Raw genomic sequence first — 72089 nt, 5'->3', positions numbered from 1 at the left:
CTACCTGACGGTTTGTGTACTCTAAGAATAAAACAATAGTCATAGAGTCATTGTAACACTCATCTAACAATCACAGCTTCTTACCCAGACACATCCAGAGTAGAACACTCTGTATTCATTGTGAAGAAGGAAAACTAACTAGTGTAGAATTAATTAAAAATACCCCTGAGAGCTTAGTACCTATTTATTCATTTATGGGCTGACTGAAATATAATAAATTGAAATATAACATTTTTCTAAGGAAATGACAGGAATTGTTGGCAGTTAATATAATTAAATAAGTCTCATGCAATATTTGATATTTAATGTTAGCTAAATAAAAAGTAAATCTCAGAGACATTATACCCTATTATATTAAGAAAATGGTGGAAAAGTAGCAACTTACCTTGGTGTTATTTTTTCTGCCTCTTGGGAATACCTGTAAACAATGATGAGTTGTACCTTTATTCCTTTAAGAACATTTGTAAATCATTATCCATAATATGTTATGATGCTTTTTAAGAAAGGGTCCAAATAAACAAAAACATGAAAATTTTAAAGGAAAATTTTAAATAATAAGGTTCAACATTATATGCTTTTGGGATTCTGCACAGATATGGCACAATAATTCACTTGCAAATTGTAGGGTGTACATGTACATTTTGCTACATACAGCTGCAAAATGAAATTCCTCTGTATTTCTCATTTCCAATTTTTTCCAAATAGTCTTTCTTCTTTAACATGAAAAACCTAATATAAATTCCTCTAACTGATGAAATATTAATTTTATTGTTATATTCAGAGACAAGATCTTCCATTGTTGGTAATTTAAGAAATGCCCACACATAAACTCAAAAGATCTATTGAATAACAGCATTGGCTTTCAGCTTTTTGTTAATTCTAAACACAACCTCCTTTTCCTTCCTTTTCCTTTTTTCATCACCTTAAACCAGGCAATCCTCTGACTCATTTGGGGAAATGTCTTACACTGATGTTCAATGTCTTCTTATGTCTAGAATCAGGCACACCACAAAGTAATTCTAATATATTCAAGCTTACCTCTGGCTAAAATTAGCGCTAAAACCACAGATTCACATTAATCGCATCTTTATATCATTCCTTGTCTAACTTCTTTTCCTCCTAAGAACTGAGAAAAACTCAAAGCATTTCCAATAAAATCCAGAACAAGACAAGGTTGTCCAGTCTGTCACTTCTTGTTTAATATAGTAATTAAAGTATTAGCGACAGCTATAATACACATGAAAGATATTAAACGACTACAAATAGGAGAGGAAGAAGTCAAAGTATCCTTATTTGCAGATGCTATGATTTTGTACATAAAATACCCTAAAGAGTCCACTGGAAATATCTTACAGCTAATAGAACATAAAGCAATAAATGAGGATACATTAGTAATATGAAACATGGGCTTTAGGTTTGAAAAATATTAAATTATGTATTAAAGAACTGACAATTGTTATACTTAGTATTTGAAGGGAATCACTTGTACATGATTTAAATGGAAAGGCTTCAAAATTAGCTTCTTTTTCTTGTTTTTCTTTTACTTTTTCTATCTTCCTTTTGTGTGTGTGTGTGTGTGTGTGTGTGTGTGTGTGTGCGTGCGTGCGTGCGTGCGCTGATGTTGTTGTTGTTGCTGTTGCTGCTGGGTTTATTTGCTTGCTTGTTACCAGAGTTTTGCTATAGGTTGACCTCAGATTCATGATCATCTTGCCTTCAGCTTCCCAACTGCTTCACTGACTCCTATGCCCCTGTATAGATGACCTTTTCAACATTTTCACTCAATCTTTCAACCTTTGTTTTTCTAGAATACTTCGCACATACTATGTAACTTTTCAGTGACACTTTTTTAAGGTATAAAGTATTCATATCCCAGTATTGGAAAATCTGGTGTTTCTTATTTGATTTAATATATCTATCCCCAGCAGCAGCCCTGTATAATATCCTACAGATTAGCAATAAAGACAGAAGTCATTTTATCATCTGAGTCCCACCTAACCCCTCTGTTTATTGATAGCTTCTACATTCTCTGGTTGGAACAGAGAGAATAAACCAAGTAAAGGGGAAACTTTACTCACAGTTATTCCTGTACCTTGCTGAGTACTACAGTAGCTTGTTACCTGAACAAGGAGAAGCGCTTGGTAAAACTTTGCTCAAGAACAGCACTCTATTTCTAGTTGATGCCTGTGGGATTCAGAAGACCCCATAAAAAGCCTTTGTTCCTGCCAAGGCTGAACCCTCAGTGAATGTGATTGTTGGGGGGAGGGCAGTAATGGGGGGAGGATGGCGAAGGGAACACCCATAGAGAAGGGGAAATGGAGGGGTTAGGGGGATGTTGGCCCAGAAACTGGGAAAGGGAATAACAATTGAAATGTAAATAAGAAATACCCAAGTTAATAAAGACAAGGGAAAAAGAAGACCCATTAATTCCCCAAGACTTAGTCGTCCGTCAAGATGCAGAAGAAATTGGTGGAGATGTATTGCAAAATGATCTAACTTTCCTTTATAGAAAAAAGAAAACAAAAAGAAACAAAGAAACCAAAGAACAAACAAACGAACAAAAATGGGAGCCCAAGAAATATAGCAGAGCAGAAAACAGACCCATGTGGAGACGTTGCTTTTTATCTTTCCCCTTATCTCTGTCTTAATTTTTATATATGTTTCAAAAATCACAATTGATATGAATAAAGAAATAATTCATGTTTCTAATTGTTATATAGACATTGTATTGAGTTTGAACATATAATTGGTTCTTGGGTTAGAAAACAAAACATCTAAGCACTGGAAAAAACTCATACCGTGAGTGTGCTGCCTCTCCTTATGAGCTATACACCTTAGGGAAAGTCATTGCAGAAATTTTGAAGAAATACCTTCAGGTAACAACAGAGTAAAACATTCCGAGTGGCTTTAGAATTCTCAGCATCCTCTAATTTCTGAGTCAGTCACATTCCAGTCAAGGTTCAACTTTCATAATAAAATTCTTAGTCTTCTCCTGGAGACTCCGTGACATTCCAAATCAATCATAGCAAAGCAAAAGACCAGACTTTTATTATAGACTTGTCTCTTAGCCAAATTACTGTTACAATTGCAATGTGTAATGATGTTATTGGAAGAATGTCTGACCATTTTGAAATCAAAAGTTAAAAATGCAGGATGTTATTATTATTATTATTATTATTATTATTATTATTATTATTTATTAACACTATTGTAAAATCTATTCAATCCAGTGTCCACATATTATTTTCTGCACATATGGATAGTGACTGGTTAGCAGGTTTTCTGTTAGAAAAACCTTGTTTTGTAGAAACAATGTAACCGTTTTCTGATTTTCTATAATAGGGGAAGAATGCAGGGTTATAATATAATATAATCTATATTCTTTCTTGCTGTAATCATAAAGTCCTCAGGGTTCTAGCATCCCATCTTATGGACATTTCTCATATTTGAGAATTCTGAGGAATGAGCCATAGTACTCTGGTCATTTTAAATTAAAAACAATGTATTAAATAATGAGTAATTTTTACAACTATATCATCTATCATCTATCATCTATCTATCTATCTATGTATCTATCTATCTATGTATCTATCTATCTATCTATCTTTCTATCTCTGTAGATGATGTCATCAAGCAGGTGAAGACAGGTACAGGATAGAACAAGGCCTGTCATTGGAGGAGAAGAAAGGATGAGTGGGAGAAAAATTTTAGAGGATGAGGAGACTCGAGGAAGGAGTAGCCGAGAGAACATGGCGGTGAAAGTTAAGATTTCTCTCTGCACATACACAAGTTGTTATGAATGTTCCTAAAGGATGGATGTGTACAGGGCTTTGTATGTCTAAATGAGCAAATTATATACTATCAATTGGATCAGAGGTTATTGCGTTGTATGTTCTTTCATGTGGTGATTTAATTGAGTTAAAGAGAGTTTGCAGTGATAGGCCATACTGGGCTGCCACAGAATTGGGATGTGTATGTCTGGCATGGTGGCAACCTGCCTTGGAATGAGTAGAGAGATTGTTGCTGGACTGAGAGAGCAGTTATCAGCAGTGTGATATGTGATGGAGCCTAGTGGGTGAGACGCTTTGTTGACTGAGATAAAAATATTCCACAGATGACCCTACAGTGCTGCTGCTAGTGCGGGTTAAAAGAAACAACTTTTAAATATAACGCAACATATCTATCTTCTCTCTCTCTCTCTCTCTCTCTCTCTCTCTCTCTCTCTCTCTCTCGGTGTGTGTGTGTGTGTGTGTGTGTGTGTGTGTGTGTGTGTGTGTATGCTTTTCTCACTAGCCAAAGACTGCCATGTACAGGAAGTTGAACTCATGGAGGTGATTCTTAGCATCTGAAATGGTTGGTTTTGACCTTCATCTTTGTTTGTCTACTTGAACATGTGTGCCACCAGAAAACAAGCCAACTTTTAGAAAAGCATCATAGTGATTTGACTAGTGTCAATCTGAATATACTCTTAACATTTGAGTAAGGATTTATGTTAGATAAAATAACAAATATCCCAATGTGCTTTACAGTTTAGAGTTCTATCAGTTATGTGAAGGTTCAATGTTTATCTCCTAATAAATCACCTACATACATCATGAGCTAAATATGGTAATAACTATGGATAAGTTTACATAAAATATTAATATTAAGACGGTGGAACTGACAATAGTGAAAAACAGGCTATCAATTCAGTGTCCTGAAAGAAAAAAACAGTCTGAATGTATATAAAAATTTTAGAAAGGACATGTTAGCTGAGCTAGTCTGATATGGATATATGGATATGGGACTCTTTTTAAGAGCTAGAATATTAATTAGATGACAAGTATTTCTATGCCAGAATTGCTTATGTTACTATCATTAAATAAGAATTACTATTTCTAAATCAGATATTTTATAAAGGAAATTAGTTCTCAATGATTTGATAATAGCATTAATATGAGCATTAGCTGAACTAATAGATGAAGGGATAAATTTGTTGGCAGTTGTGAGCATTCAAGTGTTGGTGGGAAAAAAGACAAATTCTCTTACATAATACATTGAAAAGTCATTATCTGTCCATTGTAATACCAAAAGTTAAGGGACTAAAATATGATTTCATTTATAGAAGACTATCAACATGAACATGTTACTATCAACTATCAACATGTTACATTGTGACTAACAATAAATTTCTTCTCTGGTCCCTGAATCTCTTGGGTGATAAGACCCATCTCTTGCCTGGTTTCACTGAAGATTGACACCCATCCACCTCCCATTTTACAAATATGTTCATAATGAATGTCAGGAAAGAACATATCTTAAAACTCAAAAGCATTGGGAGAAAGGATGTTTGAACAGTTTCCTCTTACTTTTGGGCTGATACATCAAATGGCAAAGAGGGTATTTGACAAACTAAAATCACTAAGCATCCTTGTGGTTCTGTGGAGAGAACCACAGCAGTTATGTTATTTCAAGTAAAATCATCAAAGCTAAATCTCTTGCTGCTTGGAGGAGGCTGAAACTTTGAATGAAGTTAAGGATACATTAAATATTTTTGTGATAGTTGACATATGTAATATCCTCTGAGTTAATTATAACCTTTAAGTTTATCATTTATCCAACCACTTGGGCAAGTTTTACTCACATGGGGCAACTGTGAAATGTATATGAAAATCTTATGTATTATTTATACAACGTTTGAAGCTTGAGGAATTCCTTCCGCTCCAGTTTCTTAGACCCAAGTAAGTCTGAAACCCTGCTATCAACTCTAACCTTTGCTAACACCCTGAAGTAATCCAGTCTTTTCAGAAACTCCCTTGTCATTTAGTCTATACCTTGCTGGAAAAAAATAGAAGGGATAGTGATCATAGTAACATGGCAGTGTTAGTGAGTGGCAAAGGCCAGTTTAAAATATCGGTACCTCTCCAAATGATGCATAAATTAGAATAGGCAGAAATAATGAATCATTTAAAAGCAGAGTGATATAGAAATACAGATATTGAAATGAGTTAGACCCACCTGAGGGACCTACCTGAGAATAAAATCACTAAAATAACTATCTTCAAAATGTATATCACTTATACTAGTTTTTTTTTCTCCCCTGCAGTGAAGAGTCTATACTTTCAATATGAAGGACAAATTAGAAAACATGTTATATAACCTCTTCCCTAGGAAAGAAGCATGAGACTTACTGACATTTTAAATATGGCCTCTATTAGTAAAAAATGAAAAAATATATAAAAATGTTTATAAGGATATATTCCTGTTAGAAACACAAAAATTGAATTATGACTGATTTCTGAAATCTTACAGGTACTGTGACAATGGAAAGCACGCACTCCCCAATGGCTTTGCTCATTTTTATGCAGTGCTAGAGAATATTGGGATACATTTCTTAAATATTTATTACCTAGAATGTTTGAGTAAATGAATGAAGCATAGTATTAACTAGTTGAAGCTTCTTTATTTCATTAATAAAGAAATATTTCTTTAATTTTTTAAGTATAAAGGGAATTAGGGAAAGATAGCTCTTACTACTAAATATAGATAACAAAATCTTAAAACAAAAGCCTCTCCATTATTTCAGTATATATAATGTCAACAAATATCTGCAGTTCAGGTGAGACTGTTTTGGGAGAGCATATGCTTTGGGGTGGACCCTGCTATCAAGGGTAATGGCTCCTTATTATTGTTCTTTGTTCCAGCTTTGCTTTTTCACTTCTAACTTGTAGGACAGCTTAAATGGTTGACTTGTTTAAAGTGCTTAATTACTCATGTGGTGGCTATTACCAATACAAACTGTCGACAGGATACACAGGCAACCATTGTGTCCCAGCTGATGTTACAATACTAAATGGGACCTGATTACTGAACATTGCTTTCTCAAGGCTGTTAATTTGCATGTTTGAATAAGTCTGTTGGGACACCATTTTACAGCTATTGCTCCATGCACACTGTTTGGGATCGCTTTGGGAAACAGTATGGAACCAGCCTTTTCTATTCATCAGAATGGAGGCTTGGGAGCTGCTGACACCATGGCCATTACGCATTGTACCTATGGGCTTTGTAGCCCATTAGATATTACATTGCCGCACTTTCTTTTCCTTTCTGTATTTTTTTCTTCTTCTTTTACTGACCAGATTCTGTTTATTATTAATTATTAGTGTAGAATGTAGAAGTGTTTGCCTATAATTGTCCCTAAATAAAGTAGAAGTGATTTAAGACATTAAAAAAAAACCAAACTCATCTCAAGAGTGTATTCATTAAGGGGTATGTTACAAACACACACGAGTACGCGTGCATACACATATGCATATGTGCATATATATGTATACCAATAACAGCAAAGAAAAAGAGGCTATAAACATGAGAACGGGGGAAGACATGAGAGCGTTTGGAGGGAGGGTACTGGGGACAGACTAAAGGGACTAAAAAGAAGAGCAAGTGTGATACAATTCTATTTAATTAAAAATATATTTTAAAATAATCTGTACATGTTACGGCCAAAAAAAATATCACTCATCACTTTAACACTATGTGGGCAAACAATTTTTTATTGTTTCAAAACCCAATGGTTATTCAGTCCACTTAGATTATATTAAAAGTTGGCAGTTTGTTCTATTTCTGCATTAAATATTTTAAACTGTGTTTCACCATTGCATTGTCAATCAAAGAGAAAATAAATGAGTTGCCTTGACAGCATGCAAACTTTTTTAAAGATAAAAAAGTCAATGAATTTAATGTAGCTTGAAGCACATTAAAAATATCGAATGGCAGTATATTTAATTCTAGAAAACTTGCCTGGCACTTGAATGTATGTGAGTGATTTAGTAATACTTGTGGGCAAATTAGCGTTATGCTTTGTACTTGTTAAACTTTCAATCATTAATTTAAGAAAAGATTTTTTGAAGCAGTTCTTCTGACTTCTTTTTCTCAATTGGATTTTCCTTGGTTTCTGTCATTAACGGTAATGGCAAGATGATTTTAATCTTTGGGGTAATCTTTGTGGGATGCTTACTATAGATTTCAAGGTTTAATCTAGACTCCGTGGCAAAGAATAAACTGGCTCCATGTACCCATAGACAATTCTCAATATTTAGAACTCGCTCTCATTTTATGTCTATTTTTTCAACTTACAAAGAGATGATTGTCTTCTTTTAAAATTTCATGATGGTCATTAATTAATTAAGATAGAAATGATTGGCTCTGCACCCAAATCCCGTGGGAGGGAGAGCTAAACCTTCAGAGAGGCAGACAAGCCTGGGAAACCAGAAGTGACTGCTCCCTGTACACACATCTCGGACGCCAGAGGAAAAAGCCAAAGACCATCTGGAACCCTGGTGCACTGAAGCTCCCGGAAGGGGCGGCACAGGTCTTCCTGGTTGCTGCCGCTGCAGAGAGCCCGTGGGGAGCACCCCACGAGCGAACCTGAGCCTCGGGACCACAGGTAAGACCAAATTTTCTGCTGCAAGAAAGCTGCCTGGTGAGCTTGGGACACAGGAAAGCAGAATTTCTCTAGGACCGGGCACGTTCTGTGTTTACCGGAAGTCCCACACCCGCGGATCCCGGCCCGCAGCAGCTCTCTGCTCCCAGACCCCGTGAGAGAGAGACCCAACCGCCTGCTCAGGTGGGCACTCCTGAGGCTGCAGAGCGGAAGAGACCACCAACTCTGCTCACCCCTGCCCACATCCCTGGCCCAAGAGGAAACTGTATAAGGCCTCTGGGCTCCCGTGGGGAAGGGCCCAGGAGCAGCAGGACCCCTGTGCCTGAGACACCGCCGGAACCTGAAAGAAACAGACCGGATAAACAGTTCTCTGCACCCAAATCCCGTGGGCGGGAGAGCTAAACCTTCAGAGAGGCAGACAAGCCTGGGAAACCAGAAGTGACTGCTCCCTGCACACACATCTCGGACACCAGAGGAAAAAGCCAAAGACCATCTGGAACCCTGGTGCACTGAAGTTCCCGGAAGGGGCGGCACAGGTCTTCCTGGTTGCTGCCGCTGCAGAGAGCCCGTGGGCAGCACCCCACGAGCGAACCTGAGTTTCGGGACCACAGGTAAGACCAAATTTTCTGCTGCAAGAAAGCTGCCTGGTGAACTCAAGACACAGGCCCACAGGAACAGCTGAAGACCTGTAGAGAGGAAAAACTACACGCCAGAAAGCAGAACACTCTGTCCCCATAACTGACTGAAAGAGAGGAAAACAGGTCTACAGCACTCCTGTCACACAGGCTTATAGGACAGTCTAGCCACTGTCAGAAATAGCAGAACAAAGTAACACTAGAGATAATCTGATGGCGAGAGGCAAGCGCAGGAACCCAAGCAACAGAAACCAAGACTACATGCCATCATCGGAGCCCAATTCTCCCACCAAAACAAACATGGAATATCCAAACACACCAGAAAAGCAAGATCTAGTTACAAATTCATATTTGATCATGATGCTGGAGGACTTCAAGAAAGACATGAACACACTTAGGGAAGCACAGGAAAACATTAATAAACAAGTAAAAGCCTACAGAGAGGAATCGCAAAAATCCCTGAAAGAATTCCAGGAAAACACAATCAAACAGTTGAAGGAATTAAAAATGGAAATAGAAGCAATCAAGAAAGAACACATGGAAACAACCCTGGATATAGAAAACCAAAAGAAGAGACAAGGAGCTGTAGATACAAGCCTCACCAACAGAATTCAAGAGATGGAAGAGAGAATCTCAGGAGCAGAAGATTCCATAGAAATCATTGACTCAACTGTCAAAGATAATGTAAAGCAGAAAAAGCTACTGGTCCAAAACATACAGGAAATCCAGGACTCAATGAGAAGATCAAACCTAAGGATAATAGGTATAGAAGAGAGTGAAGACTCCCAGCTCAAAGGACCAGTAAATATCTTCAACAAAATCATAGAAGAAAACTTCCCTAACCTAAAAAAAGAGAAACCCATAGACATACAAGAAGCCTACAGAACTCCAAATAGATTGGACCAGAAAAGAAACACCTCCCGTCACATAATTGTCAAAACACCAAACGCACAAAATAAAGAAAGAATATTAAAAGCAGTAAGGGAAAAAGGTCAAGTAACATATAAAGGGAGACCTATCAGAATCACACCAGACTTCTCGCCAGAAACTATGAAGGCCAGAAGATCCTGGACTGATGTCATACAGACCCTAAGAGAACACAAATGCCAGCCCAGGTTACTGTATCCAGCAAAACTCTCAATTAACATTGATGGAGAAACCAAGATATTCCATGACAAAACCAAATTTACACAATATCTTTCTACAAATCCAGCACTACAAAGGATAATAAATGGTAAAGCCCAACATAAGGAGGCAAGCTATACCCTAGAAGAAGCAAGAAACTAATCGTCTTGGCAACAAAACAAAGAGAATGAAAGCACACAAACATAACCTCACATCCAAATATGAATATAACAGGAAGCAATAATCACTATTCCTTAATATCTCTCAATATCAATGGCCTCAACTCCCCAATAAAAAGACATAGATTAACAAACTGGATATGCAATGAGGACCCTGCATTCTGCTGCCTACAGGAAACACACCTCAGAGACAAAGACAGACACTACCTCAGAGTGAAAGGCTGGAAAACAACTTTCCAAGCAAATGGTCAGAAGAAGCAAGCTGGAGTAGCCATTCTAATATCAAATAAAATCAATTTCCAACTAAAAGTCATCAAAAAAGATAAGGAAGGACACTTCATATTCATCAAAGGAAAAATCCACCAAGATGAACTCTCAATCCTGATTATCTATGCCCCAAATACAAGGGCACCTACATACGTAAAAGAAACCTTACTAAAGCTCAAAACACACATTGCACCTCACACAATAATAGTGGGGACTTCAACACCCCACTCTCATCAATGGACAGATCATGGAAACAGAAAATAAACAGTGATGTCGACAGACTAAGAGAAGTCATGAGCCAAATGGACTTAACAGATATTTATAGAACATTCTATCCTAAAGCAAAAGGATATACCTTCTTCTCAGCTCCTCATGGTACTTTCTCCAAAATTGACCATATAATTGGTCAAAAAACGGGCCTCAAAAGGTACAGAAAGATAGAGATAATCCCATGCATGCTATCGGACCACAACGGCCTAAAACTGGTCTTCAATAACAATAAGGGAAGAATGCCCACATATATGTGGAAATTGAACAATGCTCTACTCAATGATAACCTGGTCAAGGAAGAAATAAAGAAAGAAATTAAAAACTTTTTAGAATTTAATGAAAATGAAGGTACAACATACCCAAACTTATGGGACACAATGAAAGCTGTGCTAAGAGGAAAACTCATAGCGCTGAGTGCCTGCAGAAAGAAACAGGAAAGAGCATATGTCAGCAGCTTGACAGCACACCTAAAAGCTCTAGAACAAAAAGAAGCAAATACACCCAGGAGGAGTAGAAGGCAGGAAATAATCAAACTCAGAGCTGAAATCAACCAAGTAGAAACAAAAAGGACCATAGAAAGAATCAACAGAACCAAAAGTTGGTTCTTTGAGAAAATCAACAAGATAGATAAACCCTTAGCCAGACTAACGAGAGGACACAGAGAGTGCGTCCAAATTAACAAAATTAGAAATGAAAAGGGAGACATAACTACAGATTCAGAGGAAATTCAAAAAATCATCAGATCTTACTATAAAAACCTATATTCAACAAAATTTGAAAATCTTCAGGAAATGGACAATTTCATAGACAGATACCAGGTATCGAAGTTAAATCAGGAACAGATAAACCAGTTAAACAACCCCATAACTCCTAAGGAAATAGAAGCAGTCATTAAAGGTCTTCCAACCAAAAAGAGCCCAGGTCCAGACAGGTTTAGTGCAGAATTCTATCAAACCTTCATAGAAGACCTCATACCAATATTATCCAAACTATTCCACAAAATTGAAACAGATGGAGCACTACCGAATTCCTTCTACGAAGCCACAATTACTCTTATACCTAAACCACACAAAGACACAACAAAGAAAGAGAACTTCAGACCAATTTCCCTTATGAATATCGACGCAAAAATACTCAATAAAATTCTGGCAAACCGAATTCAAGAGCACATCAAAACAATCATCCACCATGATCAAGTAGGCTTCATCCCAGGCATGCAGGGATGGTTTAATATACGGAAAACCATCAACGTGATCCATCATATAAACAAACTGAAAGAACAAAACCACATGATCATTTCATTAGATGCTGAGAAAGCATTTGACAAAATTCAACACCCCTTCATGATAAAAGTCCTGGAAAGAATAGGAATTCAAGGCCCATACCTAAACATAGTAAAAGCCATATACAGCAAACCAGTTGCTAACATTAAACTAAATGGAGAGAAACTCGAAGCAATCCCACTAAAATCAGGGACTAGACAAGGCTGCCCACTCTCTCCCTACTTATTCAATATAGTTCTTGAAGTTCTAGCCAGAGCAATCAGACAACAAAAGGAGATCAAGGGGATACAGATCGGAAAAGAAGAAGTCAAAATATCACTATTTGCAGAGGACATGATAGTATATTTAAGTGATCCCAAAAGTTCCACCAGAGAACTACTAAAGCTGATAAACAACTTCAGCAAAGTGGCTGGGTATAAAATTAACTCAAATAAATCAGTTGCCTTCCTCTATACAAAAGAGAAACAAGCCGAGAAAGAAATTAGGGAAACGACACCCTTCATAATAGACCCAAATAATATAAAGTACCTCGGTGTGACTTTAACCAAGCAAGTAAAAGATCTGTACAATAAGAACTTCAAGACACTGAGGAAAGAAATTGAAGAAGACCTCAGAAGATGGAAAGATCTCCCATGCTCATGGATTGGCAGGATTAATATAGTAAAAATGGCCATTTTACCAAAAGCAATCTACAGATTCAATGCAATCCCCATCAAAATACCAATCCAATTCTTCAAAGAGTTAGACAGAACAATTTGCAAATTCATCTGGAATAACAAAAAACCCAGGATAGCTAAAGCTATCCTCAACAATAAAAGGACTTCAGGGGGAATCACTATCCCTGAACTCAAGCAGTATTACAGAGCAATAGTGATAAAAACTGCATGGTATTGGTACAGAGACAGACAGATAGACCAATGGAATAGAATTGAAGACCCAGAAATGAACCCACACACCTATGGTCACTTGATTTTTGACAAAGGAGCCAAAACCATCCAATGGAAAAAAGATAGCATTTTCAGCAAATGGTGCTGGTTCAACTGGAGGGCAACATGTAGAAGAATGCAGATCGATCCATGCTTATCACCCTGTACAAAGCTTAAGTCCAAGTGGATCAAGGACCTCCACATCAAACCAGACACACTCAAACTAATAGAAGAAAAACTAGGGAAGCATCTGGAACACATGGGCACTGGAAAAAATTTCCTGAACAAAACACCAATGGCTTATGCTCTAAGATCAAGAATCGACAAATGGGATCTCATAAAACTACAAAGCTTCTGTAAGGCAAAGGACACGGTGGTTAGGACAAAACGGCAACCAACAGATTGGGAAAAGATCTTTACCAATCCTACAACAGATAGAGGTCTTATATCCAAAATATACAAAGAACTCAAGAAGTTAGACCGCAGGGAAACAAATAACCCTATTAAAAAATGGGGTTCAGAGCTAAACAAAGAATTCACAGCTGAGGAATGCCGAATGGCTGAGAAACACCTAAAGAAATGTTCAACATCTTTAGTCATAAGGGAAATGCAAATCAAAACAACCCTGAGATTTCACCTCACACCAGTGCGATTGGCTAAGATCACAAACTCAGGTGACAGCAGATGCTGGCGAGGATGTGGAGAAAGAGGAACACTCCTCCATTGTTGGTGGGATTGCAGACTGGTAAAACCATTCTGGAAATCAGTCTGGAGGTTCCTCAGAAAATTGGACATTGAACTGCCTGAGGATCCAGCTATACCTCTCTTGGGCATATACCCAAAAGATGCCTCAACATATAAAAGAGACACGTGCTCCACTATGTTCATCGCAGCCTTATTTATAATAGCCAGAAAATGGAAAGAACCCAGATGCCCTTCAACAGAGGAATGGATACAGAAAATGTGGTACATCTACACAATGGAATATTACTCAGCTATCAAAAACAACGAGTCTATGAAATTCGTAGGCAAATGGTTGGAACTGGAAAATATCATCCTGAGTGAGCTAACCCAATCACAGAAAGACATACATGGTATGCACTCATTGATAAGTGGCTATTAGCCCAAATGCTTGAATTACCCTAGATCCCTAGAACAAACGAAACTCAAGACGGATGATCAAAATGTGAATGCTTCACTCCTTCTTTAAATGAGGAAAAAGAATACCCTTGGCTGGGAAGGGAGAGGCAAAGATTAAAACAGAGACTGAAGGAACACCCATTCAGAGCCTGCCCCACAGGTGGCCCATACATATACAGCCACCCAATTGGACAAGATGGATGAAGCAAAGAAGTGCAGACCGACAGGAGCCGGATGTAGATCGCTCCTGAGAGACACAGCCAGAATACAGCAAATACAGAGGCGAATGCCAGCAGCAAACCACTGAGCTGAGCATAGGTCCCCCGTTGAAGGAATCAGAGAAAGAACTGGAAGAGCTTGAAGGGGCTCGAGACCCCAAAAGTACAACAATGTCAAGCAACCAGAGCTTCCAGGGACTAAGCCACTACCTAAAGACTATACATGGACTGACCCTGGACTCTGACCTCATAGGTAGCAATGAATATCCTAGTAAGAGCACCAGTGGAAGGGGAAGCCCTGGGTCCTGCTAAGACTGAACCCCCAGTGAACTAGACTATGGGGGGAGGGCGGCAATGGGGGGAGGGTTGGGAGGGGAACACCCATAAGGAAGGGGAGGGGGGAGGGGGATGTTTGCCCGGAAACCGGGAAAGGGAATAACACTTGAAATGTATATAAGAAATACTCAAGTTAATAAAAAAAATAAAAATAAAAAGAAAGCATGTTATAAAGATAGAAATGATTGCTCTTGGTCTTCTTTTGCTTCCCTATTGTCTGTTCCCAGTACCCTCTGATGAATTTGCTTAAAAACATAAGTTACCAAGAAACTGTCAGTGTAAATGTTGCTATTATTTCCTCAGAGGAAAGGGTGGCTTGAGAGCCTTACACAAGCTGTTCCAACACTCGGCTTAAACAGCGTACAGAACATTTCATTTCTTGCTCTGTTCTATCTCTAGGTCTAGAGCCGGAAGCTCCTAGCTTCCATACTATGTAATCTTCTGCAAGGCTGAATATTGAAGACTTCAACACCCAGCCTCAGTCTGCTACCCGAGGCCTAGAGTGTTTCAGTCTCTGAGACTTACTGCGAGTAAACCCACCCTTTCTAACTCTTTCTGAACTCCGATTGGCTGGTTCAACTAAGCTACTCTGGCCCAAACTCCTCTCCAAGATGACAGATGCAAATAGGCTTCTCAGCGTTTCTGACTGAATGCTCTGTTCAGAAAGATTGCCTCCGAAGTCCATAAATTGAACTGCTCCGATCTGCTCTAAACTGAATCAAGTACAACTGCACACACAGAACTGACCTGCTCTTAACGGAACTCTTCAAACTGATCTGAAATTGAGTTTAGTTGCATTTTCTCTTCCCCACTGCTCTTTAAGTAGCTTCTCTTTCCAGTCTCTTCTCCTGAGCGTTGGGCTTGTCCTATTTCTTAGTCATTCTGTCAAAACTTCCCGATTCATCACTTCATCTGCCCTTTAATTATTTTGAAATTAAAGGTGCATACTAAAGTTGTGTGTGTTTTCCAGCAAGAGGGATTAAAGATATGTGCCACGTCTGCCTTCCAGCTGGACGTATCTTTGGATAGGATCCCTTGCCAGAGCAGCCATGTTGCAATCTAAAAATCCTTCTACATCTTTTTCCCTTTTCTGTTTAAGCAAAAGAATGTTTACCTCTTACCGTAGAAGCAATTATCAATCTCACAATTTTAACAGTCTGAATGTCATTATGAAGATCTATTAACCCAACGTTCCTGGATAACCGCAGTCCTTATCACCTGTCCTTCAGTAAATGTCCATTTCAGTATCAAGGTTTTTTCCAGTCTGCCAGCCTGATAAATGATCTGTCCTTTCTTGGCCAGTTTTCTGAGTTGTCCTCACGCAGGGGCGTCAGCTTTCTGGGTAGTCTCTGTTGCTATCTTTCTGTATCTCTTCCTTCCTTGATTAGTGCCTTTCATGGGGATACTTCTCTTATTCAGTTCAGCTCTTTATCAACGTTGATGGAACCCACAGTCTTTCATCACCTGTTTAAATATAGGCAAAAGCTTTTCCCCAGTGTAACACATTCCCTGACTTCCATTCTGATGTTAACATATCTTTAAAGTAGCAGGTTTTTTTTCCTGCAATCCAGTGTCTTTCTGATAATCTTATTCCCCCTTTCTGTTTATCAAGATAAAATTATGTCTTTATTAATCCACGCACATCAAGAACTAGCAGTTTTACCTTTTAAACTAGATAGGCACTCACATTACCTGTTTAAATAGAAAAACAATCCAGTCATATTCCTCGAGATATCAACACACAGAATCAATTAAAATATGTGTTTTCTGAGCTTGAAGGAATTTTAATATGATCTCTTCAGTGTTGTAGTAGATCACTTCCCTGTAGGTTTGTGACTGTAGATGAATGACACATGTGGCTTTAATTGTCCTATTTTACACTGTAGTCCTACACATTTAATTTGTCTTATGGTTTGTTTTACTTATGGTAATGTCCCAATGCCCCCCAACCCCCCAATGTGTAGATCCTTTCTGAAAGGGCCAATGTGGACTGCAAAATTCTAGTGAAATAGTTGTTCTGTTTATCTTATTTTCCCAAATTATCCAGTTGGGTGATGTCATCTTGCATACTCTTTGCATGTAAGTTTCTATGATGATCCCGAGGCTGGTAAAGATGTCTCCACAGTCTCTTACACCTCGACAAGTAAGTCGTGGGCCTGAACTGTAAAAAGTAGTTTGTTTGACAAAGTGTGATAGATACGATAGTACACAGGTTTAAAGATAAATATTTACAAGGGAATTTAGTACTATTTCCATACAGCCAAATAATATTATGTTTTCCCATCAAGCCTGTTGTCTAGTCAGCAATGGGTTTTGACAGAGATAATGGTAATCATCATTAGTTCTGGATTGTGAAGTAGAATTTAAATCTAATGAGAAAGTGGCTTGTTATTTCTGTAGTCTTCATACCAGGTTTGCACAGGTGGACATAACTTTTCACACAGTTTGATTTTGAATTGGCAGTAACTACAACTATGTAATACTGCTGTTTACTTCTTACCCCACCGCCCTAGTCATAAGCCTTAAAGCACCATGAAAGCTTACAAAAAAGATATAACTTTCAAGTTGTCACCAACTTGACTTTTCCATTTCCAATGATTCAAGTATGTGGTGTTCTCAAATATAGGTTTTTACTCTCAATTTATGAAGGCTAACTAAGATTAGAGATACCACCTTGTCAAATATGGGCCTTATAAGGGACATTAGTGTCAAAAACATCAAACACACATACACACACACACACACACACACACATTTCTGACACTGAGTTACTTGCTTGAGAGCCTATCTTACATAAGAGGCAGTGCTGCTCTTACTGGTTAGCTCAGTGTAAACTGTATCTGTTTCTGTCTCTCTGTCTCCCACTGTGTGTGTGTGTGTGGGGGAAGAGTGTGGGTGAGTGTGTGTCTGTCTGTGTGTGTGTGTGTGTGTGTGTGCATCTGTGTGTCTGTATGTCTGTGTTTGATTTCTTTTTTGTCAGTGATGTCCCATAGAATGCCCACATATTTTACAAAGCATCTACAATAGTAGGTTTGCATAAGACCCTTTCAAATATCTTTACTATTAGATATACTTTGCCTATTTCTTTCTCTACCCTGCACTCTCATCCTCCATTGCAGTTAATATTTTATAACTAAAACATACTTTCTTTTAAAAATAAGGCAGTATCAGGGAAGAATAATTTCTGAATAAATAAGAAAGCATTGTTCACTTTAACCTTATGTATTTCTAGATATTTAAAAATTATGCATATATTTTTTCTCTAAGACTTACCCTGATTGTACACTTCAGTATAATATCTAATTCCATGTCCTTAGAGAACAAATCTCTGAACAGAAGTGAACATTATATTTTTAAAACTTGTATCTAAAAAGAGTACATTTCATTGATTGCTACTTTATTTGTCTTATTTTCTACATTATCTGCTTTGGTTGGGTCATCATGGGAATTCTCAAGTTAGACATATAATATGTATTTGGTTGCCTTACATTATATAGTATACCTTATAAGGAGTTGTTTTCCTCTTTTTATCTCTCTTTGAAAATTAAAAACAGTATTTTGTAGTTATCTCAGACTAACTTGAAATTCATAATTCAAGTATCTCCTGCTCTCTAGAATGTCTTTTTAAGGGTATCATAGTATCATTTATTATCACTGTAAAAATTATTGGTTTTTAATATAGCATTCTGTTGAGGCATGCTGAACAAACCCATTACTTCAGAATCTTAACAGCAAAGTAACAGTTTTTCAAAAATGATCCTTAGAATCCCTACAGCATTTGTTTTATAATTTGTTTCTCAAGTTTGTCATATACTAGAGTACCATGCTCCTATTTCAATGAGTTAGAGGAAACTATGAACCAATTAAAGATGTAAAGTGATGCATGGTTTTTGCAAGTAAGACATAAGCTACATGGGAACATAGATATGCTTGGGTGGTTGAGATTTTTGAATTTTATAATGAACATTCTAATCTTGCATGTCATAATAGAAAGAAAAAATTACCTAGTGCAGGGTAGTGAAGCAATGCAGCTTTTGGTTTAGAATCATGCTATACTTTGTCAATCAAATTTGTTAAACAGGACACTACAAGCAAGTATCTCATTCACAGTATGGTTCTAACATGCTATACAATATTATGCGAATTTTGTTGCTTATATTTTGCTTTGGCAAGTGCTGCTTCTTTCTCTATGATCTTCCATAGGCCACCTGCTCAGTAATTCTATGGGCCAGGCTCTCCCAGAGTCTTCAACTATTCTAGTTCCTAAAATTCTCCTTACTCTCTCCTGAAGGTCTCCCTGAGCTCCAAGAAGAGAAACTCAATGGAGACCTCCAACCTATTCTTTCTTTCCTCTGCCTAATGTTTGACTGTGGGTCCTTCCAACTCTTTAATCAGCTGCCTGAGGTAGTCTCTCTGAGGATGATTGGACTAGGTCCCTTTCTATGAGTATAGCAGAACGTCAGGAATCATTTCATTGCCTTCTTTTTTAGACAGTCACATTTGTTCTACTCTAAGACTTTAGTATCTAGCTTCTGGTTCCTGGTCATCCAGGCAATCTGGGTGGGCACTCTTTTGAGTCTTCAGTCTCAAGTTAGACCAATCATTGGTTGGCCACTTCCACAAGTTTATTTATCATCTGCAAATAATGATACTTAGAATTCTTCCTTTCCAATTTGTACCATTTAGATATCTTTCAATTGTTTCAGTGCTCTAGCTAGAATAAAAGTACTATATTGAATAGACATGGAGAGTCTTGTCTTATTCCTGATTTTAGTAGTAATTGGTTTTAGTTTCTCTATATATAATTTAATGTTGACTGTTGGCTTGTTGTAAATTGGCTTTACTAAGATTAGGTATGTCCCTTGTATATCCATATTCTCTCAAGAATTTTGTTATGAAGGGGTGTTGAACTTTGTCAAAGAATTTTATATATCTCTGTTGTCTTAGAGTTGGCAGGACATCTGTCCAGGTCCTTCTGACATTTAGAGTCTCCATTGAGAAGTTATGTGTAGTTTTTTTTTTTTTTTTGGTTCTTTTTTTCGGAGCTGGGGACCGAACCCAGGGCCTTGCGCTTCCTAAGCAAGCACTCTACCACTGAGCTAAATCCCCAACCCCAGTTATGTGTAGTTTTAATAGGCCTGCCTTCACGTATTACTTGGCCTTTTTCCCTTAAAGCTTTTAATATTCTTTCTTTAGTTTTTAAATTAGCATGTGGCAAAGCCAAACTGTTTTCCAGTCCAATGTACTTATCTATAATATGATCATATTTGTTTTTCTTTAGGTGTTGATAGAGTAGATTATTACATTATTGGTTTTCATGTATTAAACCATCCCTACATTTCTGAGATCAAGCCTACTTGATGTTTTGATGTGTTCCCATAATAAATATGGGAGTACCTTGAGAATTTTTTCATTTATCTCCATAAGGAAAATTGGTATGGAATTGTCTATCTTTGTTGAATCTGTTGTTTGGTTGGGATAGCATGGTGATTATGACCTCATCAAACAAATTTTGACAATATTCCTCCTGTTTCTATTTAGTTGTATGATTTGTGGTATATTAACTATAGTTCTTTGAGAGTCTAGTAGGATTTTGCACTACAAAGATCTGGTCCAGTATGTTGTTATTGTTGCTGCTGTTGTTGGGGTTTGTGTGTGTGCCTTATTTTTGTTTGTTTCAATTGTTGTGTAGTTTTGGTTGGGAGACATTTAATGACTACTTCTACTTAAGTGTTAAAGGTCTATTTAAATTTTTAATCTGACCTTTAGATTTTTTTATTTTGCACAGTACATGTTATTAAAATATGAACCAAGTATTCTTTGAATTTCCTTGGTGGCTGATGATCCTTTTTGATTCTGATGTTGTTAATGTGGATAATATCTCTCTGTCTTGTAGGTAGTTTTGATAAGGGTTTTCAATCCTGTTGGTTTTTCCCAAAGAACCAATTTTTCATTTGATTGATTCTTTCTATTCTTTGGTTTCCATTTTATTGAATTCAGACCTCAGTTTAATTATTTCCTGCCATAACCTCTATTTGTGTGTGTTTATTTCTTTTTGTTCTAGAACTTTCAGTTGGGCTGTTAAGTTACTAGAATGAGATCTCCCTCTCTTAAATTTAGGCACTTAGTGCTATTAACTTTGCTCTTAATAGTGTTTTCATTGTGTTACATATATTAGGGTTTATTGTATAATCATGTTTATTGAATTCAAGAATGTCTTTAATTTCTTTATTTCTTTCCTGACTTAGAGTCATTCAGTTGGGAGTTCTGTTTTCATTAGTTTGTAAATTCTCTATTGTTTTGTTGTTGATGATATCTAGCTTTAATAATGTCTGATAAGACACAAAGAGTGACTCCAATTCTTTTGTAGCTGTTAGGACTTGCTTTGTGACTGAGTGTATGGTACATTAGGTGTATGGTACTATGAGGTGCTGAACATTAGGTATATTCTTTCATGTTGGGGTGAAATGTTCTATAGATATCTTTTGAGTCTATTTGGTTTATAACATTTGTTATCGCTAATATTTTTCTGTCTTGTTTTCTGTCAGAATTTCCTGTCTCTGGGTAAGAGTGAGACATTGGTGTCTCCCACTATCAATGTGTGAGGGCTAATGTGTTATATAAATGTTAGTAATATTCCTTTTATAAATATTGGTAGCTTTACATTCAGCACATCAATGTTAAGAAATGTGAAGTGTGGAATTCTCCCTTGATGAATATGAAGCAACCTTAATCACCTTTTCTGATTAGTTACGGTTTAAGCCTACTTTTTTAGATATTTGAATGTCTATACCAGTTTGCTTTCATAGTTCCATTTGCTTGGAAAATTTTTTCGTAACATTTTACTCTGAGGTAATAACTACTTTTGATGTTGAGGTATGTTTCTTTTATGAAGAAAAAAATGAACCCTAATTTCTCATCAGCTCTGTTAGTTTGTGTCCTTTTAATAGGGAAATTGAGTCCATTTGTATTGAAATGATTAATTGATGATTGTGATTATTAATGATCAATGATTTTTATTTTCTGCATTTTGTTGGTGGTGGGGTTGTTGTTTGTGGTGCTGGTGGTGGTGGTGTTTGTGTGTATGTGTGAATGTGTGTGTATATATTTCACTTCTTTTGGTTTTGATGATGTTTAGCTATTTATTAGCTGTGTTTTTACAGTTGTAGTTAATATTTCTGATTTTTAGTTTTCCTTATAATATCTTTTGTTGGGCTGATTTGTTAAAATTTGACTTGGGCACGGAGTATCTATTTTTCTCCATTATGGTGATTAGAAGTTTTTCTGGTTGTCTGAACTGATATCTCTGTTGTCTTAGAGTTGGCAGGACATGTGTCCAGGTCCTTCTGACATTTAGAGCCTCCATTGAGAAGTTATGTGTAGTTCTAATAGGTCTGCCTTCACATATTTCTTGGCCTTTTTCCCTTAAAGTTTTTGATATTCTTTCTTTAGTTTGTAAATTAGCATGTGGAAAAGCCAAACTGTTTTCCAGTCCAATGTGCTTAGTGTTCTGTAAGCTTCTTAAACCGTTACAGATACCTTCTTCTTCAGGCTAAGGGATTTTTTTTATCAGTGATTTCATTGAAAATACTTTCTGTGTCTTTGAGATAGTTACCTTTCCATCTTCTATTTCTTTTTTTTTTTTCCGGAGCTGGGGACCGAACCCAGGGCCTTGCGTTTGCTAGGCAAGCGCTCTACCACTGAACTAAATCCCCAACCCCTCCATCTTCTATTTCTATTATTCTTAGGTTTTAGTTTTTGTTTTGCTGTTTTTTTTTCTTTTTTTATATGGCTTCCAATTTTCTACATGTTTTGTGACAAAATTTTTGATATTTTTCCTTTGACATATGTATCCTTTTTTCTATCTTCCTGTCAATGCCTGAGATTCTACCTTCCATCGCTCTTATTCTTTTGGTGGTGTTTGCCTCTTGGGTTCCTATTCACTTCCCTAGATTTTTGCACTTCCAGAATGCTCTCAATTTTTTATTGCTGCTTTTCCATATTCAGGTTCTGAACAATTTTATTTATTTCTTTCACCTGTTTGTTTTTCTTGGCTTTCCTTATTAGATTTATTCATTTCCAACAAATTTTAATTTATGTTTTCCTCATTTTCTTTAAGGGATATTCATATCCTTGTTAAGAACATTTATCATCGGGGTTGGGGATTTAGCTCAGTGGTAGAGCGCTTGCCTAGCGAGCGCAAGGCCCTGGGTTCGGTCCCCAGCTCCGAAAAAAAAGAAAAAAAAAGAAAAAAAAGAACATCTATCATCTTTCATGGTGGTATTAAGGTTGATTTCCTGTAATTCAGCTGTGTTTAGGATTCAGGGCTCCTGCTGTAGAATAGCAGGGCTCTAGTGGTGGTCTATGGCCTTGGGCATTATTGACTATATTTATATGCTAGTATACAGGATTCTGAGTTTGAAATGATTATATGTTTAAGTGTCAAGTTCTAAGTATCACTTAGGTGGATGGGTTTATTGTTCTGTGGTTTTTGTTTGTCCTTTGGTCTTCTGGATACTGTGGCTTCTTGTTACAGAGGCATTTGCAAATAAGCTGAAACCTGGGAAAAGGTGAAGAACAGGAGAGGGTATTGGATACAGGATGGAAGGTACTAAGAGAGTAGGGAAGGCGTTAGATGGCAGCCCACCAGTACTTCTAGCAGATGATGGACCTCTGGTCTATCAGGGGGTTCTGTATGAGTTCGTGCCTGGGACAAGCTGATGAGAAAAGGAGTGTGTTGGGAAAGGATGGCAGCACTGAGAGTGGGCGAGGTTTGCTGATGGGCAGCCTACCTGTACCTCTAGTTGCCAGGCAGTGTTAAGCCAAAGACCTCTTCCTGACATAGTTTGTTCTCTTAAAAAACAAAACAAACAAAGAAACCTAAAACCCAAAGAAACAAACAATAAATCCTGCATTTCTACAATACTTCATCTTTTTCAATACAGAGTAATCACTTCTCTAATAAACTGCATCGGTTTCTATTTTCCTATGAACCAAATAAATTTTCTCTAGATGAGAAAGGCAAATACTTTGTAGCATTCTGATTCATTTGCAGAAACATAAACACAGACTCAAAATATAATTGTGGGTGTGCCAACACTTTGGAGTCTATGTGCAGTTGTCAGCTAGGTAATAGAATGATCATTGATCTAGTACAATTTCAGCAGATCACACAATCATCTTCCTACATATTTTCTTGTGAACAAGGCAATACAAAATGGTTTTAAGATGAATTATTCACTATTTAGCATCTCTCTGTGCTCACTGCACAGCAAAGTGAATTGTACAGGTAGCGACTGTCAATAACATTCTGTCAGAACTGAGCACTGAAAATATGACAAAGAAGAATGTTGAGTAATCATACTAAACACTGAAATCAATTCTTCCACTTTCTAAAAACACATACAGAAAATGACATATGAACTATCTGAACACAGTTGTATACAGTGAGTATATTATAATGACCATGTTGTCACTTTTAAATGAAATAAAAAATTAATAGAATGCTCCACTATTAATCTACACATTTAGAAACATTCTCTCTCTCAACGTTGATTGATAATCTATAACTTTCATGATTCCTGCTTTCTAGTTATTCTTTTCACAAATGTCATTCAACAGTCATTCTAGAAATCTGTAATAGAAATCTGTAATAGACCTTTGACACAGTACTTATTATATTATACTCACTTCCCATTGTTTTTAATGAAGTAAAAATTTAAAGACACTAAATGTTAAATCTCTATGGGGGGGAGGCTAGGTAGGAGAGTGGGTAGATTTGAATGAACCATGATTTAACATCACTATAGGAAAAAAATCTATACAGTATTACCATTGTGCATGAGAGTTAAAATTAAATCAATGAATGTGGTAAGTGATATATTACAAAGATGACAGAGATATACTGATTATACAAATAAATTATAAAAATATACCCATAAAGTGGTAAATTTAAATGCAGATATATGTGGGATTGCAGAGATGGTTAGCCATCAGGAACACTAGTTGTTCTCTTAGAGGATGGGAGTTCAATGTGCATCATGCTTATAGTGACTCATAATCATCTATAAATCTAGTCCTAAGGGATTTGATACCCTCTTTCAGCATCTGTCTGCATCAGTCACACACACATGGTCCAGAACTGTTTTACACATAAAATATGCATAATACAAATTAATAAAAATTTAAATGTACATCAGACAGAAATATATAGAGAGATATAGATATATATTTAACAAATTTTTCTTTAGTATATTCAAATGGTCTTGAAATATTACGTTCTACATAATTGTAGTTATAATTATTGAAAAATCTTTCTGATTTAAATGGCTTTATTCTTTCTCAGTTTTAACTCAAATAAGCTTTCTTGAGTTAGTGATGATGAAGAAAATCAAGATATATATATATATATATATATATATATATATATATATATATATATATGGAGTACTTGTCAACAACTATGATTTCTTTTTTCACAAAATTTAAATTTTTCTTTGACAAATGGAATTTTTTGCATTATGCATTTTTGTTACCAATTTCATTATTCACAGATTTCCTACATTCTACTAACTTGAACAAAAGTATAATTTTCTCTTTCTAGAAAATTTTATGCACATGTCAGTTTATGTCTGGGTTACCTCACTCAGGATGATATTTTCTAGTTCCATCCATTTGCCTGTAAAACTCAGGATGGCACATTTTAAACAGCTGATTAGTATTCCATTGTATAAATGAACTACATCTATATCCATTCTTTAGTTGAGGGACATCTGGGTTCTTTCCAGTTTCTGGCTATTATGAATAAAGCTACTAAGAACATAGTGGAGCAGTCTTCCTTGTGGCATGATGAAACATCTTTTGGACAGATGCCCAGGAGTAGTATACTGGGCATTTTCAGTTTTCTTAGGTGCTTGAAGATTGATTTTCAGAGTCGTTTCACCAGTTGCAATCCTACCAGCAATAAAGGAATTTTCCTCTTTCTCCACATCCTCACACAGCAAGTGATGTCATCTGAGGTTTTTATCTTAGTCATTCTAATTGATGTACAGTGGTCATTTGGTTTGCATTTCCCTGATGAGTGAAGATGTTGAACATTTCTTTAGGTGCTCCACGATCATTTCATATTCCTGTGTTGAGAATTCTGTTTAGCTCTTTCCCCCATATTTTAATTGGGTTATCTGGTTTTTGGAACCTAACTTCTTGAGTTCTTTATATATTTTTGATATTAACCCTCTATTGGGTGTAGTGGTAGTGGGTGTGACTAATCTTGTAGAGGCTTGAAGACCTAAGGAAAGATGTCCAGGAATGGGGTGGGACTGGGGTGGGTGTGGTTTTGTGGAAGCACCTCTCAAAGGCAAAGAGGAGGGTGGTTGGGGTAAAGAACTTTGTAATGGAGGACCAGGAGGACAGGCAACAATTGGAATATAAATAAATTACTAATAAAAATAATTATATGCCTGGTAATTTAAATTTTTGCATTTATTTTTAGTTATTTGATAATTTCACACAATACGTTTTGGTCATATTCATTTTCTAGCTCTTTCTAAATCCATTTCTTCTTCTCTTCCAATTCAACTTGTATCTTTTACCTAACCAAAGCCAATTTGTCCTGCATATATATATATATATATGTATATATATATATATAATATATATTCCTAGATGAATGTCCTTACATGGAATCTGTGACATTGTACCTCGATGATACATGATGTCATGCATTTGATAGGAGAAAAAACAAGAACTATATCGGAACTCATTGACACAGGAAAGAACTTGCTGAACAGGATCCCTACAGCTCAAGCATGAAGACCAGCAATTAGTAAGAGTGCACCATGAAGTTAAAACCTCCTGTACAGCAAATGTCACTGTTATTCAAGTTATGAGGAAACCTACAGTGTGGGAAGATGCCTTTACTAGCTATACATTGGACAGAGAGTTGCCATCTAGAATATGCAAAGAACTAAAACAAAACATAAACATCAAGGAAACAAGCAATTCAATTAATAATGGGAAACGGAACTAAACAGAATTCTCAAAAGTTAAAAGACAAATGGCTAAGAAACACCTTAAAAATTGCTAAATATCTTTAGCCTACAGGGAAGCATAAATTTAAAGTACTTTGAAATTGCACTTTATCCCAGTCAGAATTGCTAAGATCAAAGATTAATGATGAGAAATGCTGGTGTTTATCTTGGAAAAGGTAATACCTACTTAGAGATAGTGGGAGTGCCAGTTCAGCCACTGTGGAAAGTCAGTGAGGAAATTGCCAAAAAGCTGAAGACACACATTCTCGGACATACTTCCAGATAATTCTATATTACTGCAGACATAGATGCTCTTGGCTGCTTTCTGCTGCCCTAATACTATATCTGGAGACAGAAACATCCTAGCAGTTCATCTTCTGATGCATCGATAATGAAAATGGGTACGTGAGGTATGTGATATAACTTTAAGCATTGTGAAATGACAAAATATGCATGTAAATATGAAGCTGGAATCACCATGAGTGAGGACCAGAAAGAGAAATATCATGTGTTTTCTCATATTTGTGAGTGTAACTTATAAACCTTCAGATGTGTTTTCTTCATCTGAAATTGTTTTTAGCTTCTAAATGTAATTATAATTACACATTTTCCTTTCTTTCACTATAACACAACCGGTACAATACCCTGTCATCCTCCCAAAAGTCATCTTTTTTCCCTCTCATTTATTATTGTCACATATACATAAATATAAGCTGATGAGACCCATCATTGTAAATTGTATGTGAATAATATATTCAAATGCCAATATATATTTAGATACACACAATTGTTAGATAATAAATTTTCCCTTCAAATATAAAAATATATGTTTATTCATTCATTGAATTTTTAATTTAAATATTAATATATATGGGCACAAGTTTTTATTCCTGAGAATGTTATCTTCCTGAGTTAAAAAAGTAGTCCTAAATGTATCACATACATAAAAATTAAGGTGTTTATAGGTCTATTTTATGGGACTGTATTAATAAACTTTGTCATGACAAGCATTGTCAAAATATGCCTTTACATTATGTATTTATATAGGTTACTTCAAGTAAAGAAAAGAGAAATTAAGTTTTTTTTCTTGTATGACTTCAAAGTATTTGTTTTATATGCTCAGTGACAGTGAATTTGTTGATGGGAATAGTTGATTTTCAAAAGTAGCATTTTTGTTTATTCAGGACTGAATCAACTCCTTTACATGATATTGATAAAACAATAAATCACATTGATGTCATTAATCTCATTGATTTCAGTCATGAATTACAATATGGATACTCTGCTCTTAGTGATTCTAAGAATGTAGTAATCATCAACTTGTTAGATCAATTTCATGTCAAATGATTATGATAAAACTTCTTCATTTATTGATGCCTTATGCCATATCTAATTATTACAATTATATATTTAATATTAGACGGATGAAAGTGGTGAAAATGATTATTATATTAATTCAATTTTACAAATATTAAGGGTAATTATCTCCTACATTAATTTTTTCATATATATAAATTATTTATGTAAAAACTATCAAAGAAACTTGTAATGTAGACTTTAATTTTTAATTTCTCTAGAGAAGTAAACTGGACAAGATTATGTTTATTCAAACAGAAAGTTTTTCTCTCAGATTTAACTCAATATCAACAACTATGATCATGAGAATTTGGGTAACTAATTGCAGCTCTTTCTCTGCCTTAAGGCAGGAAACATGGTAAAACACACTGTTCCTTTACTAGTGCTGTTGTCTGCTACAATGATGTAATAGTTTGAAGGATATGAAATCACTTTATTAATGGCAGAGCAGAACTTTCTTGTACCTGGTTATATTGATGTGAATCTGTTTACATCTACACTGACTTGGCTTAAGTGAGTGTGGATTATTCAGAGATTTATTTAAAAATAAGAAAATAAAATGCTGAGAGAGAGGGAGAGAAGATGAACAAACTGTGTTTAGAAAAATAAATAAATAAAAATAACCTGTCTATCATTAGTTGTAAATACAACATAAATGGCAAAAAGGCAGGGTGTGGGACAGCAATGGTCTAGGATTACAGAGGAAGGTTTGAGGAGAGCTTCAACCCAGATACCTCAGATGAAGATCAGAGGAGTTGGGTCCTTCCTACCTTCCCTCCCCTCCCAACCTGGCACCATGAAGCTGGCTGCCCCACCTCAAACCCAGTAGAAGTTATTACTCTGGTAGTTATCATGCTATACTCCTTGTTTGTACTTAACACCCCCTCTCCCCGCGCATGCGCGCGAACACACACACACACACACACACACACACACACACACACACACACACTAAAGACCTTGAGTAGGTAGATGATCATTGTCTGACACCTGTGCTCTTGACAATTGTGTACCGCCACAAAACCTTGCCTCGAAGACCTTGGCCACCTCCTCAGGGTCATAAAACACCCCTTTATCCCCACCCCCATTAAACAAAAGCAGTTCCCTAAAGCTGTTATTGAGTATGCTTGTGTTCTTGCCACTAACCACCAACTAAGATCTTTCTTGCACCTACCTGCACCCAGTGGTTTTACACACTCCAGCCAAGCCTGGTGCACAATGGACCTGGATATCTGAGAGGTGGGAGACATGGGCCAGCAGAAGTTATGTGATATAAATGGAGGTTGAATTTATGTTTATAAAATAAAAAGAAAATAGATGAAAACGTGTGATTTGAAACAAACGAACGAACAAAAAACAACTTGATTATACTGAAAGACACAGCATCTGAGGTAAATTAGTGAAGTACTCACATATCTAGGTAACTTGTGAAGAATTAGAAAGTCAACTTTTGAAAAGGCCAGAGGATTTGATTTTTCATAAATAACATTAAATGATACTTCAGATTAAATAGGGTAATTTTCTATTTAAAATCAAGACATGAAAATGACATTGGTAAAAAGAAATACTCCTTTTATGTACACTTGCTGCTCTAAGCTTATTGAGTTAATTGTACATTTCAGAAGATATTCTGTGTTTATTAATTGAAGTAAATTATTTTGTGATTGTCAGAAAATGTGTTTAAGGAAGCATCTATAATTCTAGCCTTTAGAGACAGCTTTAGCATGTCATTATTTAATTTTCCATATTTTTACCAGATATATGTAAGTATATAGGTGTCTTATTTCTTTACATCTTTGCATTTGGTATGCTATATTAAAAGTCAATCTGTTTTCAAATACCAACATAATTCTCTGTGAATATCAGACTTTAAATATAAACACACACACAAATGTCAGGATCCTTGCACTTTAAAAGCAGGTGGTGTTTACTGCCTCTTGGTTTTAAAACGTCTTTCTATCTTTATTCACAACAAGGTGGGTGGCACTGAAAGCTGCAATATATTTAAGAGTACTCTTTAATGTTAAAGAGCTTATAATATATATTTTGTGATGACTAATCCCCAAGGTGATTCACTGTAGACAACACAAAAACATCAAGTCTTTCCTTGCAGAGAAAAAAGAAAAAAACTAGAAATAGCTGCTAGTTTAATCAAGACAATATTGTTGGCAGGAAACTAAAGTCTAAAAAAAGATACTTTGATTTTCAAAAGAAAGTATTGGCAAAATGACAATTTAACGAATATACGCCTGAAGGTTTAGTGACGCCACCTTTGAAGCCAGGAAGCAATTGGATTTACTGATTTGGTTCAATCTATGTAGAAAAGACAATAGCTCCGTATTCCATTAAGGAGATGAGGGGATATTACTTATGTTTTTAATGGCTATCTATCAATACGAAGAGTTACATGTGTACTATGTAATTGGAATAATTGGCTATATTTTCACATTTCCTTTAGAAAAAGTTTATCACTTGCCCTAACTAGAATTTTGAAATTTGAATTTTGAAGTTTGAAATTTGAATTTTGAAATAAATATCTCTTTATTTCTTAGAGTGCATAGCTCTGTACATTGAGCATATTAAGATACTTTGACCACCTATGCATATAACCTCCCTTGTTACTATCTAAAATAATTCCAGGTATTATAAAATACACTAGGCAATGGTATTCCCAATTAAGAATTTTTGTCTTAGACCATATCATGAAATTCTCTTTTTATGTTTCCATAGGACCAGAGAGTAAGTAATTTATACTTAATAAATATGATGCACATTTGCATTCTATAAAAAGATAGTATAGGTGAGACATTAGAGATTCAGCTCCTGATGTTACTAGGAGAAACAGTCTCACAGGCAATTCCCTGATATTCTGACTCCAAAAATCTTCCAACCCTCTCTTCTGAAATGTTTCATGGGCCTACGATTCTAGGGAGTTCCATTGTAACCAGACACAACAACTCTGCACATATTTCACTACAGTTTACATCTGTTGCAAAAAGAAGTTGCCTTGCAGAGGTGATGAAGACTACACTGCCTTATGAATATATGGAAAATGTTTACAGATGTTAAAAATTATGCTTGCTTTCTGTGATTGGGTTAGCTCACTCAGGATGATATTTTCCAGTTCCAACCATTTGCCTACGAATTTCATAAACTCGTTGTTTTTGATAGCTGAGTAATATTCCATTGTGTAGATGTACCACATTTTCTGTATCCATTCCTCTGTTGAAGGGCATCTGGGTTCTTTCCATTTTCAGGCTATTATAAATAAGGCTGCGATGAACATAGTGGAGCACGTGTCTCTTTTATATGTTGAGGCATCTTTTGGGTATATGCCCAAGAGAGGTATAGCTGGATCCTCAGGCAGTTCAATGTCCAATTTTCTGAGGAACCTCCAGACTGATTTCCAGAATGGTTTTACCAGTCTGCAATCCCACCAACAATGGAGGAGTGTTCCTCTTTCTCCACATCCTCGCCAGCATCTGCTGTCACCTGAGTTTTTGATCTTAGCCATTCTCACTGGTGTGAGGTGAAATCTCAGGGTTGTTTTGATTTGCATTTCCCTTATGACTAAAGATGTTGAACATTTCTTTAGATGTTTCTCAGCCATTCGGCATTCCTCAGCTGTGAATTCTTTGTTTAGCTCTGAACCCCATTTTTAATAGGGTTATTTGTTTCCCTGCGGTCTAACTTCTTGAGTTCTTTGTATATTTTGGATAAGCACTCATTGATAAGTGGCTATTAGCCCAAATGCTTGAATTACCCTAGATCCCTAGAACAAACGAAACTCAAGACGGATGATCAAAATGTGTATGCTTCACTCCTTCTTTAAATGAGGAAAAACAATACCCTTGGCAGGGAAGGGAGAGGCAAAGATTAAATCAGAGACTTAAGGAACACCCATTCAGAGCCTGCCCCACATGTGGCCCATACATATACAGCCACCCAATTAGACAAGATGGATGAAGCAAAGAAGTGCAGACCGACAGGAGCTGGATGTAGATCGCTCCTGAGAGACACAGCCAGAATACAGCAAATACAGAGGCGAATGCCAGCAGCAAACCACTGAACTGAGAATAGGTCCCCTATTGAAGGAATCAGAGAAAGAACTGGAAGAGCTTGAAGGGGCTCGAGACCCCAAAAGTACAACAATGCCAAGCAACCAGAGCTTCCAGGGACTAAGCCACTACCTAAAGACTATACATGGACTGACCCTGGACTCTGACCCCATAGGTAGCAATGAATATCCTAGTAAGAGCACCAGTGGAAGGGGAAGCCCTGGGTCCTGCTAAGACTGAACCCCCAGTGAACTAGTCTATGGGGGGAGGGCGGCAATGGGGGGAGGGTTGGGAGGGGAACACCCATAAAGAAGGGGAGGGGGGAGGGGGATGTTTGCCTGGAAACCGGGAAAGGGAATAACACTCGAAATGTATATAAGAAATACTCAAGTTAATTAAAAAAAAATTATGCTTGCTTAGTAAATCAGTAATTTCTCATCTAGTAACCATGACTTCACTAGGATTGAGTATTTAACTAGGTCTCTAGTACCAGTTATGATAGCCTTTATAGTAAGTAAATCTTTTTTTACAGTTCAGATCTTATCCCTCTCCTTGTTTCCCCTCTGACTGTTCCACAAGCCATGCCTCATCCACCCCCACATCCCCCGTCCTGTTGTCCTGTCTCTATGAGGATGTCTCCACCCTCCACCCCGACCCCACCAGACCTCTCTACTCCCTGGGGCCTCAAGTTTCTTGAGGGTTAAGTGTGTCTTCCCTGATTGAGTCCAGACCTGGTAGTTCTCTGCTGTATATGTGTCGGGTGCCTCATATCAGCTGACATATGCTGCCTGGTTAGTGGCTCAGTGTCTGAGAGCAAGGGACTAGGTTAGTTGAGACTGCTGGTCTTTCTCTAGGGTCGCCCTCCTCCTCAGCTTCTTCCTGCTTTTCCCTAATTCAACCATAGTTGTTTACTGCCAAGCTACAGATGCCAATGCAGTGCTCATAGAATCATTCTGCCTTCCTGATCATTGAGAAGTTCATATTCAACATTTTGAGTAGGGGATAAAGAACAGAAATATTTTAAAAACAAAGGATCAGGGCTGTGTCAGAAACTATATCAGAAATTATAACCACAGTCTCACAAACATGACTGGACAAGGATAACAACATAGGTATGCTAAAGTAGATGTAGAAAAGTCCATAAGACCTCATCCCTACACAAAGAACTATAGGCAAGAAAGGAATATAGAAAGTGGAAGAAACTGTCTTCCCCAAGGAAAAGCATAGCAATTGTTTTTATAATACCCAAGTGCTTGTGGGACCTCCCACTTTGAGCCTGTTGCTGGACCTTCTTTTCCCCAGGCTCTTTTCCATTTCCATCCCTGCATTTCTTTCAAACAGGAAGAATTATGGATCAGAGTTTTGAGTGTGGGATAGCAACCCCATCCTGTCTTTCTGCTAGAAGCGAGTTCAGCAAGTTCCCTCTCTCCACTGTAGCGCCTTTCATCAAGCATCCTCCCCTTTGAGTCCTGAGAGTCTTTCACTTCCCAGGTCTCTGTACATTCTGGAGGGTACACCCAACCTCCTTCCTGCCAAGGTCACCTGTTTCCATTCTTCCTGCTGGACCTCAGGGCTTCAGTCCTCACCCCTCCCCACACCCAATAACAGATCACTGTTCCCCTTTCCTCCACCCCCCATTTCCTTCCCCTCCCCCCTTGTAGTAGTTTTCTTCTCCCTCCCAAGGGGGACTGAGGTGTCTTCACTTGGGCTCTTCAGTTTGTTAACCTTTGTGAGTTCTATGGACTGTACCTTGGGTAGTCTGTTTTTTGTTTTTTTTTTGTTAATATTCACTTATTAGTGAGCACATACTGTGCATGTACTTTGGGGTCTGTATTACCTCAATCAAGATGATATTTTCTAGTTCCATCCATTTGCCTGCAAAACTCAGTATGTCCTCATTCTTAATTGCTAAGTAGTATTCCATTTTGTAAATGAACATGTTCTCTATCCATTCTTCTGTTGTGGGACATCTAAGGGAGGCCCCATGACCTGACACCTTACTGAGGCTATGGGGCACTCACAAAAAGGGACCTATCATGACTGCCCTCCAAAAAACTCAACAAGCAGCTGAAAGAGTCAGATGCAGATATGTGCACCCAACCAAGGAACAGAAGTTGCTCACCCCTCTGTGTAATTAGAGAAAAGTTGGAGGAAGCTGAGGAAGAGGACAACCCTGTAGGAGGAGCAGCCGTCCCATTTTACCTGGACCCCAAAAATCTCTAAGACACTGGACCACCAACCAAGGAAAATACAGCATTTGATATGAGGCCCTCCAACATAGCCCAGATCTTCCAGGTCTGGGTTCAGTCAGAGAATGTGCACCTAACCCTCAAGAGACTCGAGGCCCCAGAGAGTTTAGAGGTATGGTGGGGTGGGGTGGAGAGTGGGAACATCCTTGTGGAGATGGGGTTGGTGTGGGGAGGAGGTATGAGATGTGGAACACTAGGAGGTTGACCAGCCCGGGAATAAAATATGGACTGTAAAAATAAAAAAAATAAAAAGGACTATATCTCAATTGCTTTGAAAGAGAAAGTCAGCAAAAACTTTGTGTTCTTATCATCATTGTTGAATTTCATAACTTCTTGACATTTTGGCTAGTAAATTTAGTGAGATTTTTAATATTTCCTTTTTATTTACTCATTCATATTACATAGTGTGTGTGTGTGTGTGTGTGTGTGTGTGTGTGTGTGTGTGTGTGTGTATCCAGGCATGCACATGTCTGTGCTATGCTTTAGTAGTCTGACATTTACAAAGTATAAATTAGCTCATAAAGGAGCCATGAAAGAAAACATTTTAAAAAGCCTTAATAATCCATTAAATGATATAGTATGATATGGGACATAATATATGTGTCTCTTAATTGTCATGACATGCATATTTCTTGAAATTTGATTGTATTTATAAAATGCTAGAATAAAGTTTTGCTTAGAAACTAGATGTTATGCTTTACTTTGAGGAAAAGGTTAAATCTTCCAGATATTTCAAAACAGTCAAGAATGTTTTGTTCACTAGTTTTCCCTTAAGATGTCTAATCTCTTAATTATTTGAAACTGCATTTACACAAAATGTTTTTTTAAAACATTTTTATTACCTCTTGGTTAAGACTTATTGTTTGATTTGATGGGCTGATAATATATAATGATAGTGGAAAGTAATATACTCACAACTTTAAATTCTTGCATGTCCATTGATAGTTTGACCTGAACTTGATAAATCATTAACTGTTGATAATTAGAAACAAAGAAACAAGAAACTTTAGAGGAAACATAAAGAAACCCTAAACAACATGTAAGCATATAATAACTTAAAATGTTCATTCATTTGTTTTAAATAGTTTAGTTGACTCATTTTCTATGAGATGTTTCAAATTACCAATGTAATTGCCAAATTATTCACAAACATACACGAGGGGCTTGAGAAATCATATAGAAGAAAAGGGCTGAAGGATACTTATCACATCCTAATGTGGTCTTCATAATTAGTTGCCAGAAATTATTTGAATCAGGAACATTAAAATGATGATTAGGATCCAACATACCTTCCTTTTATATTTCTGAACTGAAATCAAATAAAAAGTGTGACCTATTATATTTTGAGCAGTGTAATTTTGAGGGGTGCATAATAACCATTTGTGGCTGCCGTTGATGAAATTATATGTGGTGAGTTTGCCAATGACAGGAAGTCATCATGCATATGAGTGAGTGCTATGGTCTTAGATGATAGGTTAATGTCACTTTCACAATAGCATGCATTGTGTCTGTTTCAAGAGTTAATTTATGACTTGGATAACAATAATGTGTGTGATTATTAATATGTAAGTGAAATGATGCTATGAATGGAAAGAAGTGAGAAGTCCGTAATTCAAAAAAAAATCTCTCAATAACTTTGTGGAAATATATATGCAAGCAAAATGGAGTACCTCACTTCAATTGTGTACATAATAACAATTGTGTCAATGAAATGCACAGCACATGTTGGTTTTAAAATTTTGTGTCCACACAGTCTTCAGCTCATGAATAGACTCTGCATCTGCTCCCATCAGCTGCTGGATGAAGTCTCTGTTCTCTTTTATGATGACTCTGTTAATCTCTGGTCCTAGCATATTGTGTAGGTCAAATGTTTTATGTCTGGGATGGTTTCCAAAGCCTTCCACTTTAGACCTTGCTTATTATAGAAGATGGCAAGTTGAGACTCCATGTCCTACATTATTAGGAGCCTTTCATAGGTATAGTCTTATAGATTCCATGAAGTTTTCATTGTGCACCAATGTTTATTCATTTGTCCCTGTATTTTCTACCTCCCTCCTAACCCTAGCTAATTCCTGCTATTATGAACCACACCCTCCACAAGTCCACATTCAAACTCTATTCTACTTCCCCTTTTACCTAGAGACCCTTTCACCCCCCTCAAGCCTTTCTTGTTGCTTAGACACCCTGGGTCTATGGACTCTAGCATTATTCTAATGCTACTAATACTTTCATTTATAGCATACTAAATAAAATTTCATTCTTAATTCTTCTTTACATTATTTTTAATCAACGGTAAGACAGATGTCAAATTCTGATTTAAAAATCTTAAAAATACCAGAACAGTCCTGAGGTTTCTGCACTGATCATTAAGCTCATTCTGCATGGTTTCAGGCTTGCATTGTCTTTGGCTTGGATTGTGTGCTTACCACTCTCTTCACACACATTCTGCTTTTCTAGATCCTAGTGAGTCTGTGGATTCTAACATAATCACCCTTTACTATACAGCTAAAGCTATCCACTTCCGAGTGGGTATATACTTTCGTAATCTTTCTGGGTCTGAGTTACCTCGTTCTGTTTTATATTTCTGGTTCCATCCATTTGCCAGAAAATTTCATGATGTTATTTTCCTTCAGAAAGCTGAGTAATACTCCATTGTGTAAATAGGACACATTTTTTGAAATGCCTTCTTTAATTGAGGAACATCTAGGTAGCTTCCAGATTCTGGCTGTTATGACAAATATATGCTCTGATTATACTTGAGCAAGTATCCTTATAGTAGGATGGATTGTCCTTTGGGCGTATGCCCAATTATTGTGGCTTGGTCTTGAGGTAGATTGATACCCAAAATTCTGAAAGCATGCCATATTGATTTCCAAGGTGTCTGTACAGATTTTTACTCCTATTAGCAGGGGAAGAGTGTTCTTGCTCTACATCATCACCAGGTATTTGTTTTCCTTTATATGTACTTTTTTTTTCTCTAGAGAAAACTTCAAATACTACATTTAACAGGTATTGAGACAGGGGAGCCTTTGGCTTGTTTTAGATTTCATTGGATTTGCTAGGAGTTTCTCTTCATCTAATCTGATGTTGGCTGTAGGCTTGCTGTAGATTGCCTTTATTAGGCTTATATATGTGCCTTGTAGCTTTGATTTCTCCAATACTTTTATCATGAAGGGGTTTGGGATTGGGCCAGTGGATTTTTCAGCATCTAGTGAGATGACTATGTGGATATTTTTTTGAGGATTTTAGAAATGTTTAATGTTTAGTATATGTGTCCCACACAGAAACATTAGGCAGACCTCTGGCAGTCCAGTGGAAAGGTAGTGTGTAGAGGAAGGATCAGAAGAACAAGACAGATCAGGGACACATCAAGAGAATGTGTCCCAAAGAATCAACTGACCAGGAATATTCAGAACTTCTTTAAGTCAGTGAACCTTTAAAGATCTGACCTAGGTAACCTACAAATATGTTATAGACAATAATCTTAACAGTGGAAACAATGGCTTTTCCTGTTTCCTTTGCCTACTTAATGGTTTCCCTTGACCAGCCTTTATGCAATCGTACATGGTATTACCTTCTTATGCAATATTTGGTTGAAGTCTCTGGGAGCCCTGATCTACCCTGAGGGGAGGAGAATGAAGTGTGGATCTGGAGGAGAAAGGAGGCATGTGAAAAGGGGCTGGATATGGACAGAAAAAATAGGAGAGGTAGGGGAAAATGAGTTTAGGATGTAATATATGAGAAAAAATAAAACAGTGCAAAGTACTCAGCAAATTGAACTTATATATCAATGTTATTTTTATATTCATAACAAAAATAATCAAAGACTCCTTTAATTTGTAGGTGTTAGAAGAGTGGGAAGGACAGGACACTTGAAATAGCAGGGAAAAAGAAGGAGTAATGGAATTATATTTTAATTAAAAATTGAAAATGTTTATACATTATTATGGGAGATAATTAGATGTGGTAATATAACAAGATTTAAAGATAACAGAATGCAGTTGTGGATGCCTTAAGTTTCATGTACTCTTATTCTTATTTAGTAGACAACAAATATACAGATTATAACATTCCCATCACTGCTGATTCTTGAGTATCACACAGAAAAATGAACTCAGTAAAGAAATAGATACCTAGCTGTGTGAGAAACATCTGGAGTGTGCAGCAAAATATTGTTTCAAACACTTAAAAAAGAATTAGCACTAGACAACTTGAAAACATTACTATTGGTTAATTTGATGAGTTCTTAGTTTTGATCAAAATAAGGCATTTTTGTAGTTAGCCTCATATTGAAGTGGAAATTACTGGTTTTGTTGGAGATCCAGTTGTATCATGTGAAGTTTTCTGGAAAACTCTTATGAGTGGATGGATGTTTTCCTGAAGCAGTCATGTGAGAGGATGTTTGACTGAGAAAAGACACAATGTGGTATTTTTTTCTAGAAGTTGCCTGGTATTAGATCATGTGATGTTTTGCTACAGCAGACACATAGAGGACACATTTAGTTTGAAAATGTAGACGTATAACCCAACAGACAGTGGACAGCACTCTGGCATTGGTTCTCCTTGTTAGTCTTAGTTGGTCTTCACTGATGCTAGTTTTTGCTGAGGCTGGTCCTCACTGTCAACCCGCTAGCATTGGTTCACCTTGCTTTCTTCTCTGCTCTTCAATTGTCATAATTTTGTAAAATGAATCACACAAAAGAATTTCTGGTAGTGTTCTGGCTGTTTATTGCTACTTAGGCTTACTTGTGCTGATCAAGCCAAGACTGTTGGTTCCTGTTAGGTGTTTTGCCAGTGGACTGGTCTGCTGTCAATAAAGATTGGAATCTGCCCAAGAAACGACTTCTAAACAGGTTCATGTTCCCTTGTTCTATTAGCCATCTTCCTCCCCTACATTTGGTAAGTGAACTATAAAGGAGCTTGAACCACTGGCAAAAGCAGAAATTATTAATCAGTTCCAAAGTATGAAATTGAGCCTGATTATAAATCACCTTTTCAATTTTCCCATTCTTACATACAATTTTTAAAACTGAATAATATTTAACATAATTAAAAAAATTAAGGTTGAAGTCATAAAAAGGTAATTCATTATTCATTAACTTATAAACATGATCTCATATAGTTAATGACTATTGTGCATTTACTTAACGCTTGTATTTTTAAACTGAATTTGTACATATGATGCAAGTATTTATTAGCTATGCTGAAACTTTAATGAGTCATTTTAAGTTGCAAAAATAAACTAGAGCCATGATTGCTATTGTTCCAACAGTGCTACACTATTATTGCCATCATGAATAATAATGATTCATAGAGCACTGCCCATGCTTCTTTCTCAAAATAAGAACTTTTAATTATGTATAATAACCAAGATTCAGTAAAGACCTCTTCAAAAACAACTTTAAAATAGCTATCTAGAAGATCCATTGGTGGTTTCTGTGATTGGCAGGATTCATGGAAGACAAGCCACAATCATTGTGGAGTACTGGTGACAGACTGACCTGAATTGAATGCGCAGACACTGTGGATCAGGTTCAGTTCCAGTAAGGTGATAAAGACATGGATGTAAAGGATGTTAGGTCATTGTAGCTGACACAGAGAAAAAAAGCCAAGTCTTCAGGCATATAATAATAGAGAAGCAATTCTATGCAAAATGACTAGAAGCAGCACAGAAGAAAAAATAAAATTTTATTTGATTGGCGATAAGTAGAGGCTTATTTTCTTATATATGTTTGAGGCTTGTAAAGAACTTTTAAAGTTACAAGCACATTAAGACTTGAGTCCAAACTTTGCCTCCCTATTCCCTCCCAAAAGGGTATTCTTGTTCCCCTTTTAAAGAAGGAGTGAAGCATCCGCATTTTGGTCACCCTTCTGGAGTTTCATGTATTCTGTGCATCTTTGGTAATTCGAGTATTTGGGCTAATATCCACTTATCAATGAGTGCATACCATGTGTGTTTTTTCTGTGATTGGGGTACCTCACTCAGGATGAGATTTTCCAGTTCCATCCATTTGCCTATGAATTTCGTAAAGTCATTGTTTTTGACAGCTGAGTAATATTCCATTGTGTAAATGTATCACATTTTCTGTATCCATTCCTCTGTTGAAGGGCATCTGGGTTCTTTCCAGCTTCTGGCTATTATAAATAAGGCTGCGATGAACATAGTGCATGTTTGTTATATGTTGGAGCATCTTTTGGGTATATGCCCAAGAGAGGTATAGCTGGGTCCTCAGGTAGTGCAATGTCCAATTTTCTGAGGAACCTCCAGACTGATTTCCAGAGTAGTTGTACCAGTTTGCAATCCCACCAACAATGGAGGAGTGTTCCTCTTTCTCCGCATCCTCGCCAGCATCTGCTGTCACCTGAGTTTTTGATCTTAGCCCTTCTGACTGGTGTGAGGTGGAATCTCAGGGTTGTTTCAATTTGTATTTCCTTTATGACTAAAGATGTTGAACATTTCTTTAGGTGCTTCTCAGTCATTCAACATTCCTCAGCTGTGAATTATTTGTTTAGCTCTGAACCCCAGTTTTAATAGGGTTATTTGTCTCCCTGCGGTCTTACTTCTTGAGTTCTTTGTATATTTTGGATATAAGGCCTCTATCAGATGTAGGATTGGTAAAGATCTTTTCCAAATCTGTTGGTTGGCATTTTGTCCTAAGGACAGTGTCCTTTGCCTTAAAGAAGCTTTGTAGCTTTATGAGAAGGGGAGGAGGAGGGGCTAGGGGGATGTTGGCCTGGAAACCAAGAAAGGGAATAATATTTGAAATGTAAATAAGAAATACCCAATTTAATAAAGATGGAGAAAAAAAACTTGAGTCCATCTTGTTCATGTTTATTCAGGTTGATATTTTAGCAATCAGAATGCAATTATATGGTCGAAATAATTAGTATTTGTGTTCACATATGCTTTAGGACTGTGCATTTCAAAGTTCAAATGCGTATAGTTGGTAAGATAGAATGTGCATTGGCAAAATAAAGGATTCAAATGTTTCTTACTACAAAGAACTGATAAATACTCATGGTAATCGTTAAACTAATTGACCTAATTTTATTGTTCTACAAATAATCATGTTATTACATTTTGTCCCACAAATATACATACTTATAAATTTAAAATATAGTAAACTTTATAAAATTAGATAAGATATAAAATATATATTGTAAGAACCATGCATTAGAAAAAGGTTAGAAAAAAGAACAGTTAATGATTTTGTATAGAATGTGTGCCAATATACAAATGGATACAAATTTTCTTCACATACTAACTGTGGATGAATCCAACACCATTTTATGTTTAGCATTTTGGCCCTAGATCTGACAAGGAATGTTGATGTTCTAATTGTTTATAAGTGTCAGTGTAAGGGAAACCATATTTACAAGTGTAGAATATAGTGACTCCTGAAATATTTCAAGGTTAGCTTATTTTTTTTCCATCTCGATTATCCTACAGAATATAACTACAGGCCAGTCTGACGGAAGCAGTTCCTTAATCAATTTTCCCTCTTCCTAAGCGTGTAAAGTAGACAACCAAGATTAGTCATCCCCTGGATAAACCTATACCAAGTAGTTTTCAATAAGGGCAACCTTACTTAATGGTAGTGAAACTTTCATTTAACCATACCAGGAATTTCTACACCAAAAGAGCTTAAAAGATCACAAGGCATTTTTAATACAATATACTGTTTGAGGGATGGGAAAATTATAAAACATGTCATTCATTCCATAAGTAAATTCAATAAATAATGTACGAATGTGAGCTAGTCTAATAGAAATTAGCAATTTTCTTCCCACAAACATAAAAATATGTTTGAATATTTAGTTAATTATTAAGAAAACTGGTAAAAGTATCCAGCTGGGACTTAGAAAACTGTGTAGAATTTGTAATGGAAATTCTAGAGCCTGGTAAGTAATAAATATTTGTGGAAAAAATGAGATCAGAAGGTGAATATATTATATTTGTTTTAAGTAATAGTTGAAGCAACTTAAATAACTATAATAAATAACAACGGAATACCTTTAAATAAGTAACGAAATAATAGCAAATACAGAAGCTATCGGAAATTAAAGTGTGGCCTTACTAGTATTATATTGTGTACAATTGTTTGGATGAAGCTCATAAAAATAATAACTTTATTATGAAATAAAAATTTTAAGCATAAAATTGTGTACAAAATGAGAGATTCAATAGATAGCTGGCAGGACACAATTTGAACTAAATGAGCCCTGATTGTATTAAAACCAGTTAAATGCTGAAATGATGTCATGTAAGTAAACATTTTTTGCATTTGCCATGAGCAATTAAATGGCAATGTGGGTTATGAATATTCACTTCCTCCTTACACGTGATATTGCTTTCCATTCCTCATGGTAGAAAACTTGTCAGAATTCCTTGTCACAAACAGTCATAACAGAATAAACATTTGGATTTCAATATCATGGATTGTATTTTATCTAATTTTTAAAAATAGCTGTGAAATAGATCTCTGAGTGGATTTTAACAGTGTGGCTTGATGATTTAACCAAAGTTATAACAGAGTTAAACATTACAATGAATAGAAACAATTCTTAAAAATTGTGGAAGTAATTTATTTTTGCTCTTTTTATCCATATAATTTGATTTTCTTGGTTTTCTAAAGAAGATGTACTAAACCATCACAGATATAAATTGTTTAAACTATAGATGATGTAAATGTGTACAGAAATAATTCAGAAATATAGAAAAGTACTTTATTAGTTTTAATTTTGAGATTAGAATTACATCATTCTCCCTTCTCATTTCTCTTCCGAAATCCTCATTTATCCCTCTTTTCTATTATTCAAATGCATTGCCTCTTTTTTTCCTGACAGTTAGTTATTACATGTAAATATTTCTGCATTCCTAACTATTTAAATGCACCCTGCTCAGTCTGTATAATGCTACTTATATGTTTATGTTTTAAGGACTGACTATTGCTATTGGATATGCATAAGGCTTATCCAATAAAAAACATAATGGCTAGTTTAAACATTTCATAATTTTATGCTATTTCAATCCCTCAAATTTATTTACAGCTTTCAGACTTTTTAGTCATAAAACTAGAAAACATATAGAATATGAAAACAAAGTAGTACTCCTGAATAAAACATTGACTATATTATGCAATATTTTCTAGACAACAGAATTGATATAACTGATATTTGCTCAACAATAACTGCTCCAAGGAAAAAGTAGTTGTTAAGTCTACCAGACTGTGTGTCTCAGCTGCTCTTAAGTGTATGAAGAACTAGACTCAAATGTCAGTAAAGGAGTGGACTTTCCAGGGAGAGCGAGAAAAAGCAGGCAGAAAAAAAACTTTCTTCTTCCACATTATTTATATAGGTTGACAGAAGAAAGAATGTCCCAGAATAAAGTTCAGATCATCCCATTTCAAACAATTTACTTAAGAAAAGACTCTTAAAGATGATTCGACCCACTAAGGTTTTATCCAATTCCACATATAGTAAAATTGACCAGTAAGTATGGGCAGACACACAATGACAGAGAAAATGGATGGTCTGTCTTTGGGAAAATAAACAAGAAACATCAAGAACCTCCAAAAAAAGAGCTTTATTTAAATCTTTAGTAGATGATGGCTGCTATATAACTCATGTCTTTTTTGTAACATTTTTGTCTATGTTGTTATAAATTTCACTAAAGCGTATTTAAAATGCGATATTGGCATCAGAAACAAATTATTTTATAAAGTCTTGGTGAAGTGGAAACTTAGGGGTTCTTTGGAAAGTCGGGTGGATAGGTGTTTTGCTGGGTCAGACAGGAGAAGGAACGTTTAGCTGAAGTGTACACAGGTGAAAGGTTGTTCTGTTAAAGCAAGCATGTGAAAGGAATAGATGATGAAGAATTCTTCCCTAACAACATGCATGTATTAGTCACCGTTTGGGACACCACAGAGAGAAATATACCAAAATCCTTCTGGTGGTATATTGTTTCTTGCTGCTTCTGCAGAGACGGGCTTATTGACAGAGTGATATCAGCTGAGACAGACACATGTGCTGAGGGAAGACATGTGGAGTACACGTCATGTTGGAGACAGTATTAAAAAAATTCCATTGACAGTGGATGGAGGCTGGGCTTGGCTTGCTTATAGAAGTAGCTGTGCAATGCTTGCTGGTCTTCTATTTTTTGCTGATCTTTGCTTCTCTGAGAGAGACACAGCCTAGAACTTCTTCTGGTGTCCCTCCTTCCCTTCTTCTGACTTGAGCTGAGGTTGAGACCCTGTGGTCTCTGCTAGGTAGTACCACTCCTGTTGAATCTTGTTTGCTATCCTGATCTATCTAACTGGATGGCTGCTGTATCACTGAAGCATTTAAAGCTACTGCTGCCTGCTAACCTGTGAATGAAAAGCTGATTTCCAGACAACACAGGAGGTTGCTCCAAAGAACCTTTCTTTTTTTTTTTCTTTTCTTTTTTTTTTCTTTTCTTTTCTTTTTTTTTATTAACTTGAGTATTTCTTATATACATTTCGAGTGTTATTCCCTTTCCCGGCATCCGGGCAAACATCCCCCTCCCCCCTCCCCTTCCTTATGGGTGTTCCCCTCCCAACCCTCCCCCCATTGCCGCCCTCCCCCCACGAGTCTAGTTCACTGGGGGTTCAGTCTTAGCAGGACCCAGGGCTTCCCCTTCCACTGGTGCTCTTACTAGGATATTCATTGCTACCTATGAGGTCAGAGTCCAGGGTCAGTCCATGTATACTCTTTAGGTAGTGGCTTAGTCCCTGGAAGCTCTGGTTGCTTGGCATTGTTGTACATATGGGGTATTGAGCCCCTTCAAGCTCTTCCAGTTCTTTCTCTGATTCCTTCAACGGGGGTCCTATTCTCAGTTCAGTGGTTTGCTGCTGGCATTCGCCTCTGTATTTGCTGTATTCTGGCTGTGTCTCTCAGGAGCGATCTACGTCCAGCTCCTGTCGGTCTGCACTTCTTTGCTTCATCCATCTTGTCTAATTGGGTGGCTGTATATGTATGGGCCACATGTGGGGCAGGCTCTGAATGGGTGTTCCTTCAGTCTCTGTTTTAATCTTTGCCTCTCTCTTCCCTGCCAAGGGTATTCTTGTTCCCCTTTTAAAGAACGAGTGAAGCATTCACATTTTGATCATCCGTCTTGAGTTTCATTTGTTCTAGGCATCTAGGGTAATTCAAGCAGTTGGGCTAATAGCCACTTATCAATGAGTGCATACCATGTATGTCTTTCTGTGATTGGGTTAGCTCACTCAGGATGATGTTTTCCAGTTCCAACCATTTGCCTACGAATTTCATAAACTCGTTGTTTTTGATAGCTGAGTAATATTCCATTGTGTAGATGTACCACATTTTCTGTATCCATTCCTCTGTTGAAGGGCATCTGGGTTCTTTCCAGCTTCTGGCTATTATAAATAAGGCTGCAATGAACATAGTGGAGCACGTGTCTTTTTTATATGTTGGGGCATCTTTTGGGTATATGCCCAAGAGAGGTATAGCTGGATCCTCAGGCAGTTCAATGTCCAATTTTCTGAGGATCCTCCAGACTGATTTCCAGAATGGTTGTACCAGTTTGCAATCCCACCAACAATGGAGGAGTGTTCCTCTTTCTCCACATCCTCGCCAGCATCTGTTGTCCCCTGAGTTTTTGATCTTAGCCATTCTCACTGGTGTGAGGTGAAATCTCAGGGTTGTTTTGATTTGCATTTCCCTTATGACTAAAGATGTTGAACATTTCTTTAGGTGTTTCTCAGCCATTCGGCATTCCTCAGCTGTGAATTCTTTGTTTAGCTCTGAACCCCATTTTTTAATAGGGTTATTTGTTTCCCTGCGGTCTAACTTCTTGAGTTCTTTGTATATTTTGGATATAACCTGTCTACTTCCCTGCATCATTTTTTCATACTACCTCTGGTGGGGGGTGGGCTAAAAGGGAGGTTAAAGCATTTTAAAAAGTCATTAAAAATGGGTTTTGAAAAAGATCCAAGTTACATCTTGGATTATGTTTAGTAGTAGAACCATAAAAACTGTTGGGCATGATCTGTTTACAACAAACCTGTGCCACAAAACCAAATATACTCTTAGTATTTTATGGATGAGAGTATTTAAACAGAGAAGAATAAGATTCTTTAGGTCAAAGACCAGACAATAGCATAAGCAGGACTTGAGCTCATGCAATTCATGACTCTAAATGCAGGCTTTTATGATGTGTATATACTTTATTTCGAATATCTCTGTTCTTATTCACTCCTTATCATTAAGATAGAAAACACTATTATAGGAGCAATTTAAATTTAATTCTTTTTACTGGGGAATTGAATTCATTGATGTTAAGAGATATTAAGGAATAGTGATTCTTGTTTCCTGTTATTTTTGTTGTTAGAGGTGGAATTGTGTTTGTGTGGCTTTATTCTTTTGGGTTTGTTGAAAGAGTATACTCTTGCTTTTTCTAAGGTGTAGTTTCCCTCCTTGTGTTGAAGTTTTCCTTCTATTATCCTTTGTAGGGCTGGATTTGTGGAAAGATACTATGTAAATTTGTTTTTGCTCCCAACTATGCGGATGCCCTTTAATTTCTTTCTCTCTGTTACAGAATATTCCTTCTGTTGTTTTTCTCTTGTTTTAACACAGTTTTTTTCCTTTTGCTTACCCCATCACCTCACCGTCTTAAATTTAGCCTTGAAGCAATTGACTTTTATTTTCTGAGAGACATATAACACCTTCACAAATATGAAATTCAATTGAGTTCTCAGTTGTCCTCTTATTTAATGACATCGTTAAAGAAATAGCTAAGTGGGCATGACTATTGGCATAAAATTATATGTCTAAATTATGGCATTGTCTAATATGTGGGCACTCTCAGGCAACTATGTTCTTTGTTAATCAGTTTATTAATATTAGATAGTAAGATAATCCAGTAGTCTAGTATACATAAATATTAACAATTTCTACTTTCTGGGACATCTTATTTACTGACATATTATTAACATTCTCTACTGAGAGGTTTCCCACATTTTCCTGATTCATTTTTTTTGTTCTTGTTTCACACTACCTGTACATGAATGCTGGCAAAGAATCATCTTTGATCCTGCTTTCTTTCCTTCTGTAAAAGTTTTAAAATCTGTGAAGTCAAGCAATACCAACACTCCAAATATCAACTTACAAAGGGGACTACCAAATTAACTCCTGTTATGATCTCTTTATATAACCAAACCTATATTCTTACCTGATTTTATTTTTATTTTTAATTTTTAATTTTATCAAAATAAAATAAATATTTTATTTCTCCCTGTAGAAAAAATTGCAATGTGTAATTAAATTAATTCCCAAGCAAATCTTTATTTATAATTGTGTCTTCAGACTCATTGTATGTGTGTGGGGTGTATGTGTTTGTGTTGATATAAGCACATAGGTATGTGGATTCATATATGTATGTCTATGTACATATATATATATATATATATATACTGAATCTTGAGTTATCATTGGGCATTCTTCATGTTTGTCCCTCTATTTTGTGTATGGGTGTGCATGTGTGTGAGCACGCATGTGTGAATTACTCTTCGTGTGTATATATGTGTCCACTTGCAAGTGCCCTAGCCTACAAGTGAAATTCTGAGTATAACATCACATGTCAGTCATGTAAAATTGTCTTTCAGCTTATTTGAGAAAGATTTTCTTTATTGTCTCTTGGTGTTTTGTAAGTTCTTCTAGCTGACAAGTGCATATCTGGCATTCTGTTGTCTTAGCCTCACATCTGACTTCAGGAGAACTGAGATTGTGAAAATTACCCCAAAGGTTTAGGGGATTTAAACTTAGATCTCTAGCTTTCAAAAGAGTATTTTACCCACTAAGTCATATGCCTACCCTTAATCTTCATTATTAATGCCATGCATTACCTCCCACTAACTTTGAAAGGTTTTCTTTAATTTAATTTATATAGGTGTATTATTGTTCTGCCTACAGGCATAGTACTGTGCATGTGCCCGGTATCTTCAAAGCTCAGAAAAAGACACAGATTTTCTGGGAAATAGATATTCCCCCACTTTGAGCTATTTGTGAGTTGGGAATCAAACTCAAGTCTTTTGTTAGATCAGCAACACCTTTCAAACCACTGTGCCATCTCTCCAGATCCTTTAACATTGAGGTTTTGATGCTATTATTCAATTTCCTCTATTTTCTTCCTAGTCAGACATATAAGAATAAAACTGCAGTGGAAGTGTTAGATTCACTTACTTGGTGTTTGCCAAGGATTAATAAGTCAATACACTTGTAGACTCCAAGGACAGATAGCAGAATATTCTACATCCAGGTTTCTATCTATATGCCCATAGTATACTGCACAATTCTAATTCAATTCATTCTCATTTGCCCACAGATATTTAAGTCAACATATAGATGACAGACAGTCGGAGCTACAATATAATTGTTGGGGTGATGCCACAATTCATCCATGTGGAAGAATCACCCCTCTGTCCCAGGTGGTAGTTAATATTTTCAGGATATATATATATATATATATATATATATATATTCACCTGGGTATCTTAACCTTCCTATATCTGTCCTTTAAAAACATCTAGACTGAAGATCCTAAGTCAGTAACTAACTAATCTTTTTTGGGGGGTTGGACACTTCCTATGGTCATCATCTATTCTCACTGACTCATAACAAAGCATTGGCAGGCACTGGTTCTATATTAGGATTCATTTGGTACAGAAACATATTCTGATAATCCTGAATGAAATTCACGGAAAATTATGAGGAGACAAAAAGACCAGAAACAGAAACAACAGCATAATATTCTTATTTACCCAAGGCATATAAGATCAAATCACCCCAGTGTGATGTCACTATCAATATCGTTTAGGTACCTGCAGGCTGCTAAGTGTTATGAGCTATAGATGGAAAAGTATAGGAGATATAGTTTTTACTCTTGCTTCACTCACAGTATGATGTAAATAAAAGACATACACAGCAGGAATAGATCAACCAACACAAGGTTAAATGCTAAAATTAAGTGCAGAGTAAGGACACTGTAGTTTCGATTTCTCCAGAGCTATTTACCTTCCTGGGCAGGTGAGAGTTCTCCTTCTGCTGTAAAATTTCTTAGGCTATATATTACATTATATCCCTCTCATGTGTTATGATTTATTAGTAACAAAAACCTATCCTTCAGAAAACTTTGACACCTGCATAAACAACCAGACTCTGTTTCATATTTATAGATGCAAGGTTGAAAGTTTAGATAGAGCAGCATGAGAAGTAGTTATTTTATCTTTTCAGTTAAATTTAATTATACATATCCTCACCTCTCAAAATGTTATTTATTTGGCTTCCTCCGGTACAATGGTGTTTCAGAAGACAATATATCAAATGGTTGTATATCCTCTAACAACTTCTTTCTGATTTAGTTAGAGGCTGCCACATATTGTAATGCTACTTCTGGATAACAAGACACAGTTCTTGCCCATTAGTAACAAAAACAATTACTCAAAGACAGGGGCCTTGTCTCCATTCTGCCTCCATTCTTTTATCCAAATTAGAGTTCTGCTTCCATGAGAAACTATTGATTTCAAATTTTCCAGCTCGTTGTACTGCCCAGTGATTCACTTAATTTCTGGAGTTAAATGGGTTTAATTCTGCCATATTTGTAATTTACGTATTCCTAAGAATTCAAGTTATTTCAAGGCTGAAAGAATTTGTTTGATATATTTTGAAAGAGGAGTCAAGCTGTTATGCTCTGAAATCTGAGTGTGAGAGAAATCCCTTGCTGTTTGTTTTTGGCACTGCTGGTCTCCCTTGTGGTTGCCAAATATTGTGGTTTTGATATTTAATTCCACCATGAGGTCTGATTCAGACAACATGGCCATATCAAAGATTGTCAGGTTTTCATTGAGGTTTTGAGAAAAACAGCATTGCTCTGATCTCCTGAGCGGCTTTGCTCCATTATTATTCAGGCTATTGTGTTGCACATACTTGAATGCCACTGATTAAGAATTATTTCATGTCTCTTACTAACAATTTGTGAGGGAAAAGACTATGCCTAACTAAATTTGATGACTCTGTGAGTAGATGTAGGAACAAATGAAACATTTAACATTAATTATTTTTGACCATTTTATTCAGTTTTAACCAGTCATTATTTATTATCACTAATTTTTCTTTAGTTATTCGTTTTACCTGCCACTGACTCCTCCCAGTCATCTCCACCCACAATCCTTCTCTCATCACCCCTCCCTTCCTTCTCTGAATGAGTGGGGTCCCCCTTGGTATGCCCCCCTTCTGGCTCCCTTCTTGGCTCTTCAAGTCCCTAGGAGGCTAGATTCTCTCTCTCTTATTGAGGCCAGATGTGGCAGCCCAGCTAGGAGCACACATCCCGTGTACAGACGGCCCTTTTTGGATAGCCCCACTCCAGTTGTTTGAGGCCCACATGAAGACCAAGCTATGCATCTGCTACATATGTGCAGGAGGCCTACGTCTAGCCCATGTACATTCTTTGGTTGGTGGCTGGGACTCTGAGAGCCCCAAAGGTCTGCCTACTCTATTGATTTTTCCTGTGGAATTCTTATCCCCTTTTGGCCCACCATCCTACTTCCTATTCTTCCATAAGAAACCCCAAGTTCCATCCACTGTTGGCTGTGGATTTCTCTATCTGTCTGAATCAACTCTGGATGGAGCCTCTCAGAGGACAATTTGCTCCTTTCTGCAAGCATGACAGAGTACCATTAAAAGTATTAGAGTTTGGTACTTGAAAATGAGACGGTTCTCAAGATGGGCAAATTATTGGTTGTCTGTTCCCTCAGTCTCAGCTCCATTCCCCGTGCCTGTATTTCTTGTAGAGAGGGAAACTTTTGGATTGAAAGGTTTGTGTGTGGGTCGATGTCCATTGTTCTCTGGTAATACTTCTGAGGTTGCTTAGGTAAACTATCATATCATCCACAAAGAGTGATATTTTGACTTCCTCTTTTCCATTTTTTATCCCACTGATCTCCATCAGTTGTCTTACTGCTCTGTCTAGAATTTCAAATACTACGTTGAATAGATAGGGAGAGATTAGACAGCCTTTCTTGTCCCTAATTTTAGTGGAAATGCTTTAAGATTCTCTCCATTTAGTTTGATGTGTGCTATTGGCTGGCTATATATATAGCTTTATTTATGTTTAGATATGTAGCCCTTATTCATGATTTCTCTAATACCTTGAATATGAAGGGGTATTGGAGTTTATTAAAGGCTTTTTGGCATCTAATGATAAAACTACTTAAATTTTTCTTTCAGTTTGTTTTTATGCTGGACAATTCTGATGGATGTTCATATACAGAACCATGCCTGGGATGAAACCTGCTTGATCTTGTTGGATGTTGTCATTGATTATTTTTGGACTCAGTTTGCGAGTGTTTTACTGAGTATTTTTGTATCGATGTTCATAAGAGAAATCTGTCTGAAATTCTCTTTATTTGTTGAGTCTTTGTGTGGTTTAGGTATCAGGGTGAATTTGGCCTCATAAAATGAGGTTGGCAGTGTTTATTTTAATTCTATATTGTGAAATAGTTTGAGGAGTATTGTAATTAGCTCTTCTTTGAAAATCTGATAAAATTCTGAACTAAAATCATCTGGCCCTGGGCTTCTAATTCTTTATGTGTTGTGGCACTATTTAAATTGTTTATTTGATGTGGATACAATGTTGGTAAGAGGCATTTGCTAGAAAATTGTCAATTTCATTAAAATTTTTCAATTTTGTGGAAGTAAGACCAAATGATTCTCTGAATTTTCTCAATGTCAGTTGTTTCATTACCGATTTTGTTTATTTGGATGCTGTTTGTCTGTCTCTCGGTTAGTTTGCCTAAGGGTTATTCTACCTTGTTGATTTCCTTAAAGGATCATCTCCTGGTTTCCTTGATTTTTTTGTATCATTTTCTTTGTTTCTTACTGATTGATTTCAGTCCTGATTTTGATCATTTCCTGCCTTTTTCTCCTCTTTTGTGTGATTGCTTCTTTTCTTTCTAGAGCTTCCGGGTGTACTATTAAATTACAGTATGGGAACATTATAATTTCCTCATAGAGACATTTAGTGCTATGAACTTTCCTCTTGGGACTGCTTTCATTTTGTGTGTACCATGTTGTCCCTTTTTCATTGAATTCTAGAAAGTCTTTAATTTGCTTCTTTCTTCCTTGTATAAGAAAGCATTGTATAGAGAATCGCACAATTTCCATGAGTGTGAGGCTTTTCAGTGTTTCTGTTATTGTTAAAGTCCAGCTCTAATCCATGTGGGTGGGATTAGGTACAAGGTGTTATTTGAGATTTTTTTGTATGTGTTGAAGCTTGCTTTATCACCAACTATACGGACAATTTTGGAGAAGAATCCATGAGACTGAGTAGAAAATACATGGTTGTTAGGTCCTTTGGTTCATATTGTCTGTTAGTTTCATTATTGCTCCATTTCATTTTTATCTCGATATCCTGCGAATTGGTGAAAGTGAGATGTTGATGTCTCCCATTATTAGTGTAAGGGATTTGATGTGAAATTTAAGCTTTAGCAATGTTTCTTTTACAAAATGTGGCTGTCCATGTGTTTGAGGGATAGATGTGCAGAATTGATGTATCTCAGTTGATTAATCCTTTGATGAGTATGAAGTAGTCCTCTACTATTTTCTATAGGGCTGGATTAGTGGATTGATTTTTTGAATTTGGAAAATCTGGTTTTCTTTATCTATGGTGATTGAGAGTTTTGCTGGATGTAGTAGTCTAGGTTAGCACCTGTATATTTTTATCCAAGATTTATGTCCAGGTCCTTCTAGTTCTTAGAGTCTCTGTTGAGAAACTAGATGATGCCTTCTGATAGGTCTGTGTCTGTATGTTACCTAGCCTTTTTTGCCTGCTGCTTTTAGTATTATTTCTTTGTTCTGTACATTTTATGTTTTGTTTATTGTGTGTTGATATGATTTTCTTCTTTGGCCCAGTCTAATTGGTGTTCTTATAAGCTTCTTGCAAGTTTATGGACAGCTCTTTCTTTAGGTTGGGAAAGTTTTCTTAAATGATTTTGTTGAGAATATTTTCTGGGTCTTGGAGCTGATGTTCTTCAAATTTTGTTGCTCCTATCATTTTTAGGTTAGTTCTTTTCATGGTATCCAAGATATCCTGAATGTTTTGTGTCAGGAAATTTTTAGATTTAATATTTTACTTAATTGATATATCAATTTCTTCTACTGTATCTTCTATGCAGTTTCTTTCTTTCATCTCCTCTATCCTATTGGTGATGCTTGCATCTGCTACTTCTGTCCTCTTCCCTAGGTTTTCCCTCTCCAGGATCTCCTCAGTGTGTGTGTGTGTGTGTGTGTGTGTGTGTGTGTGTGTGTGTGTGTGTGTGTTTTAATTGCTTCTTTTTGCCATTTCATATCTTGCACAGTTTTATTTATTTCCTTCCTCTGTTTAACTCTATTATTTGTTTCTTCTTTAAAGGCCACTGTCTGCTTGATTGATTGTATTTTTCTGTGTTTCTTTAAGGGATTTATTAATTTCTCCTTTAAAGGCCTCTATCTTGTTTATAATATAGGATTTAAAGTCATTTTTCTTGTTTTTCAGTTGTCTTACAACATCCAGGGTGTGCTGTAGTGAGGTACCTGTGCTTTGGAGGTATCCTAATGTCTTGGATTTTGTTGATTATGTTCTTTAGCCATCTGGAGGGTTGTGGTTACTGGATGTTTTTGTTACAGTAGGTATTGGGATGTGGGTGAAACCCAATGGGATAGGCCTGGTGTATCAGGCCTCTGATAGGTATCCTTGTGATATATGGTTCCTGACCTTCATTTCCATATGGTTCAGGAGCCTAAGGTCCAGAGAAGTTTGGCAGTGAGGTGGCAGGAGAATGAAAGTCTCCCTTGGATAACAGGCTTCTCGGGGTAGCTTGGCTTGGTCTAGATGTCTCAGAGAGCAGTGAATATAGGTGGGGTTACAGATATTTACTTATATTGTTCAGGAGTCTGCTGAAGGTGAAGGAGAGGTGGTGAGAGAAAGAAGGTTTCACTGTGATAGCAGGCTGCTCAGACCAGGATGGCTTGGTCCAGAGGGCTCAGAGAACAGGGAAGATAAATAAGGGAAAAAAGCTAACCTGTACGGTTCAAGAGTCTCATGAAGGTGAAGGAAAGGTGGCAGGAGAGTGGAATCCTCCTGAGATCATATTAAATAATTTTTGATACCCTTTCCAAAAAACATGTGTCATTCCTCATGTGTGTTTTATGTGTCTCTATGAATATATTAATGTATCCTGAAATTCATGTGTGTGAGAGTGCACATGAAATTGTGTGTATATTCTTTGCTGCTGCCAATGTTGTCCGTCATTCCTCAGTTAGAATATCCATCTCATTTTCTGAGATTTGGTCTCTCAGTAGAAATTCGCCATTTAAGGCTGAGTTGGCTTGCCAGTCCTAGAATTGGCCTGTCTCCTCAATCTCAGCACTAGAATTACAATTTCATGCTGCCATTAGTATCTTTTTTCAACACGTTTTTTATTGATTATTTGGGAATTTCACATCATGTACCCTAATAACACTCACTACCCAGTTCTCCCAGGTCTATTGTCAACCCTTTTGACCTTTCCCCACAAATAAAAAAAAAAGAAGGAGGAGGAGGAAGAGGAGGAGGAGGAGGAAGAGGAGGAGGAGGAGGAGGAAGAGGAAGAGGAGGAGGAGGAGGAAGAGGAGGAGGAGGAAGAGGAGGAGGAGGAAGAGGAGGAGAACAACAACAATAACAAGAAGGATAAGAAGAAAATCTAATTTGTGTTGAGCATATTTGAACTCCCAGTAGGCAATCCCTCAAAAAAAGAAATTGAGTCCTTCCCAATGTGCACCTCTACCAGAAGCTATTAGTTGTGAAGAGCTATGGCTCAACATCCTTATCACATTATTATAAGAATTCTCTTCAATGAGTTTCTGTCTAGGCAGTTGCTATTGGAGCCGTACAGATTGTCACACAAGCCTTCCATGTCCCTCTTTCTCAACTGTAAGTCAGCACCATGTTAAAGTAGCTGCCTTCCCTCACAATCAGGAGGAGTACAGATCACAGGACTTGGGGCAGTCAGGAACTCAGTGTTGCTTGGCTAGCATTCATCTCTTTGTCCTGTCACCCAGTGTCTGTCTTAAACATTTGTTTTAACATTTAAACATTTAAACTATTGATCTTTCCATCTAGTAAGTCTTTCAAATCACCGATCATATTAAAAAATATATCCTGGAATGGTCAAACCAGCACTTCTTTCTTCTCGTAAAAATTATGAGCTTGTCAATGATTAAAATTTAAAGGGAACAAGGGTTATCTTTGAAAAATTGAGTTTATCAATCTATTTATTCTTCTTATAAGTTGAAATGAATTTTTACGTATCTTCATTCTAATGTTCTTTTATTGTTTTATTTACATGTTTTCCTGTGTATTTTGGTATTATTTTTTCTTTTTCTTCTTTCATATTAATTTGATCTTAAAAGTCTTCTTTCTTCTGTATGCCAAGGTCTTTTCACACATACACACACACACACACACACACACACACACACACACACACACACACACGTTAAAGCCCACATACCCTGATTGCAAATGTCTACTTAAGTTCACATTTTCCATCGTCTCATATATGTGAAATAGTTCTTCAAATTGAAAACAGTTATACAGCTCATTAGTGAGACTTTGAACCTGAAATAAGAACTCTCTATTGTACTACTGAAACTGGTGTTGTGCATGGTCCAAAATGAGACTCTCAACAAGATCAATGGAACAATGGCCAAATAATAATTTTTAAAGATTTTTTAGTGTTGCTGTAAAAATATAAAAATAAAAATAGAGTTGTCTTTTACCCCGATAGGTCCTCACCGCTATGTCTCAAGATATCTGCTAGATATCTGGGCAGAAACACATCCCAGCCTCACACTTTCCTACACTCAAACACTCGCATAAAAGAACACAAAACACAATAATCTTTGATCCAATTGATAAGATATAATTGCCCACTTAAACATACAAAGCCCAGTACCATCCATCCCTTAAGAACATTGATAACAACCTGTAAATACACAGTGTAGAATCTTAACATGACTAGGCAGCTGTCCTTGGGGCAGTGGAATTAGCATCAAAATACAGATAACTTCAGGACAAACCACAACATTTCCCTCTTTTTGTCCAGTTAAAAAGTCTTTTCACTTATATATATAAATTAAGTACAATTATTACCATTCTACAATTTATAAAGCATATGATATTCTCAACACCCAGTCCATCACAGAACATTTAGTTATTCATTTCAGCTTAAGAAAGGCTTAAAATCTATATTATATCTTGGCTAGCTTGTATACTATCTGATAACTATCCAATAAAATATGTATATTCAGAGTTATACAGCCTGATAGGCTATGAGACTATAATCAGTCTTCAACCCTGTCAGAAATCTGGGAACGATCAAATATCTATACACATAAGAAGCCTAACACGGCTTCAAGAACTGAGAGGTTGTAGAGACAAATCTCCACTAGCACAGTCCCCTGTTAGCAACATGTGAGCAAAAGTCTTCAGCCTTCTGACCCAAAATCAACTGACAGACTCTTGAAATGCAGATTTTGAAGGACAGATCACCCAGTCTTGGCAGGATTTATCAGTCAACTATTCTGCATAATTTGTCCTTTTCTGGATAGTATTAGTCTGTAGATGAAACAGGCAGTTTTGTCCAGTGGCTGCCTAGCCACAAAGTATTGCCTCACCTGGATGTAGAGATGTTCAAATTCTTCGTTAAATCCACCAAAGGGGAACTGTTAGGAGCAGATATGTCTCAACAAAAGATAAATAACTTTAAATCTCAAATATTTTGGATTTCTGACATTTTTGAAAACCATCTATCTATGTAAGACAATCTGGACTGTTGTCTTTATATCTTAATAATATCTTGAAAGTTCTCTCACAAAGTCAGTAATATGTTTGCTATTTGGCCCTTAACTCACATGTGTAATCAACTCAGAAGTTTGTAATGACATCAATAGAAGGACTGGCTCTAAACCTTGTACTTTTAATCTCTTTTAACGAATATATTCTATATCAAAACAAAGATATGATTTTAGCTTAGTTAACAAATAAGATTACGACTGTATAACTCAACCTACCTAATTCCTCTCTGTTAAATTACAACCAATTTTAAGTACCTCATAAAAATAAGTTTAGAATAACCACTTTCAGCCCCCCAACGTCCAGGGAATTGGGGCGACGACTCTTCCATAACTTCTTCAAGCTGTACATGGGTGTTGAGATATCCTTAGGGGTAGGGGGTAGGAAGAATGAAGCAAATGCTGTAGCAGGCTATGTCCTGACTGGACCCAATGAAAGTCCTTGAGACCAGGATTCAAGTAGGCACACTCTGTAAAATACAACTCTCAAGATAAAAGTTTAGAATAGAGATATCTCTATAAAAATAAAAATAGAGTTGCCTTTTACCCCAATAGGTCCACACCACGGTGTCCCAAGATATCTGCTAGATATCTGGGCAGAAACACATCCCAGCCGCACTCTTTCCTACACTCAAACACTTGCATAAAGGAACACACAACACAATAATCTTTGACCCAATTGGTAAGATATAATTGCCCACATAAATATACAAAGCCCGGTACCGTCCATCCCTTAAGAACATTGATAACAACCTGTAAATACACAGAGCAGAATCTTAACATCACCTGCCATGGCTTCTCCCCTCTCTCCCTCCTCTCTGATCGTCTCCTCCTCTTCCTTCAAACTTCTCTCCCACCCATCCTTCCTTCTCCTCCAATGACAGGCCTCCTTCTATCCTGTACCTGACCCTCACCTGTTCTTTACAAATTCAATGGCAAGGTTCTGGTGAAGTCACCTGATTCCTGAGTGCGTGAATAGGCAGCTGTCCTTGGGGCAGTGGAATTAACATCAAAATACAGATAACTTCCGGACAAACAACAACATTTTATTACCAAATTCAAATTACTGCTACAAAATTTAAAGTTGAAATTTTATATGAATGAATTAAATATAAATATACTTCAGGTTTAGTACTTATTTTTATATGAAATTTTGTGTGATATCCTGGGATAAATTTGCACATACATTAGAAAAGCCCATTTCTAGCTTCTCAAATATTCCCATGAAAACTGGTTCTTAGAAAGCATTTCACTTGTAAACATTATATAATTGCTGTAGATATCTTACATTTTTCTGCACTACAGTGAAGATAATACACCAGGCACTTTGAAAGAAATGCCTAATTAAGGCAAGAGAAATAATCTTTCTATCAACAGCAAATGAAAAAGAGAAGCAAAGGAGAGGTAGAGTAAGGTCCATATTGGGTGATGGCTGGGTGATGGCTCAGTTGGTGAGATGTGTGCCATGCAAACATGAAGATCTGAGTTTAGATTCCCCAAACCCCTATTAAAAATGCATGGTGGTACGTTTTCTAGATGACACTCAGAGAATTACAGATGTTCAAATCTCATTAGGTAGCCAAGCAAGCCAAACTAATGTGCATACAATTCAGTGAGAGACTCGGTCTCAAAAATAAAATAGAGTAGTTCAAAAGGTCAAACGATGCTGATTTCTGGCTTCCATGTACACAAGTCTAGAGATGCAAGCAAACGCCTATCTCTGCACTAGCAAGTACATGCCCCACATGTAGCACTACATACATATCAAGGAGAAACCTCTTATTTTTATTAATATTTTGTGTATCTGAGCCTAGGGAAACACCTCTGCTTAATAGTCTAAGACTTTTCATTTCTTGTACTCAGTAATAATTAAATTAAAATAATTTATTTTTCAATAGTAATCTTATTTATCAAAATTAAGTAAGAAAATAAGTTAATGAGGGGCTATATATCTGTTGTTATTAATCTGCCTTCATATTCTGTAGTACTTTAAACCAGTTATTGTGACTACCCACCATAAAGTCATTTTTATTGCTTTTTCATAACTGTAATTTTGCTACTGTTATGAATCTCTGTATTTTCCAATGGCCTTTGGTGACCCCTGTGAAAGGGTCCTTCGATCCCTAAATGGATCATGTCCCAAGGGTTGTTAACCATGCTATATGCTATGACTTATTGTAAACTACTTACAATTATGTTCTATCAGCTTTGTATTTTTAAGAAACATTACCACAGAAGATAGAAGATGGGTTAGATGGTGGGCATAAATAAGCAGCTATCTTGATATTGTGGGGAGTTGTTTTTACTCTGAGAAGTATATATTAATGGGATTATGGATTATTCAAAGAATAAGATGAGAGGGACAATGAAAGCAATGGTTATGCTCTTCAAGATCTACAGAGCATCTAGTTTTTCACTTATCCATTGGGTGAGAGAAAATTGATATTGGGTGGTTTGGGGAGAAAAAAAAGAAGTCTCCTACCTTCTGCTTTGGAAATTTCGGGTTTCTAACTGTAATTCTGCAACTGTAAGCTAATTCTCTACTTAAACATTAATTATACAAATACCATATGTTTACAAAATGCTTTCCGCAGCTGCCTCGCAGTGTTCAGGGAATATTGTGTTTCTCTGCTGCTCTAGTGAAAGGCTTTCTTTAGCTGAAGGAGAAGAACATCTAGGCAAACTGCATCCCAGGAGGAATGTGATGGCTGCTCCTAAGAGCTCAGTTACATTGCCATTGTCCATATGTTTTAAATAGTAGAATGGTTAAGAGCTCCAGCTTCACACACAGACTAGGTTGGTTCATAATCATTACTCTGGTCTAAAAGCTTTGTGACCTATGGTAAGTCATACTTTTAAAAGAAAAATTACCCACATGTGATGGGAAGAGACATCCTAGGCCCATATGTGTGAATATTTGGTCTCCAGAGAAAAACATTAGCAGGTGTGGCCCTATTGAAGTAGATGTGTCACTGAGGGCAGTTTTGAGGTTTCAAAAGTCATGCCATTCCCAGATAAGTGTTTTTCTGACTCCAAATTAAGGATCAAGATGTATGTTTTATCTACTGCTGCAGCACCATGGCTGCCTATCATTTGCCTTGCTTACTGATATGACGGCTTTAGATTCTGAAGCCATGAGCAATCAAATTAAATCTTTTCTTTTATAATTTGCCTGGCTCATGGTATTTTGTCAAGGCAGTAGAAAAGTAGATGCCACCTAGTTTTGAAAGATACTAATTGTTCTTATCTTGTAAAGTTGACTCCTTGGTGAAGTAATTGCTAGATAGAAATGTCAACAACTGTTATCAAAATTTTCCATTAATTCATCTTTGAATTACAAAATTTAACTAAGTTACTTAGCACATTAGTATTTGATTTCTGTACATTTGCTAAGAAAAAAAAGTTTGTGGAATATTCTTGTGGTAGGGTACTTGCCTAATACAATTATGATCTAATGTTTAATCTTAACACTTGAAGGGGAAAAGCAAAGGAAAGCACAAACCAAAAAACAATCGAAAAAACAGAAAGACAGACAGACACAAAGAAAGAAAGAAAGGAAGAAAGAAAGAAAGAAAGAAAGAAAGAAAGAAAAAAGAAAGAGAAAGAAAGAAACAAAGAAAGAAACAAAGAAAGAAACACGGAAACAAAGAAACAAAGAAACAAAGAAACATAGATTCTAGAAAAAAATGATGTAACTCAGTTGGCACAATGCTTTTTTGGGTTGCAGAAAAAAATAAGTTTGTTCCCTAATGCTATGTTAACTGGTAAGAGTGATGCATGACCTCTTCCTGCATCTGATAGATGAAAGCTAAAATAAAAGTTAATGACCATCTTTGGCTACAGAATGAGTGTAAGGCTAACATGAGATTCATGAGTGTTGTCTCAAAATATGAGGAAATAGACCTATAGGAAACTAAGGAATTCTGAGAGTGGAGGAAATCACCTTTCCTAGGAAAGAACACAGCAGTTGGTCATCTAACAGCAAATGAGCAGCCCTAAAAACATACATACAGGTAATATTATAAAGACTAGTAGATTGTATTTATGCATTTATCAATATATATATTAATATGATATTTGTACATAATTACAATTAATGAAAAAAAGTCATGAAATTGAAAGAGAACAAGTAAAGGTACATAGGATAATGTGTAAGTATAAAAGAAAATAGGAAAATTGATTCAATTACTCTATGAAATTAACATACATGAAATAATTTTAAGTGATACATGAAAAACTCTGGTTAGGTTATTAGAATTAAAATGTAATAGCATATAGGAAAATATTAATACTTATGAATGTCAAAACTGAATTTTCAGACAAAATCTGAAGTAAATATTGTCAAGATTCAAACTTAATGTCTGTGATGTATATAATGTTAGCACCATGCAGGTTAAAACAGAAGGATGTTGGGATTTGCAAGCTTGTTTTTGGCTAATATCCACTTATTAGTTAGTACATACCAAGTGTGTTCTTCTGTGACTGAGTAATTTCAGAATGACATTTTCTTTTCTTTTTTTAAAAATTGGATATTTTTATTTACATTTCAAATGTTATCCCATTTCCCAGTTTCCCAGACATAAGCCTTCTATGCCGTCCCCCTCCCCTTCTATAAGGGTGTTTCCCATTCCATTCTACTTCTACTATAAAGGTGCTCCCACTCCCCAACACCCCTTTTCTTGTACCCCCTGACATTCCTCTACACTAGGGGGGTCCAGCCTTGGCAGGACCAAGGGCTTCTTCTTCCATCGGTGCCCAACAAGGCAATCCTCTGCTACATATGCAGCTGGAGCCATGGGTCAGTCCGTGTATAGTCTGGGAAGTACTTTAGTCCCTTGGAGGTCTGGTGAGTTTAGATCATTGTTCTCATGGGGTTGTAAGCCCCTTAATCTCCTTCAATCTTTTCTCTAACTCCTCCAACGGGGACCCTATTCTCAGTTCAATGGTTGGCGGCTAGTATTCACCTCTGCATTTGACATTCTCTGACTGAGCCTCTCAGCAGACAGTTATATCAGGCTCCTGTCAGCATGCACTACTTAGCTTCATCAATATTATCTAGTTTTGGTGGCTGTATACATATATGGGCTGCATACCCATGTGGGGCAGGCTCTGAATGGCCATTCCTTCTATGTCTGCTCCAAACTTTGTCTCCTTATCTCCTCCTATGAGTATTTTGGTTCCCCCTTTTTAAAAGGAATGAGGCATCCGACTTTGGTTGTCCTTCTTGAGCTTAATGTGGTCTGTGCATTTATCTTGGGCAATTTGAGTTTTGGGGCTAATATCCACTTATCAATGAATGCATGCCATATGTGTTTTTCTGTGATTGGGTTACCTCACTCATGATGATATTTTTTAGTTAAATGCATTTGTCTATGAATTTTACGAAGTCATTGTTTTTGATAGCTGAGTAGTATTCCATCATGTAGATGTACACATTTTCTGTAACCATTCCTCTGTTGAGGGACATCTGGGTTCTTTCCAACTTTTGGCTATTATATGAAGGCTGATAGGAACATAATGGAGCAGTGTTCTTACTATATGTTGGAGGAACATCTTTGAATGTATGTCAAGGAATGGTATAGCTGGGTCCTCAGGTAGAATTATTTTCAATTTTCTGAGAAAATGCCAAACTGATTTCCAGAGTGGTTGTACCAGCTCGCAATCCCAACAGCAATGGACAAGTGATTCCCTTTCTCCACATCTTAGCCAGCATCTTCCGTCAACTGAGTTTTTGATCTTATCCATTCTGACTCGTATGAGGTAGAATATCAGGGTTTTATTGTGCATTTTCCTGATAACTGAGGATGTTGAACATTTCCTTTAGTGTATCTCAGTCATTTCATATGCCTCACCTGAAAATTCTCTATTTTCCTCTATACCCCATTTTAAATAGGGTTATATAGTTCTCTGGAGTCTAACTTTGTGAGTTCTTTGTATATTTTGGATATTAGCCCTCTTTGGATGTAGGATTGGTAAAGATCATTTCCCAGTTGATGGATTGCTGCTTTGTCCTTTACCTTACTTTGTAATTTTATGAGGAACTATTTGGCAGTTCTTGCATAAGCCATTGGTGTTCTGTTCAGGAAAATTTCCCCTGTGCCAATGTGTTTGAGGTTCTTTCCCACTTTCTCTTCTATTAGATTCATCTTATCTGATTTTATGTGGATGTCCTTGATCCACTTGGACTTAAGCTTTGTACAGGGTGATAAGAATGGGTCAAGTTGCATTCTTCTACATGTTTACCTCCAGTTGAACTAGCACCATTTGTTGAAAATGCTATCTTTTTTCCCAGTGGATGGTTTTAGCTCATTTGTCAAAGATCAAGTGACCATAGGTGTGTGGGGTCATTTCTGGGTCTTCAATTCTATTCTGTTGATCTACCTGTCTCTCTCTGTACCAATGCCATGTAGTTTTTATCACTATTGCTCTGTAGTAGAGCTTGAGATCAAGGATGGTGATTCCCCCAGAAGTTATTTTATTGTTGAAAACAGTTTTTGATAGCCTGGATGTTTTGTTATTCCAGATGAATCTGAGAATTGCTCTTTCTATCTCTGAAGAATTGAGTTGGAATTTTGATGGGGATTATATTTAATCTCTTGATTGTTTTAGCTCCCAGAGTATATGAATACCAAGAAGAAAGATGATCACGCCAAAATGTGGATGCTATGGTACAACTCATTGGGGGGAGGGGTGGAGAATAATCTCTGCAAAGTAGAGAAATAAAGGAATAAGTGAGGGAGAGAAGAGGGGGGAGGGAAAAACGGAGGCCAGTTCAGATATGGGAAGAGATGAGGCAGAAATACAGAAGATCAGAAATTTGAAAGTAGGTGTGTTGAAGTTGGGGAGGAGGAACTGGGGTTAGCCACTAGAAAGTCCCAGATGCCAAGAGGTTTCCAGGGCCCAACAGAAAGGACGTTAGCTAAAATATAGAACAAAAGGGAGATAGAACCTGTAGAGACCGTATCCAGTGTATAGGCATGGCTGTCAGTTGAGAGATGGGGCCATCCACCCACCACAAAAATATGAATCCGGAATTTCTCCTGTCAAAAGGAAATGCAGGGACAAAGAGTAGAGCAGAAACTGACAGAAAGGTCACCCAGAGACTACCCTACTAAGCGATTCATCCTATCTGCTGAGACTAAACCCAGATACTACTGCTGATGCCAGAAGTCCTTATTGACAGGAGCCCAGTATAGCTGTCCCCTGAGAGTCTCAGCCAGAGTCCAACCAATACAGATGTATAGGGATGTATACCTTCAAACATGGGACTGAGTGTGGGGAGCCCAATGGGAAAGATAGGACAAGGACTGTAGGAGTTGACAGGGCTTGCAATCTCATGGGAAGAACAACAATATCAACCAACCAAAGCTCCCAACGCTCCCAGGGAATAAACCACCAACCAAAGAGTACACGTGAGGTGCCCATGGCTCCATCTGGATATGTAGCAGAAGATGGCCTTATCTGACATCACTGGGAGGAGAGCCCCTTAGTCCTGTGGAGGATTGATGATGCAGGATAGGGGATGGGTTGGGGAGCATACCCATAGAGTCAGGGGGAGGGAAGAGAGGAGAGGGTGCTTGTGGAGAGGAAACTGGGAAGGGGTATAACATTTGAAAAGTAAATAAATAAAATAACCAATAAAAATATTAAAAAAAAACCAGGAGGATCACCAGTTTGAGATAACCATGACCTATATAGAAACTTGCAGGCTAGCATAAGCTACGTAGAAAGTCCTTATCAAAGCAAACAATAGTAATAACAATAAAAATGATGAAAGTTAAGCAAAGAAATAATTATCCTGTCAATCATGGAAACAAACTATGAATTGGGGGATTTTAAATATCCAGAGATCCTCTATAAAGCATTTCCAAAAATCAATTAGAAGATAAAGGTTTAACTATAGATTTCAAAAGTGGTCAATGTCTGCTGCTGGAATCCTTCCCTTTCGAGATCAGCACATTGAAATTTTGCTCTGATTTTATTAGTCTGACATGTGACCTGGGATCTGATTCCAGCTTAATTACTTTGAGCTGTGACCAGAGCATCAAGACTTTTAAGTGTCCTTAGAGACCATAATGACAGTCAGCTTAGGAAACCATTTCTGCAAAACAGTCTACTATTTCACATTTTCATACCCTGAATTTGGTACATAGTGTTTTAAAGTCCGTTATAAAACTGGGATATGAGATTTCACTTGTTTCTAAATTATTTATGTCTTCCATTTTCCAAGTATCATCAATAAACATAAATTCTGAGTGATGAGATGTGTTTATGTGTTTTATTAAAATTGGCACAGAGGACTGGAAAATAATAGGGTTGATCTAAGCTATTCTTACTAGTTAGTTAAATTAAAATTCTAAGTCTTTGAAATATCACTTTTACCCTCTCCTATACACTAAGGTCAGGTTTGTTTCATCTACTTTCTTTAGCCATATACTAAGGCGTTTAAGTTCACTTTAGCAATGATCCATAGTTGTTTTGATTTTCATATGCTCTGGAACTATGGCTTCAGTACATAAACCTGACTTTAAATCATTAATGTTCGAGCATGTATTTCTACCTAAAGGATTTACATCAGGTCAGGCTGAAAACTGTACTAAGGTGAAAATAAAAGCTACCACAAAATTAATTGAAAAATAAGCCATGAACACTGGCAAACTACTCAAAATAGACTCTGTAATGTACCATTTTGGTGTGTCTAAATATGTGTGATAGAATATCTTCATTTTATAAAATTTTATTAAAACTTAAGTACACATGAAAATATGTTTCAGGCGTTGAATGTTACAGAAAATTTTACTTCTTATAATCTGTTTGAAATTATGTGCCTTGATCAATTACCAAAGCAGTAGGAATTTCCTAGAGCAACATAGAAAAAAGTAGAAAAAACTGTAAAATAAATAAGAAGTAAATAGCAAATTTGACACAGTGGGGAAATAAAAGGGAAATGGTAAACCATTTCAGGAATGAGATAACAGAAAACATAGAAACCTATGTATTCTAGAAATAACATAGAATAAATATAAAGAATGGAATATATTCTGTTACCAAACTATGATGCCTGAGAGGTAAAAGCAAAAGGATAATTATGTCAAATATGTATACCATAAAATTAACACAATATAGTTTTCTCCTACAATGTATTTGAATGTATGCCCGCTTCACTGGAAACCCTTTATAATATGGGCTTCCAGATTAATGTTTCCTTCTATTTACTTCTGCTTGAAGCATTTTTGAAAGGATTTATTCGTGATTTCTTTCAGCACATCTAAAACTTAGTACACATTTGCTAGTAACATTTATTTTTCTTACAAACCTGGTTTTCTACTGTGAATTTATGTTAAGAAATATGATAGTTAATTAGTACTATGTATGCCCAGAAGTCAGGAAAGCAATTTCCAGGTGGCATCAGAGAAGTCACTGTAGCATAAACACAAGATGTGCTGGGGCACGGCTTAATGAAGAAATGGGCAGAGGATAACGAATGATATTTAATAAAGGAAATAAATGTGAACAGAAGTAGTAACCTATAGAAGCCGACTACATGTTTCAGGGATAGCCAGTACACATAAGGAGGGGGGAAAGACATGTAGAATAGATAGGATAAAAGGATTTAGAGAGCCATCCTATAAGAATCTGAGTACAAAGACAAGGTTCCTGAAAATCATTCTGTTAATACGTAGGTGAGAAAAATTGATGATCTTAAAGCACGGTAGTAAATTCTTCAATTCCTTGCCTTAAGCAGACTAGCCTAGCATTTTTATATGAGATGGTAATTTAGAATTGAGGCATGGTGGAAGTGGAGAGACCCTGCACAATGTTACAGGATCAGCTATAATAAGAACCTTACCTAGTGCAAAAGCAGAGGAAGCAAGTGGAAGATTTGAGAAACATTATGGAAATAAATTATAAAGACTATAAAATATTAAATTTTATGGCAAGAAGTATGGCTCAGCTGGTAAGACAATGAATTGCTCTTTGGAGAGAAGCTGCTTACACATGTGTACAGAAATACATATGTACACATGTATGAAGAAAATAGATCATTTAATTATTAATTTTTTGATTAATTAATTTCAGCCATGTACTTTAGTTGAATGAATTTTTGATATTTTAAACTATAGGAGTATTTATCCATAACAAGAAATAGCACTATACATTACTTTTCCAGGTTCACACTGATATAGTCATCCATTGATTTATATATCAAGAAAGTATCTCCTGAACTCATTGCATTCCACTCACAATGATGTGCCTAAGGATACTATAAATGTGACTTGATATATAACAGTTTTATCCTTAGAAAGGAGCCTTCCAGTTATTTATGCTCGAGGATAATAACTTTATGTAGAACACGGGAAAAGTTGAATTTGTCTGTCTCTCTGTGCGTTTTTCACTGTTTAACCATAGTTTCTTTTTGTTAGTTCCTTTATAATTTTTTAGAATATAAATATAATTACTTAATTTTCCCCTTCCATGTCCTTTTTTCCAAATCCTCAGTTGCTAGGTTTCAATTCATGGCCTCTTTCCTTTTTTAACCAGTAGTTATCATATGCATATACTAACGATTACTTTTAGGAGAACCAATAGATGGTTATTTAATAGCTAGAAACTCTTTTTTCAACAAAGTTCTACTGAGTACAATCAATATGATTGTTTTGGCTCTATACATTTTATTTTAATCAATCGATTCCTTAGTAAAATTAAGATACTCTTCTGTACTGGACATACATGTACTTTTTTGTATTTTTATTATTGACTTTTTTATTTTTGCGATTATAATTACATTTTTCCATCCATTCCCCGCCCCCAAATCTTCCCATCTACTTTTCTGTCAAATTAACACTCTTCTTATTATTATTAACATTTGGTTCATACATGAGCACACGTGCGCGTGTGTGCGCGCGCGCTCGCGCAGACACACACACACACACACACACACACACACACACACACACATCCCTAAATACCATTTGTTCTGTCTGTATGTTAATTGTATGTTTGTCCGCAGGCCTGACCATTTCATATTGAATAAACAAGTGAGGTGCTCTTCCCTAGAGAAGACCATTCCTCTTACGCTCAGGATTCCTTAGCTGCCTGTAGTCCTCTCTTGAGACATGTGCCACTTTTGAGTAAGGGTAATGCTTGTGTCTTGCAGAAGTATTGTTTTCATCTTGTTGTGTCTGTGAGGGTGACTATAAGAACGTCTTTGAACCTGGAAGAGCATATTTTTTCTCCATGAACTTGTGGACCTCCATGATTCTGCTTACTCAAGCACTCTCAGCAGAGCAAGTATTTCTTTGCTTTAAGCACTACTAGTTGTCATATGGTTCTTTTTCTTTTTTCAAGGATGTCTTTTATACAGAAACTCATGATAATGAAATGGAAAGTTTTAAGACTTCACAAATTATCTTTGTAGTAGAAATATTGTGGTTTTTAGTCTGCATCCTCAAAAGATTGAAATATGATTTCCATTTTCAGGTGAAGCTTTTTTAGTTATTTTATTTATTTACAATTCAAATGTTATACCTCTTCCTAGTTTTCCCACCACAAGTCCCCTTCCCATACCCCTTCCCCCTGCTTCTGGGAGATGCTTCTCCACCCACCCACCTATTCCTGCCTGACCACCCAAGCATTCCCCTGCACTAAGGCAAGAGCCTCCACAGGACCAAGGGTCTCCCCTCCCATTGATGCTAGATAAGGCCATCCTCTTAAGCCATCGGTCCTTCCATATGTACTCTTTGGTTGGGGGTTTACCCCTTGGGAGCTCTTGGGGGGGCTCTGGTTGGTTACTATGGGCTTACAGACCCCTTTAGTTCCTTCAGTTCTTTCCCTAACTCTTCCATTAAGGTCCCCATGCTCAGGCCAATGGTTCCCTGCGAGCATTCACATCTGTATTTGTCAGGTTCTGGCAGAGCCTCTCAGGGGACAGCTTACCAGGCTTCTGTCAGCAAGCGATCTTTGGCTTTAGGTGGTGCAGAGACTGTTTACTTATCTGTTTTTAAATGAAAATGGTATAAGAAAAAGATGGAATGGTGGTCATTTACCTCTCATTCATGTTTATAGTTCATTTATAACATACTCAGTACTTTAAAAGTTGATTAAGATATAAATTAATTTATACGTTTGAATAACTATATTATTCTAGCTTGTAAAAATGAAATCTAAGAGAATAATGAGAATATTTTATGTTTAATGAAATTCCTTTTGACAGTATATACTCTGTGTGATAGTCTTCAAGAACATGTAGGACACTCAAATTTTAGTATTTAATAATTTATTTACATAATCAACCACATATCAATACAGTTCTAAATAAGAACAAAAGAAAACACTTTTGTTTTCATTAGCCAAAACTGAATAATTTTAACCCTGGTCCATATTCTGATGAAACTTTATCTAAAGAGTAAATAAAGATGGCAGAATATTTAAATTAAATAATCATGTTTCAGGGGCTTGCATCTTTTGAATGTTGAGGTGGTTTTGAGGGATAAAACATAAAGTTGGGATATTGAAAGTAGTAACTGGGCTGCATTGCAGAGGAGCTGAAGAACAGCAAAATGAGGGGCCAGAATATGCTAACGAATAGCTTCAACTTCCACATGTTACCACAACAATAGTTTGAAAAAATACTTTTTCCTATGTGAGATAACACATCCCATTTTTTAAATCTAAATCTTCTAACTTTGATTAATAGCAAGTTCGAAAATGTATACAAACTCTTCTAATCTTCATGCAGACCACTTTGAGTTTAATAAATTATTTCTAACAGGAACAGGTGATTTGCTGTTCTATGTTTGTTTATAGATATGGCTTAAGTTACTGAAAAAGATTGTCTAGGCGTCTGTCTCTCTTTTTTCTTTTGAGTCTTCTTTTTATTTTAATTTTTCTGTTTTTATTAAATTGGGTATTTCTTATTTACATTTCAAATGTTATTCCCTTTCCCGGCTTCCTGTGGATCAGCCTCCAAACCCTCCCCTTCCCCTTCTATAAGGGTGCTCCCCTTATATGCAAGAAGAAGAGCTTATCTAATGCCCTGAGAATGGAAAAATGAAAAGCAATAAAACATTAGTTAACAATGTCAATGAAATTAATACAGATATTTTTGCCTTTCATAAATACAAACTGTACTATTTAAATATATTTCACATACATAATAGATTTGTCTCTGTGTATATACATATGTCATGGAACAATTACAGTTATGTTCATTTATGTATTTACCTGACAATATTTGTTTCAAGTTTGGTACAGTTTCTGAATATCAACGTTTTTGCTTATAGTACGCTAACTAAACCCAGATTTAATAGAAAATATAGAATTATTGCCTGAAATGTTTTAGTGCATTTATTTTTAAGTATTTGTTTTTATGGGTGGCTATTAATGTGAGCAAATTAGAAAATATAGTGTAGTTAAGTAAAATGTCATCCTTTCTATCTTTTGCTGGAAGGCATTTCATAGATTCCAAACTTTGAAAGAATAGAAGACACCTGAACTTAACACCCACTCCAAATTAATTGCTGAGATCATGAAAAGCTATTAAAACATGCAATACCTTAGTCTCAAAGTAATAGAAAAACAAAGAATGAGAATAATTTCATAAGTTGATATGACAAGTTCTATATATAACTTAGACTGCTTTGATATTAAAGTCACTTTTAATTTGTATATTCTTCTCCTTTGTTCTGTTTTGGCCCTCACCTCCATCAAATATTTCTAAATAGCAGAAGTAGTATTTACCTATTGAGAGTTAATTAATCCTAGGCCAAATATAGTGCACACAGGACTTGTATTTAGCCATCATCTGCCAAAAAAAGATAATGGGGATGAGCAAGTGACTAGGGCAGTCATTCAGCTGTGTGGAGGTTCCTCAATATAAACATGCTTCCTCCTTAAATAGCTTCACTAAAGTCACAAATACGTTTCATTTTCTTTCTAAAGGTATTTGATCACAGTTTTGGGGGGATGCTTACAGAAAATTTGCCTTTCCAGGCACTTAAAAATCTATTCTTAGCTATCAGTCTGTCAAGATACACCCAGATATTGAGTTGAGAGTTTCCAAGGGCCAGAGATAGCAAAGCCAGGTCCTATCTAATCATTACCTGAACTGTGTATGGCAGGTCGAATTGTTGGACTGTTATTTGAAGACAAGTCTCTCTACACACCAATTGTTTGTTTGACATTTTCCTTTGTATTGTGTTTAATTTTCTTATTTTCACCTGCCATTGCCTTTGACAATATTATCAAATTCATCACTCTCAATTCAAATCTTGATATGTGGATTTTATTCAACTGGAGAAAAAAAATGAGCTTCTTTGTATTATGGCCACATTTTATTCCAGGTGAATACATTTGGACTGAATTATTTATTTATTCATTTATTTATTTACTAATGAAAACTCCCTAGGCTTCAATAGCATATAGATATGAATATGGTTAGTTTAATACAGCATTGGTATGATATGAGCCCTCATATATAGAAGAAACTCAATCTCAGATTCATATTTAAGATGCCAGTGTATCCTAAGACATAGCTTGACTGCTTTTTTATCAATGCATCAGTCTTTTGCTACCCACTCTTGCTTCTATCTCAGGGCACTGACGCTGTGCTTTGTATTCAGTCATGGTGGTGCCATATCTATTGTCTAGCTATTGTGTTCTTTAAATGCAAGCTAATTTGCACTATCTGTGATC

Source organism: Rattus norvegicus, chromosome 15 (genome assembly GCF_021556685.1).
Source record: "Rattus norvegicus strain SHRSP/BbbUtx chromosome 15, alternate assembly SHRSP_T2T, whole genome shotgun sequence".
NCBI classification, from domain to species: domain Eukaryota; kingdom Metazoa; phylum Chordata; class Mammalia; order Rodentia; family Muridae; genus Rattus; species Rattus norvegicus.
Note: the sequence above shows the minus strand (reverse complement) of the source record.